Here is a 62,303-nt window from a genome sequence, read left to right on the forward strand (position 1 = left end):
TTTTCCTTCGATCATGGTAATTCCATCAGCCTCTGGAGAGTTTAAAACAGAAATTGACTCATCAACCTGACCATCAGGCTTCCTTCCATTGAAGCCAAAGTAAGCTGATAAAGATTGATAAGGAGCAGAAGAAGCAAAGGGAAAACTATCCCCCATAACTTTCTTAAGAGAAGATGAAATAGCTGAGAACCCAGAAAAGACAGCTGGATTATATGGTTCACAAGAGAATGGAGAAAACTCCTCTGATCCTAAGTTGTTTCCATTTGTGTTTTTTTCTTGAAGTCCATTTGATATAACAATATCAGTACTAACTACTCCATTTTCACCAGAATACTCAAGAGATGGAATGCTTGAATTTGTCGAAGTTGAATCACAGGAATCTTTATTGGTTGGCAAGATATCTGTGACACGCAAAGATGGAATGGTAGAGAACATAGCTTTCTGATCAACAAGAAATGAAGTTTCGAGAATTAAATGATATGCCATGACAACTGCACAGCGCAAGACACATTTAATCCTCTTCAGTTCATCACTGTGAGTTCCTTTCAGTAAAATCTGCAATTGCAGGCAAAGCAGCAGTTAACAACATCCAAAACTCTAGACGGGAAGAAAGGCCACAAACTATAACTTCAAGTTCATAATGACAGATGATGGTAGAATAGAGGTTAATAATAGTTGAGATACACCTAAATTAAGCACGGATTAGACAATAAATACCCTGTAGGAGCATCTTAGAAATAAAAGATTATAACCAGCTTTTAACTTACTAATATGTTGATAATAATGAAACAGACATTTTTCGAAATTTCCTGCATCCAAAGTCACTCAGCCAATACTCTTCAGGCATTTTACTAATCTATCGAAGCAATCAAATTTATTATGTGAAGGTACCGGAGTGGTTTTATTTTAAATCTAACTAGTCGTAGGTGTGAAAGGTTTGTTACGATGTTCAGCATTGGCCAGGAATATAAGTAGAAATACTCATTGTGAGACTTGACCCTTTAGGCCAAAATACATCAATGGTTCTACGTCACGTTTGTATCTCATACTTTCAAAGTGAAAAATCAGTATCAATTACGTAAAAAGTGCTACTTCATTGTTCAATATATTGCCATATACAGCTGTAAGGGTAGTATGGTATCCATCCAAATTGAGGCTTCATTATCATGGTATGCTAAAGAGACAAAATGTTCAACTATACAAGCATGTTACTTTCAAATAAATGCACTTAAGTAAACACAAAAAAAACTTGCAACGTCACCAAAGAAAAGGAGTTTAGTTTGGAAGATTAAGAACTGGAATAAATAAGAAAACAGAGATTCCAAGTAACAGATAATGGCATACCGTGCAGCCCAAACGTGTAGGACAGCCGTCAATGAACATCAAAGTCTTGACGGGCTTCTTTCCTCCTTCACCAACCCCGTCATGTTCCTCTACAAACTTCTCAAAATAAATAAAATCACAGTGTCTTAGCTTTTGACCGTTCAAATTATCACATGATAAAATTGGTGAACCAGTGCAACGCGCAACTCTTTCCAGACGGTGAAGCTTCATATCAAGCACAAGTGTCATTCCCTTTGCCAAAATTGACTCTTGTATATCACGAGAGACAGTTTTCTCCACTAATATAACATTTGGATGGCACATTTCAATACGATCCATTTTAGATTTCAGATCATCCTTCTCCTGTAAGCAAAGAAATAATCAGCTAGTGAATGGAAGTGAATAACAGAATGTAATCTAATTTAAGATTACCTGGTCCATGGAGTCAAATGAGGACAGCCCATCAATAGAATGACCAAGCACGCCGCTAATCAGTAATAATCTAGGATTTTTATACTTAGTTGGCATATGCTTGTGAGCAGCATGTTTTTTGAAGACCAAACCTCTTATTAGTTGACTGCAGCACAAAATATTTCTTTAGAATTTGCTATTATGAATCAAAATGGCAAGTTAATTTTTATATACTAGTTCATTACAAGAGATGAAAGGGTTTAATAGTAACCATTAGGCCTAAATCTACGATCCAAAAGTAAAAACAGTCATGTGACCCTCTTTCACGTTCATCATTAAGTTCTCTTTTTCACGTCTTCTTTTCTGTATTTCTCACTTATCGTGTTTTTCTCCTATTTCCTTCTTTTGCATTGCACTATATGTGGGAATCAAAAGATAAATATAAATTTACCAATTTTTAAATTTTAAAAACATTTCATAAGTTAAAAAAATTAAGAGACACGTATCAAGAATTTTAAATATCAAATATTTAATAATAAAAAAAACTCGATTAAGATATAGATTAAGTGAAATTAAATTAAATTTTATAAATATATATCATGACATAAATTTTAAAATCACCATCATGGGTATAAATAAATAAATGTATATAAAATAGTATACTATAATAAAAAATTCACCACTGCATACCATTTTAGAAGGAAACATAAACTTACAACATGTAAAAGAAATCACTGACCACAGATAAAAATATAAATGTGTTTTAATTCAAATATATTTTCAGTGAAAAAGAAAAATATTAGCAACAAATATACATTTTAGATTCATGCAGGAATTATTATTTATATTAATTTGGGTGAAGAAATGAATAAAAAAAATTTATTCAATTTTAAGAAAAAAAACAGTGTTCATTTCATATTTTTGGCCCAGGTCGAATTTGGAGGTTGGTCTTATAAGCCCTTCGGAGCTTATTAAGATCAGCCAAAACCATCTTCTGGGTAAGTCATAAGCTATTTTCATAAACTCTCTCAAACAGCCACATAAACACTTCTAACATAAATTCTCTGAAGTAAAAACAATAAATAGAAATGTCAGAAAGCAAATTCTTAATGAACAAACTACATTTACCTTTGGCCACGAGAACCAGCAGCAATGCACTTCACTTTAACATATCCATCAGGATTCATTGTACTACCTCCTACTGCATCAGGCTTCAGAAAAGAAGCAGCTTCCCATGATAAAGACGTAACTATGTCCACCCAACTCTTATCACCTTCATCCGAAGAGGAAACCCCTACAGATTTAAGCAGCTGACCAACAAGTGCCTTGAATTTCCCATTCATCATTTCTTCCATTGCTCTTAGTTTTTCCTCTTTGAACCTGTAGATCCCACTTAATTCATCCTCCGAACTATTGATAGAAATTGGCTCACCCAAGTTTGCAATCCCCATGCTGTGGTCTTCATCATCGTCATTACAGGTCACACTATTGTCCATGTCATCCTGTGGGTTCTCTGGCTCAGGAGGTTCCCAAGTTTGGACTTCCAGATCATCAGGAAGAGAATATTCAGTTTCCTCGACAGAGGATTCAATAGGGTCTTCAGAATGATAAGCTTTTTCTTCTTGAAAGTTATGCCCTTGTGCAATTTCCACATCTCTCACTGTGTAACCCTCATTGTTGTTATTGCTTTCTTCGGAATGGCTTTCCATCACTTTTTGTGAACCATTCACCCGATAACCGAGATCTTCCACACCACGTTCAACTGTACTTTCTTCTTGACTATTCCTAGCACAAGAAACAAAGCAAGTACTTGAGCACAGCTAAGTTAAACATTTTATTCACAACTGTTTGGACGTAGCTACGTACCTGTCACATGAGTTCACATCAACTGAAAAGTCACCTGAAATATCAGATATTCAAGCAAAAATTGGTTATATAAAACCATCTTGCAATAAAAGAAAAACATCATCAGCATTATAGATGAAAATATAGGGATGGTAATTTACTGCAGGTGGAGACACAGCTATCAGTACTTTGCAATGACGTAGTTGGACTGACATATGGTGTCACGTATGGACTATTACTACGCCACTTCGCATTTGCTCGCTCTAGCTTCTCTCCACAGGATTTGCAAGGCCTAATGGAAACTTTGGCATTGCACTTTAGACTACTCTCATTACCCTCTTTTTTATTGTCAAAATTTGATTCTGACAAGCCCGCACCACAATAATGGCACATAATACACATCCGATCCAACACTAATTCTGGTACAACAAAAAGTATAAGTACTGAATGAGATTTGACGTTTTTTTTTTCTCTTTGTTGAACTAATTCATAATCCTACTCCTATATAAAGCCCAACTAGAATAAAATAAATTCTCCATAGAAAAGCTGTATGCATAAAATTCAATTTCAGTTCACTGTCCCTTTTCACAAAAATAATAGAAACACAACATATACAAATTAAAACGTGTACATAAATTAAAACTGTAACATGTAATTTGTAATTTAAAGATGGAAAAGAAAGAGGAAAAGGCATATCTACCTAAACAAATAAAAGCTAAATTCTCAATAGCACTCAATATCAAACAGATATTCGTTCTTGTATAATCCTAGAATCAAAAACAATTGTTTAAAGAACCTAACTGTTATCATAGAGTATAAAAGGATCACAGAAAGCATTGTCTGGGCTTAATTAATTGGTTTTATGGAAAAGATTTTCAGAGAGAAAGAGGTGGAAAGCCCCCTCGTAAAATATGAACATGTTGAAATTGATGGACAACAGGAAATTTATCAAACATTTTAAGAAGTGCACCTAAGATAAGAAATCGGCCTTTTTTTTGTTGTATGGATTGATGCAATAAACAAAGGAAATACAGAACAGTTTTGCAGTAAGTTGAATCAAACAAAGCTTAAGGGAAAGAAAGCATGGTTTCCATCGGGAGAGCGAAAAAATAAAATATATATAGTATGACAGTGCACCAAAAAAATAGCAATTAAGGTGATATGTTTGCGATATTAATTTATAAACAATAGCCCATTCCATACAAGATCAAAAGATTTAGTAGAAACAACTGAAATGGCTCAGATTCATTAGTCCCACAGAAATCAACGAAGAACTACAATTGCAGATTTATTTGCAAACAATGCACTGACAAAGAGTTGAGAGCCCAAAATCTTGAATTGGAACTTTTAAAATGGCAAGCAATGCGAACAGTAATGAACAAATGAATCAAAGCTCAATCTAGAAATAACATTACTAGACAAAAGGAAATTCACATACGACTGATCCACCAGAATCAGAAAAAACACTCAATCAAATCTTCTGTTTCCAATCAAATCTTCCGTGTTAGACCAAGATTCATCAAGAAAACTGCCATTTTCAACTCCCATCAAGCCTTAAAATAAGTGTACGAAATTTGATTTTTAAAACAAAAATAATAAATTAAAAATATGAAGAAATGCACACCTTACCGTCAAAGCAAACCCAAAAACGAATACAAGGATGTGACCCCCAAATGAATCCCAGCTCCTAAACCCACACAAAATGCACTGTTTTGAGAGATAAGCAAAGAATTTGGTGTGAACGAGTCAAAGAAACCGAACCACATAGGCAAAGTCGCAATCTTTTTTTAGGAAAGAGAAGAGGGAAAGCAAGAGAAAGGAGAGATATGAAGAATGGAAGAATTGTTGAATGGAAGAAAAATAAGCAATGAGAGAACTGTGTGAAGCCGAGGAGAAGAAGAAAGAACGAAGAAGAAAAAAATACCAAAAAGAATAAGAAAACACAAGAAGAAATTTTCCCTCTCTGGGACCCACTCTAATTGCTTGCCTCCGAAAAATATCAAAAAAACTATTATTATTTTCAAAAACTCTCATCTACAGCAAAAATGTTACATGGTAATTATTTATGTGCTACTTGCTGGGTCGCGTGTACTCTATACTGACAGCTACATACGCTAGATTTTGGGCTAATCTTTGTCCAAATACGTGCTTATATACGCGTTATCGTCGCCGAGGGTACTTTTTCAAATTGCAGCTACAACTTTCATCTTTTTAATATTGCAAGATTCCCCCATTTTCGTATACTGCATTTCGTACCATTCATGATTAAACGATTATACATAATTAAAGGACTAAAATGTTTGTAATTGTTTATGATATAAAATCTCCCTATAAATGTAAATCATAACAAAAATTGTAAAAAAGTAAACTAAAAGTAAAAATATTATCTCAATAATTTGACCGTAAAACTCTGATCAAGTTTTCCAATATCCATGACATAATACGAGAATACTTACCTTTTCAAGATCGAACAACAATAATTAAATCATTTGAAACAAAATCCTACTTTTAACGAGGCCATGGAAAAAGATAATCAATAAACTTTAACATTCACTAGGCCGTGAAATAAATAATAAATAATTTTCAACATTTACAGCAAAATTAGAATAACGACAAGTTCTTTTTTGAAGGGAAAAAGCTAGTCTTTTATAAAGTGATAAATTAAATTGTTAAGACGCGTGTTTATACGTTGGCATTTATAACTCAGTTATGTGATTACAATATTGAATTTTTCCAAATGTTTTTTTCCTGTTATATTTCATCATTACAATAATATTATTCCCAAATAATACTATTCTTTAACTAGAAGGATATTGTCTTTTACACGAGTCAATAAATATAACGTTAATTCTTAACAAATTAGAAGCATTGAAGTACATCAACAAAAAATTGTTTTCCTTTTCATTATAACATTAGACTACAAATAATTTTGTCTTCCATGCACCACAACTTAACACGCATTTTTAAATAAATTCCAAATCCGTAACTTTGCTAAAGAATCACGAAACAAGAGAAACAATAATTCTTTTTTCAAAATTTCATATAATTTTTTCATGTAAGGTCACGATCAAATAGAAAAGCATTTAATATATTGAAGTATAAATAAATAAATAAATATATATATATATATATATATATATATATATATATATATATATATGCGCATGCATGGTAAGAGACAAATCAAATCATTAAATTTTCGTAATATTTTATATAATCATACTTAAGATATGAGATCACGGTGACACAAATTTATGACGCAAATGAAAAATTGAACATCATGAAACTAAGGGATTCGTAAAAACATTAATATACTGAACTATAAAGATTCGTTTCAATCACATGATTTCTCATAATAGTTTTAATATCAATCAATATTTTACATAAACATCTCAACAACGACTGAATAATATGGTAAAGAAAATGTTTATTACAAGTAAAATATACGAATTTAACCTAAAATATAATTATTAAATAATATAAACATCAATTGTGTAGGAGGGCGGCACATGGTTCTTCCAAAATTTTCAAACTCTCTAAACTTTAATTTCATTGTAAACATCTTTATCTTTCTTTTCTTTTTTTTTGTGAGTGTAAATTTTACTTGAAAATAAATTTAAAAGAGGAAAAGTGATAAAATTATGAACATGCATCACAATGTGATATGTGTTGAGGTAGATCCAAAAGTAAAACGGTACTTGAGTTTGAAATTCAAAAAAAGTAGCTACATGTTGTGAAGTGGGACCAATAAGAGGGGTACTAGCAGATATTTAAGGTTGAACAACAACAATAATTATTATTATTATAATAATAATAATTAACTGGTGAAAGTTGACATTGTTAACAGTATGTATAAATTTGAATTAATGGTATCATAACTTTAATTAGAAATTTTGTTATCAGATTTTGTCTTACATTTTACAAAATATCCTAAATTTTTGACATTTTATTAAATACTAAGGAGGTTGATGACGTAACATTTTTTTTAAATTAAGGATTTAATACATCCGTATTATCCATAAATTCTATTAAGTTAAAATCCTCTTAAGTTTGTCTTGATTTACTCCTTCAAACTATCAAAAACATTTTTCAACATGGAATTTATACATTATACATTAATATATTTCTAGTAAAGAATAAAATATCTAACTAAAAATCATTCACATATGTGTCAACAAGTTTATCCGAATTATTTAATTCATTCGTATTTCAAAATTCATATATCGCAAATTAAATTTCATCGCTAAATCATTTAAATTCAAATTTTTTACTTATTTTTGAATAAGATTTCATTGGTGTTATCAATTTTAAAAATATACTATTTTTGACAGATAACATCGTTACGTGAATTTTTGTATATATACAGTAAACTTTAAGCAATCCAAATAAAATATATATATATATATATATATATATATATATATATATATATATATATATATAGTTATGTATATATAATTGAAATAGTTTAAAATATGAGTAAATTTTTTTTTTATGTTTTAATGGTATATACAAATATGTATTAAATTTAATTAATATTAATACTTATTTAATTTTCAAATGCTTTACATTAATAACCAACCATTATACGTTAATGAAAAATAGGATACTTAAAAAATAAGATATATTATAGCAATAGAAAATATTTGTTTTCTGATAATTACTAGTGATATGAAAAAGATGGTCAGATATTAATTAATTAAGAATTTTAGGATTAATTTATTTTTACGTAGTTGATAAAATTTTGGTATTTTTAATTGAGTTTATATGTTTTATGTTATATTCTTTAAAAACTATAATTTTCCGTGGTTAATATCGAATTATGTTGTTATTAATATAAAACGACAATGAAGTTTTATTATTTTTAATGAAAAAATATCGTACGATGGATCATTATATTTTGTTACAGCCTTTATATCATCATTTACATCAGTTAAGAAATGATAGTCATAACTACTGTTGATATAGCTGATGATGTTAATTTGTTCAACACATTTTCGACTAAAATTGTTTTTATCATACTAAGAGAATTCAGTAAGACAATCATGTTATTCGGTTAACATAAAATTTCAGTTAAAAGATATAAAATTTAAATATTAAAATTATAAAAGTTAATATAATCAATTGAATATCCGTAAGAACTTAAAAATTTAATTAAAGTTTTAATTTTATTTATCTTATGATGTCATTAGTTATATATAAATACTATACTTTTTATTATTTATATCTGAATTTTCTAAATTTAAAATGAACTCTTTAGTATTAAAATATTAATGACTAATGAAAATATAACTTTAAAACTTATGTAATTTTTTTTCTTAATTATTTTTCATTTCAATGTAGAATGAAAAGATATATAACCCCGAAAAAAAGTTAATTTTAAGTTTTAAAGATTATTTATAAACGAATCGACATATGAGTTTAAAAATGTGATGATAACTCAGAATAATCCAAAATTTAATATTATTGTTTATAAATAAAAAAATGGTTGTATGGATTCCAAAAACTGGCTAGATTGTAATGATATCACAAGCATGTTTGGCATCTGACATTTGTGGAGTAGTTTTGTTAGGACAAAATTAATTAATCCATAGTTAAACTGGGCCTAATTTAAAAATAATTGCTTCCTACATTAATTATTCACCAAGTGTGGCATTTTGGAATCAATCAATATAAAATACATTCATACTTTTCCTCTTCCAATCCGACGGTGGAATATTGAAATCTACTATTTTTCGCGTTTCAGATATATTACAACTTGTACTTTCTGTTTTAGATTTCTTTTATTTTTTTAAACAAACAAATTTAGAAGCTGATTAGCTGTGAATCACGATTTCATGTATGAACATGAAAGTGGAATAATAAGTAGGGGCGACTCAACAAGTATAAAACAAACTTAAGAAATTATTTTATTTAAAATTTATTTTTTTGAGTTTTTTTTATGTTAAATTATTTATTAAATTTATATAATTAATTTCATTTAATATTTCTTAATAGATAATATAACTAGTTTGTTTAATTTTTCTCTGTTGATCTTAATAAAAAAATTATTATATTTAACTTTGAGAAACTTCTTTTGACTCAAACAACTTACACTATAATTATTAACATTATTCTTAACATTATTCTATAAGTTATATATACATTTAGAAAATAATTTATTTTTTTATATAAATAAGAATGTAAATTGATTTATCATTTTCTAAACAAATAATTTCCCTTAAGATATTTAATTCTAAAATTAAATCAAATCCATCGATATCCAACAAATTATCATGTTTTAAAGATTTTTCGAGCTTTAAGCATTTTTCTTTCAAAAATGCAATATCTACACACAAGAATACACAAGACATTTGCTATTTTTTGTTCATAACTCCTTTTTGTTACGCAATTAAAGTCTCAATTCTTCTTCTTCTTTTTTTTTTTTTGAATTCTTGAATAGCCTAATTCAAATTTTCTAGTTGACATATCTATATATTTTTATATAAAATAAAAAATGATAATATATAAAACACTACTAAAGATAAATATATAAAACAAATGAATTAAAACAACAAGATCTGGTTCTAGTTGTCAAGAAAATAAATTTGATAATAGACTTACAGTATCTTGATGTTTCAAGTTTCTTTTTCGTTCTTAAGTCTAATTTTTTTCACAAACTTGCAAAGTTGTTTATTTTAAAATTAATCATTAATAAAAATAATTAAAAAAATATTGTTTTTTCTAAACTCGATAGTAAGTATTTTTTTCTTCTTAAACTTGAATTATCTTTCTAGAGGAAACTCAACTTTGAATTATGCTCTAATTAATTTATTATCCGCCAAAAGACTAAACCATAATATAATTAATAGTTTTGTAAAAAACTCCAGCTTCTCCTCAAGATATATGCAAAAAAAATAAGACTTTGTAAATCTAAAAGTACCGAAAAACAAAACTAGTCAAAAAAAACATATTTCTAATTTTAATACAAATCCAAAACAGAATAAAAATAACAACAACACAACTAGAAAGAAAAAACATACTAATCATAAATGAGGATGAAAAGATTGGTATACACAAACAACATGAGATTCAATAGATTTAAGGGATGTAATATATCAGTACCCTACAAAAAAGACTATTAGAAGAAAATAAAGTAAGGAAAAGTAAGAGAAGTCATACAGAGACAAAAGAAGAAAATAGAATCCAAATTTATTATAAGAGAATAAAGATAGCTAATCATTCTCTTCCTTGTGAACAAAATTATAATTTACTAAAAATATATTTTAACTCATTAATTATAATTTTTACTATTAATAAAAATTAATATTCACTAATAATTATTTTATTTTATTTTATTTTTAAACATAAACTTATAATTAATTTAATAGAGTTGTATTAGTAATCAAATATTTTTTTGAGGTTTTTTATCTTAAACATAATTCTATAATTAGTTTAATTGATGCATATTAATTAGTATTAAAAAAAATTGAGACATTTTTTTTTCTTAAACAAAATTTAATAAAGAAATATTAATAATAAAAAAATTTGAAGTCTTTTTATCCTTAAGGCCTCAAGCGAGTGTTTTACTCGCTTTATCCTTGAGTCAACCCCTAATAATAATAAGTGATTGGTAAATATTGAGAGAGTTTAAAATGGAAGGATTATGTTATCATTGTCAAAATAAATTAAATAACATTATGTACATAATAGAAGGAAAAAACACACACACACATATATATATATATATATATATATATATATATATATATATATATATATATATATATATATATATATATATAATTAAAAAATTGTTATTGTTTTAATTTTTCTTTAACCTGAATTCAACTCACATGATTAATTAATATTATTTGTTCTATCAATTCATCATGGAATCAAAGTCATATAAAAAATTGACACTATTTTTAACTCAATCTTAAAATAAAAAGTTTATGATTTTTTTTCTATTATTTAGTTATGTCATTTTTATCCCATATAAAATTTATGTGTGATTTACACTCACATTTTGAATATTTTTTATTGTAAATAGTAACGAACAAACTTGATAACACAATATAAATAATATACTAGAAAAATACAATAATACATAAAATCAATATTGAAAATACACACTTTATTTAAATGAAAGTACGCACTGGTGTAAAATTAATGTCTACTTAAAGTTTAACAAAATCATATATTATAATTCAGTTTATATATTAACAAGGTTATGATAGAGTTCACGCTCATAACATTTTGATGATTCTTGATCTCTTAATGAAAACTATCTTTCATCATCTTTTTTCTACTTAAAATTTTATTCTATGCGATTCAAATTATCGATATAACTCATATCTATTTCATATGTTCTTTGCAGATTAATATTTATATTATGTTCAACCTAAATCAAATTGATTTCCTAACAAACACATCTGACATGATAACATCAATGATTTTATCACATAAAAAAGTTTAACATGAACTCATTATGTTTCATATGTACAATAACAAATGTCCATGAATCATGACAATTATGATATAGCACAATGTATTTGTAACTACTGCAATGATTTTAAAACAAGGAGAAAATATTCCCTTGGGACAGGAGAATTGATAATGTTGTTTTTTATTTATTATTAGTGTTAAATTTTGTGAATAAATTTAATTTCTTCACAAATTTCATCTTTTTTAATTTTCAAGTTTTATGTTATTTTTGTATTGTTTTGTATTTTAGTTGTTTTATATTTTTTTACTTATAATCTCTATTGTAAGTGTGTGAAATAAATCAATAGAAAACAATTTTGATGGAGGAAAACAAGTTGGAACTCAAGGAATCATGATTGGACAAGAAATATTGACTTTTAGACAAGGACAATGATATTATGACTCACATTTTTTGACCCCCATCATTTACTCCGTGACGTGGTTTAGTGTGGGTCATTAATTAATGTACTACTATTTTTTTCTTTGAAAGAATCAATGACCCACACTAAACCACATCAAGAAATAAGGATGAAAGTAAAAGAAAAAAGGGAAGTCAAAGTATAATTTTTCTTTAGACAAATACTCATGTTGGGGGCACCGGAATTGCGTCAAGCACTGCAAACATAAAGAAATGACTCATATATATTGCCTTAGACCATCCCATAAGGTAAAAAAACCACCATTGGGCGCCAGGCTGACTTGCTAAGCGAAAATGACTGACTTGTCCAGTGAGTTACAAGTCAAAAAGCGTCAATTTTAGATCTCATTGTGTGAGAATGAAGCCGCTGGCGCGAGAGTATCAACCTGATACACGAATATGATTATTTAATTATATTTCTACGAGAGTTTTTAAGGATTCTTCATTTTGCAGGTATAGAAACTCCTTAAATGTTTGGAATAGAGTATTGGAGGTTACCAGGGGTGTTGAGAAACTCTCTCTTCTTCTTCTTCTTCTTCTTAGGTTTCCTTCTTCATCCATGGACATTTTATGAATATAAATGAAAATGTACTACTTGTTGCACTTTCCCTTAAAGCATGTTGGATACAATTTAATGCAACAACTTATTTTATTTACCCTTTTTTATCCATCCTACATCAAACTTAGGTAAGAGACAGTTCATTATTATGCAAACTCTTAAATTATAATTAATATAATATGTATATATGGATCTGTATATTAGAAAATATTTTTAAAATAACAAACATATGCAATTTAAATAACAAGTTAAACATTCGCTGCAAATGTGTGTGATTTTAACTTATTATGTTATAATATCGTGTTTGTAATATTTTTTTGGTTGCTACTTATATTTGAATTATTTAGGATTTTATTTTTAATATTACATTTGAAACTTTTAACGTCATATTGGACTATTATATTTTAAATTGTAATATATTTTTATTATTTAGTTTTTTTAAATTTTAAAAAGGATGGTTCATAAAATGTAATAAACAATTTTATTTTTCTTATAAAGTATGTTATATCATATGTGGTAGAATGAAAAGAAAAAAAGTAGCAATAATTTTCGTGGGAAATATGGTCAAAGATTAATGATTTATATATATTTCATATCTGAAATTTCTAGGTAAAAGTTATTCAGAGTTATAATTTAAACATAAATAAATAAATTATGATCTCCGATAGATATATACATAATTTTAATTTTTATAACTAATAAATGTAAGTTAAAGTGTCAATTTCAGAATTTCAAAATATGATAACATGTTCGTCTATGGCTTGGGCCATAAATAATTATATTTTATAATTTAAACTTAAGAATACTAATGTTTATTACATTACTTAGTTATGATTTATGTTTAAATGCTTTGAGTTGTTTTAAGTTTTATGTTTAAATATTTTTTACATTATGTTTTATTTAAAAAATAAATTTCAATTTATTAAATTGTGGTTTACTTTTAATGATATGCTATGTCTAAATACAGAAATATAAGTAAATATTCGTAATTATTATATAATTCAACCTTTGAAAAGTGATACAGCAATAAATAAAATAATTACGAATAAGCATAATGTATTCTTTTGAAATGCGCGTACTATACTACTATACCCAAACCCTACTAATTTAAATTCGTAGTCTCACGTACACATTGATGGATAATTTAGGCAAATACGTTGAGGTAGAGGGGTTGAACTAGAATTAAAAATTATTGGCGGCCTGAACAGAAATGTATTTGATTGTGGAAAGACGGCGTTGTCTTTTGCGTGCATTTATTAATGAGGTTCCATGTCTCTTTCTTTTTCAACCTTTTTGAATATTTTAATTCTCTTTCACACCCTTTTCTTTTGCAACCAACACCTTATTCATTTCACCATAAATCGTTTGTTTGGTAGAATTAGTCACTCAAAATTAAGACAAATCGGCCATCTTTTTGGGCCAACTTTCAAGGAACATGCACAACTTTTTCTCAGTACATGATTTTAATAGCAGGCATTTTACAGGAGAAAAACCTCAACATTTAGATAATATTTATTTCTATATTTGTCAACCTATTTATAATATAATGCTTTCGTTTTCTTTTAGGAAAAGAAAATCACTCAGTGTACAACTCTATATTAATTACTTATCATAAATCACATCAAACTTAATTTCAAAAAATTAGTATTAATTCATAAAGACTAACACATGTTAACAACTTAATATGTCTAATCATCTTTCCTTTTATTATATAGATTCTTCTCAAATTTTTAATAATTTCATGATTTATATGTTTATAATCGAGTACTAATAAAGTTAATTTTTAAGTTAATGTAATTTTCATTGGTTCTTCGTCGTGTGATAATTTTGTTTATCTAAGTGAGAATATCATCATAGTTTTGGTAATTATTAACACGTACAAAATATCACATTAATACATATCTACACACTAAAAATATCTCAGTAATGTCCAATATTTCATACTTTACAATCAATCATACTCATTGGTTCACAGATCATCATTAGTAAAACACATGATATATCACATCTTTAATGAATTAGTATATTGAAACCTTTTTTCACGTATTTATACACACTTATACACAGGAGTTATCAACCTAAAAATACATAAATTACATCATATAAATATCATATACTATTTTGCCTGAGTAAGATTCAACTAGAGAGAAAAAAACAGAGAGTCAGGCCTTATTCTTGCTCAAATGAGAATACCATCAGTTAAACAACAAATCATCACTTCAGCAATAAACACATAACAAGTTATCATAATAAATCATCATTTTGTAACATATACTAGTAAATAAATAAAATATTATATATTGGATTAATTTTTTCAAGAAAAATAAACAAATGGTAATCTTTTGTTTGTAATGCAAATATAACAATATAATATTTATAAAAATAAAGATTTATCTCTAAATTTGTATTTTTCATTTTATTTTTCTATGAAATAATAAAAATGTACAATGAAAATTAACGTTTATCCTCTCAAATATAACCAAGTTTTTTTATTCTCATGATACCTCGAAAAATATTATAACTACAATAATAAATATAGATATAAACACCTAAAAACCTTTATTATGTTATTTATCATAATCAAGGCTTGTGCTTGAGTTACTATGTGATTGATCTAGGGTGTAACAACTTTTGTAAAAGAAACAATTAACAAAAACACACGTATACGAAGATGTGTCAATTCAATTTATCCTAGTTAATTTGTCGCATATTAATTAAATAATATATTAATTTAAACTGAGATGATGACATTTTTAGACACTAACAAAAAACAAAGTTTGAATAAAATTCAATCTTGTGATGACTCCTCAGTTATGACTCGTATATAAAGAACTTTTTGTAATGAATGTAGTTAATTCACTTACACAAATGACTGAGAAGTACATAAATATCGAATAATATTAGTTTTGTGTAATAATAAAATATAAATGAAAATTGAAAGTATTTGTATGTTTTAAAATAATAAATATTCGTACGATGAAAACTTTTTATTTACGGTAACGTGGTAAGTCGATAATTAGAAGTTGAGAAGATGGTTTGAAATAAGATGTGTGGGTGGTGTACGTGGAGCGATATGATTGGTCCACTTGTTGTGGTTTGATTAGAAGGTGAATGGTGCTGATTTGTTATCTTGGTTCAATGATTGGGATGACAGGTGGGTGGCCACGTGGCATTAAAGGCATTAATATAGGATGAATTATTGGAAGAGAGTTTGTGAAGATGATGAAAATAGGTTATGAGACGGAAGAAGGTAATTGGGTGTGATGCGTTTCGTGTATTGAATGGAAGCATATAATTGCATCCATAATTGCTATTTCTTCCTCTCTTCCCGCCACTACAAATTTGTCACCTAATAATTTTGCATTCTCTCCCTCATAATATAACAAAAATTAAAATCCAAATAAAACACGTTCCTCTTAAAAAATTTAAAATCTCCCCATTTCAATTTAATTTGAATTTTGTAATGTTTATCGGACAAAAACATTAGATATGATTTTTATTTTTTAACTTTTAATAAAAATTAAAATTAATCATTTTTTTAATTTTTGACTATTTTAATCTCCTAATTTTATAAATATGTTAATTTATTTCATTTAACCAAATTTTATTAGATATACTTAATATTATTAATAAATACATTTGATGAGATTATTTAAATTATTTATATTGCTTTGACATATTTTTGTTTTAAATAAATTTTGCAAAATTTAGTACAATAATTAAATCCATATATTTTTAAATATAAAAGTTAAAATTTGTCCAAAACTTAAAAACAAATTAGTTATAATTTTTATTAAAAGTTAATGAATAAAAAATATATTTAATTTTTTAAAATATATTAAGTGTAACAACTGTTCTAACTAAGGTGTTTCCTATAATTCCAAGTACCTCAAATGAAGCATTAAGTTTCTGTTTCAATGATGTTTTCTTTTTCTCTGTTGCATGTTATACATTCGATTCTTAAAATAAGCTAACAAAGAAAATTATCGCAATTGATCAAGATGTCTGTGGTTTAGTCAATTATTTTTAATGTAACAAACTAGATGATTAGATATTTATTTCTTTAGATTACGGTGAATCAAATAAAAACCCTGTTATTATATTTTTATCTCTTAAACGTATAATTAAGAATTTGATTGAATCCGATTAATCAGACTCATTCGTTAACGATATTTCAATTATCCAGGAACAATACTTCTTAAAAAAAAATTAAATACGTATTTTGACAAATATTAAAATTACAATTTGTAAAACAATTATAAGCCTTCTTTTTTAAAACTATAATAAAAATTTAATTATGAAAAGTGTACTGGATTAAAATATATCCATAAATATTGATGAAAATATCTATTAGATTTTTGAGGAATAATTAATCAATCATAAAATTAAATAAAATAACTTTATTATCGATATCATTAGATATTTGTTTTCTAATTTTATCCATACGTAACTTTTATTAAATTAAAATAATTATATTTCCAATTTATTATTTAAATAACCGTTTTTTAAAGTTTGATTTGAAATTATCTTTTAAACTATTGTTATTATTTATTATTATTATTATTATTTTGAAATATAAATTAAAAATTTAAAAATGGTTTAGTATTTTTTTAAGTGAGGTTCAAAGTAGAGATCCAAAATATATTATGAAGATTTTATAATTTATTTACATTTTATTTTCAAGTTTTTTCAAATTTAATATATATTTTTATAAAAAAAATAATCAAACGCCGTAATTAAATATTATTTTAAATAGAAGAGCAATTTTACCACTTCTGTAAATCTGTTTGTTTACTTTCTCTCTTTAATCTAAAAAAAATTATTTTTTTTATACTCTTTCAACTTTCTAATTTAAACAAAACTAATTCGATGAGATTAAAAATTTGAATATTTTTTAGAAAAGACATGAGATTTAATATCAATACATTATGAATAAATTTATATAAGAAACAAGAAATTATTAAACACTCAAAATTTTAAGATCATTAATTTATTATTTATTTTTATTTAATATGGAACTTTCAACTCATCCTAATTAAAAAGAAAAAATAAAATCCATTATTATTATAAATATCATGAAAATAAAAATACATAAATTTTTTAGAATTTCATATTTTCTTCGCGGGATAAATATTATTGCTTTAGTGATTTTTTTGCGTTTTCTTCAAATACCATGAATCGCGACGATGGAGTTAATATTAATCGAGTTTAATAATTGAACAAATTTTGTGGACCACTCCTAGAATTGATATAATACAATTAATATATATTATTTTTTTATTTGTTAAAATGAGAATTATTTTGGTTAGATATATATTCTTTATCCTTGGAATTGGTGAACAATTTTTTGAAGATATATAATTTGAATAGAATACGAAAGAAGAATGCATATATGATGGGTCGTAGGGTGGTATTGTGGATAAGTAGATAAATAAGCCAACCATCTTTTCCACTCAATACCAAACAAACCGTCCATTCAACAAACCACCTAGTTACCCAAATCACAACATACTCTAATATCTAACCCTCAAAACTAAAGACACCACATCCTAACAATTAACAGTAATGTTTATCTTTAATTGTTTGAGTTCATTTAAATATAAAAATTTACATTTCTTTAGACATTCTTTTGAAGTTTTATTGTATTTAGCTTGCATGAGTTTTATATAATTTTTACATAAAAATAATATATATTTTTAAAATTTTGTCAATATATATATATATATATATATATATATATATATATTGATTTAATGTAAGTATTAACACATTTCACTTCAGAATAAAAAAAAAATCTTAGTAAGAAAAATAATTAAATTATTTTTTTAGCTCTAGTAATAATTGAAATAATTAAATATTTATTTATTGTTTACAAAATATTATTATATGTATTTGTTGTTCACAAAACAGAAGAAATGAATACTATTATACAATCAACCTTAAATAAAGAGTTTAAATCTACAAAAATATATCTGCATTAAGTATATATATAATAAATAATAAATACGACTATTAAAGACTAAACATAATCAATAATAAAATTAAAAGAAAATTTAATAAAATAAATTTTTTGTATTAAAGTTTTTTTATTATAACAAAAGAAATACATTAATATTTTTATATTGATCCATTTATTTATTTTTTAAAATAATAAGTATAAACTATGAGATATTACATTTTTTTTTACGGTTTGAATTATGTTTACTAGTTTGATTTTGTTTTGGTGATTGGTTAGAAGCTAGGTAGCTAGGAAGTTATAGAAATTTAAAGAATATTGAATTAAATTATTTGGTGACAATGGTATCTTGAAAGCGTCACCCGTGTCGCATGATTTTGCTAAGATAAGATCTCAGACAGTTTTTGTCCTCCTAACTTCTGCATTCCCATGTTCCATGTATTTTTTCTTCTTCTTCTTTTTCTTTCCCCATCTCCACCACATCTTTTCTTATTATTTCTAAACTTTTATAATTTGTACAGTTTATTTTTAAAATTAAATAAATAATGTGTCAAACACATTTTCTAAAAGATAAGTAATTATATATTATCTATCTTACCATTGTATCTAGAATTAATTAAAATAATAATGTTAAATAATACCACTTTTTACTTTCCAAAAGGGTAACTCTGGCTCAGCCTTGATTAAATACTGCTTTCCCTATTTTTTTGCTCTTGATAGTTACAGTTAGAATCTGTTGATGTTATTTTATCTTAACGTAATAAATAGCAAAAAGAAATAAAAAATACTTATATGGCTTTATACATTTCATTATTGTGTCATTATTAAAGTTGTTTTTTGTGTAATTAGATTGGAAACTTGATTTAAGATTAAATATCTTACATCGCTGTCACACACTTATACCATCGTTTAAAGATTAAAGCAAGTGTCAATTCCGTTATATGCTGGTTAACCTTTATTAATCTAATTTCACTTTTTGCTATTATGCATTGTTATTAAAGGATTAGAAAGTTAAGTAGATAGCAATGGGTAGAACATTCCATGAGAAAAATACTATACATGGAAAAAAAAAATAGAAAAAACCTTTTACTTTAAAGTTCAAGAGGTTTTCTTTTTTTAATAAAACATAAATATTTTTTAAACTCAATATTAATCTGATAAAATAAATCACTAAATAGCTACGGAGTATGGCTCATCTGATTTGATACCATACGAAATAACTTCAAGTTCAAAATAGTTATTTTTTTCACCTATTCACAGTCACATACAAATATAAAGTTAAATTATATTTTTATTCTTCATTTTTCTAACAAAATATCGATTTGATTCATTTATTTATTTTTATCTCAATTTGGTTCTTATTTTGAGAAATTCGATACAATTAAGTCATTCTCGTTAGTGATGCAATAACATTGTTAACGAATAGTGTCACGTGTCAAGCTAACGTCGTACCACGTGGCAATGAGAGTGTGATGTATAGTAATAGTGTCACGTGTCACTATTATATCAGGTGTCATTTCCTTGTTCTCATTTTAGTTAATGTATTTTTATTTTGTCTTAATTTAGTCACAATTCTTGTAAAAATTATACAATTTCGCTCTCTCCAAATTAAAACAAAAATTAATTTTTATATAAATATTATACAAATTTGTATTTAAATTAATGTTTTTATTATAAATTTGTAACAAAATTAAGTTTATTTAAATTTGTGTTTTACATTCAACTTTATTTAAAATTATTTTCAAATTTTAAATTTATTTATTTTCGATTTATATAAATCGGTAAAAATTATTTTAAAATTTATATAATTATTATTTTTATACCAACTCAAACATTTGTATATGAATTATCGAACTTTACACATTTTAAAAATATATAATTATTTGAAATATAAATTCAAATAAAAAAATCATATTAAAGTATGATATAATAAAATATCAATATAATTTTTTGATTTTTTTCTATTAGCATGATTTTTTATTAACAACTTTAAAACAAATTTAAATAAAGTTCAATATAGAATATCAATTCAAATAAACTTAATTTTGTTAAAAATATTTACTGAAAATATAAATTTTGATAGAAATAATTGTGTATAATTTATATGAAAATTAAATTTGGTATTAATTTAGAAAGAGACAAAATTACTTAATTTTTACAAAAAATTGGGACTACATTGAGATAAAAATAAAAAACCAGAGACCAATTTGAGAATGATGAGATGACACCTGAGATAATAGTGATATGTCACACTATCACTGTCACATCACACTATCCTACCACGTCATCTTGACAAGTGGTAAAATTTTTAATTTAAAAAAATAAAAAAAAATAAATTAAAAAATAAAAAAAATCCAGAATTGATATGACTCTAACGTTGTTAGTGCACCACTAACGAAAAAGACTTGATTGCATCGAATTTTTCAAAATAAAAACCAGATTGAGATAAAAAAATAGAATGACCAAATGGATATTTTGCTACGAAAATGAAAATTAAAAACATAATTTAACCAAAATCTAACTAGTCATTAAATTAAAAAATATTAATAACGTCAAATTTTTAAAGATACTATGTGTGGTGCTTTTATGAGAAAGAAATGTTAAAAAATTATGTAAACAAATTCATTTAAGATATTAAAATATCATCTTCAACTCAAAACTTTTAAGTAATAGATTACTAGATTTTTCAAGTTATATATTAATCATCTTACATTTTTATCTAAACTTCCAACTCACTTTTTAAATAAGTTTATTTACATTGGAATACCTCCTTTTAAGCACAAGTATTTGAGTAGTATTCAATCTTTTTAAAGTTGAGGGATTTTCACTGCTTTATTGTTATACTTTCTTTGAGAAAAGACACACGAAAGATTCAACACAAATAATATGTGCAAATTCATATAAGAGATCAAAATATCATTTACAACAAAAAAAACTTAAACAATAAATTCTTGAACATATATGTTAATTATTTTATTTATTTTTACCTAATATAAAACATCGTCTTTAATTCTTAATATTTAGTATGAACATATATTACAATAATAACAATAAGAATGAGTTAGTAACCAAGTCACTTTGATTATCCGTAAAAATCTTATTTCGACTATAATTAATAATATATAAATAAATATAAATCTCTCATTTTAAACAAATTTTGTGAAGTTATATTAAATTTAAAATTTATTTGTTAATCGTTAGCGACTAAAATTAATATTAAAACAATAATTATTATTCATTAATATGTTAATATGTTGTAATTTGATTTGATTTTTATTTTACTCTCAAATCCAGCAAAAATAGACTCTAAAAAAATTATGATCTATCTAAATAAACAAAAATGTCTCCAAATAAACTGCACTGTTTGTGGAGGTGAAGAATGAGCGGAGAATTTAATTGTTACTACAAGCATCATTGGGCATTTGACGAAACTTTCCAGACATAAATGTTGGTTAGTTAAATGTCAACATTGTTATCTTGTATAGGAAAGTGAAAGTTGCAAGTTGGAAATTTTCTTTTGTTGTATTGAGTTGGACACAAATAACATAATATATGCAAGTTGTCAATAAATTAAGACACAAAATGCTAATTTCATGGCACATTGCCCTCCATTTGGGAAATTAAGGATGTTTTCAAACTCTCTATTGCTCTATCTGCGTTCATCGTCCTCTGCATTGTCACTATCATTTCGTTTGTGACAACCCACAAACAAATTAGGTTTAAATTTTTATGAATGTTTCTTATTTGACCCTAAAATGAAAAAAAAAAAAAAGGAATGCAGAGAATCAAAATGTCTAACCTAACTTTTTTTAGAGGTTAAAAACTTTTGAAGAGTTGAAAACCAGAATTTTGAAGTTAAAATTAACTGTGATTTCAAACTTGAAATTCTTTTCAGAAAGCATTATCAGATAGAGATTATAAACTTTAAGTGTGGTTAGATCTGAATCCAAATTAGTCTCAGAAATATTTTAAAATATGAAGCTTCAACGATACCATGAGATTCTATCCAAAAATTGAAGTCAAACTCTAAACAGTGGTTAAAAAAATCTCTAAATGAAATTGAGTTTGACACGTTATTTTTCTCTTAGAAAAAAAATATAAACTAAAATAATCTGAATTAAGTGGTGTATTAACGCGTTAAATTTTCACACAGGGCCTAAGAAAGAAGTTAGATAAGGCAACAAACTTGATTTACAAGATGGAAAGAAGTCATTTTCTTTGGACACAAGATATGAGATTCTATCCATAAAGCTTAATGTTTAAATTGTTGTCATTTTCAAACAAAATATAAATAAATTACAGAACAGTATATGAAATTATCAGGGCCAAATTGATTACTGTTCATTTTAAAAAAATCATTTAAAAAAAAGAAAAACAAAAAAGCACCTGTTTGATGTTTTTTCTTTTTCTTTTTTGTTTCCAAACTTTAAAACAATTTTCAAACATGTTTTTTAAAAGCCGTTAAACGAGAACAACGTAAGTTTTTGTAATGAACTGATAAATAATCTATTCTGTTCTTTCATTCTCAGTGTATATTTATATATAAATAGATTTTTAAATAAGTAACTCCAGATATATTTAAAATTTCATATTTGTGTGTCGAAAATAATTTAAGATAATCTATTTTGTCTGAATTTTCTGAAAACGACAACTTTTTATATTAAAATTTAAAAATAAATTTATAAGTATTTATAGTGAATGGTTTTAAATTTGAAATAAACAATCACTTGAAATGAAAAAAAAAGGTAATTGAAGTTTAAATAGTTATAACTGTTAATCAGACTCTTTAATTCTTTAAGCAAATTCTTTGGCAATAGAAAAAAAAAATTATGATATTATTTTCATGAATACTATCAAACAAATGAGAAGAGAGTTATAAACATCATTTTTTAATAAAAGAGACTATTAATCATTGATTATAATTTATACCAAACATATCCTGAAAAAAAAGAAACCATGACAATACTCTAGTATTTGTAATATATGAGTCTTAAGCAGAATTTTAAGTTATTAAAAAAATTCTATTAAATGTACGCTGATATGATACACTGAGAGTCTTAATAAGACTTGTATCTTAAAGATAAATAAAAGTTAATTCTACTATTAATTAATTTTTTAATCTGTTAAAGATTAAAGTACAAATTCACGATTCTCTTAAAACTGTAAAATTTGTAAGAGACTTTTAAAAATGATATGATTAGAATAAACTCACTACTAAAAAAATTAGAATGTTTTTGCATTGGAGGTGTTGTAAAGATATTTGATGTTATCAGGATATTCCCAACCGCTATAGGCAAGGAATAATACATGGAATTTATTCATTGAAACATCAACTATTACTTTATTAAGACGGTGATTAGTGGAATTTTCGTTTTTTTTTTCTCATGACAAGGTAAAATGGGAATAACTTGCTAGCAAAAGTAACTTCAAGATAACTCATTTCGCTTCGACACACGTCAGACCTGGAAAAATGGATGAAATAGTGGGAAGAGAGAAAACTTTTCCTGATGATAGTGGAGAAATAGTGGGAATTTGGCTCTCTTTTCTTTGAAAATACGTCCTTATAATCATGTCATCAAACGTTATTTTATTTCTTTATTTTTCTTACAAAATCTATACATTTATTTTACGACATTATTTTGAAAAATAAAGCTTACTGATTACGCACAGCTAATGCAAAAAGCTTTTACACCATCAAGTAGGGCTGCTATTAATAATGGGCATCTAACAACATTCATTGGGCTTTAGCAGAATTAGGACTACTAATAGAAAAATATCCTTTCAAATTTGGCCCTTCTTTAATTTCTGAACCGCGTATAAATTATTGGCAATGTGATTTGATAAGATGCCGAAGCATCTTTTACAAGATTCATTTTTTGTTTTTCAGTCCATGTTAGCTTGTAAATGTGAAAATCCCTAAAAAAACATGAACATATAGTAAATAACACACAATTTATGAATGAACATCAAAGCCAATAAATATGAAAACGATGTAAAACAATCCAATCTTTTGTTATAAAATTGTCCGGGTCCAGGAAAATTTTATGTTACTACAGTTTTCACTTTCGGCATAAAAATAACAATCTGGCTTCTGTATAGTAACACCACACCTCCAAGCCATGGACATAACATAAAGATTTTGCTTTGATGATTGACAACTTCAATCCTACGCAATGCTACAACAGGGATTGGTTACCGAAAATTTTCAACCTCGAAAGCACAAGCAGTTCCATCAAGTGAGGCCGAAACAAGGTAATCCCGATTAGCAGACACAGAAAGAGACTGAATGGCATCAGAATGTCCCTTTAATGTTTTTACACATTCACCAGACCGGCTATCCCACAATCTCACCTTACCATCCACACAACCAGTAGCTACATATGATGCACCGAGCCATGCCAAACATGTCACTCCATCCTGTCCCACAAGGCAAAGTTAACTTTAAAGCACGAGATATAAGCCAGTGTATGGTGCAGACAGACCAATCTAGTCTCTGAATGCATAAATAAAGCAAGATTACAACAAACCTCGTGTTCACAGGTGGCTCGGGGTATTAAATGCTCTATATCCCAGATGATCAATTTTTTATCCATGCCTCCAACTGCGGCCCAGGAATCACTATCATACAATTTCAAGGAACAAAGTTATTGATGACTTGTAGCAAATTTAAGAGAACAAACTATTCAAAATTCCATATGTATAAACTATTCATATTTGAGCAAGGTTTGGATCATTTTGCTCTCTATTATTCCTCGTGAATAACTACAATTATTTCTTGAATCGGTGTTTGTCACCGAGTAACTTCTAGTTCAGCTATAATAAGTTTAATAACAATTCATGAGGCCATGACACTCAGTTTTCACTCATTTTAATAAACAAACCCTATTATACTATGCCTGTCATTCTGTTATCAACAAGGGCACGTTTGTTTTACAGTATCATAGTGTTCCCAATAATCATATTCCTTGGAATATTATACCCAGGAATGATATTCCTATAATCATGTCTGGTTGATATTTAATAATTTAAAAAAGAAGTAAAATTAAATTGAAACATATAAACATAAAACGAAGATAGAAAAGAGAGAACGATGTAGTGATAATAGGTAGTTATTGTGGCGATAACTTCCATCCCATGGCATACCCACTCCCTTCCCACGGGGCATACGCAGTCTAAAATGTGAAGGGGTCATTTTCTTGGATATAATGTTATCAGAGAATACATTTTCTTAATCATCTCACAAAAGCAGGAATATTTATTCTCGTCTTCACGTTCCCAGGAACGAAAACGATGACGTTAAACAAACACTCCACAAGACTAAAGACTTTTGGCTGTAACATTGCATTTGTGGACCTATATCATCATCATCATCATTGTTTTCATCCCTTTCAGAAAACCTCTCCGTCCATTAAAATTTCTATTGTACACATGCAAGATTGCACATATAGATAGAATATGAGCAGTCTCTTAATCGTAATACATACCTTGGTGAAAACCCTACACATTCGATGGAATCTGAATGAGGAGCAAGGGCATTATTATCAACAACCTGTCAAACATAAACATGTTTCTTAGAGACAAAATGGGAAGGTAATAAAATCTGTAGAATGCAGATACAAACAGACAATTGCACGGCATAAAGTGGTGAAAGTGAAGGAATTTGCTGTCATAAAACAGGACAAGATAGGCTACAGTATTAAGGACAAAATTCTTAGAAAACTTTGGTTCATCCATGAAACACAAAAATAGTAAAATTGAAGACCTCCTTAAGAGTCTAGCTAGGTTACATACAGACTGCCAACCTGAATTAACTAATTACTCAATTTCCAAACACAAGTCCACCAAGTAACTATTATCCGTGTACATTTGGGCATGACAAAGATATACCAATTTGACCAATGTATATTGAAGAAAGGATGGCAGCTGCTTTGAAGTTAACGTCGAATTAAGCATCAGACCACTCTTGCCATTGTGAACTTTAAATTAAACATAGGTACAATATAGTCCGAAAGTAGTCTTGCTAATCGCTCCATGATCTGATTCCCATACATGTTCACATGCTTGTTCCCTTTAGCCCTTGACAGGAAAGAGGAAATTACAAGACAACAGTAGTCCAACAAAAATTGTTCTTCAGTCAAATCTTTATAACTGACATTGGAGGCTATTATTCTTTGAATAACTACCAAGATATTTAGCATCAATCAGTTCATTAGATGATTTTACCTCAAATTTCTTTTAAGCAACTATTGTCTCTGACATTTTCAGTAAGATATATAACTTGAAGTCATAAGACAAATTTTAGAAACATTATCAATAGTGAAGACACAGCCAAAGGCTTCTTAGAATAATGAGACATACCCGAGGCAAAGACACGAGACAAGACAAATAGACTAAAGAAAACAGTGCAGTGAATATCAAATGCAACGAAAAGACATACTCTTCCTGTGGTAATATTCACAATATGAACAGATCCATCCTTAGAACCAGAAAGTGCGAGAGTTGAAGTTGAATTTATTGTCAAGCATGTTAACCCCTCGGTATGATATGGATGGCCTAGAAAGCAAACTCTAGCAGGTTATAAAAAGAAAATAGAAGAAAAAAAAGGAAAAAAGAAAGTTTGCAGATGAAAGAAAAATTATTAGATTTTTGTGAAACTATCATGACATGATATCTATCAAGTTTCATATCTTGAATGGTGTCCCTACTTCATATAAGAAAAATAGATAAAATATGCATGTGAAGCAAGCTGCTTTTAATTGATTTTAAAAATTGCTCAAACTACATACTATCCTTTTTTTTCTAGTGGAAAATTCAAGGATATGTTTTCAAAATAAAATAACTACAAAGAGTTGTAATACCACAAACTATTTAGACGGGAGGCATGAATAATCGGCAATATGTACTACCGGGACATAGAAAGAAAACACAATAAACACAAATAAAGAGCAATTTACATACCCCGCACAACATGAGTGCTTTCTGCACTTTTTGGATTCCATATTCTCAAGGTTGCATCGTTAGATCCAGTACATATTATTTTCCCTAAGGTATCAAGTAAAAATAAACAGAAGCGTGTAAAATTATATGGCACAAATAACAACAATTAACAAAAAATGCACTAAGATGAAGAGAAATACTTACCATCAGGAGTAAAATCACCACAGCTTACACTATCACCATGACCAATAAATGTATTAAGTAAGGCAGCATTATCAGTATTCCACATCCAAATGGTAAAATCCTCAGAACCAGCTAAGAGTATATGTCCTCTTGGATGCCAACTAAGCCACTGAAAAGTTTCATGACATCTAACTTAGCAACTATTTAAAACAAGGAAAAACAAGAAAAATAATGACATTTCCAGTTGATATGTTCTTTTACTAATAACTACAAAATAACACCTTGTTTTGACTATCAATCTCACCTCAATGCCCCCTCCAGGACCTTCAAGTTTTTTACCTTCCAAATTTCCTGATACATCCCAGACTTTAATGATTCCATCTAAGCTTCCTGATGCCAAACGCTGTCCATCATAGCTAAAAGCTAAACTAGATACAGATTCTTCATGACCTGCACAAATTTAATAATAACAAAAGTCATTTGGATGTTCAATAAATTGCAAGTAACATATCTTGACTTTACCAATTATTGTGCAACAGCACTAGTCCTAAATGGAAACATATCAATCCATGAGTAAACCTGGAGTCATGCAAATACCTTGAAGCTCAAAAGCCCAATCTCCTTGGCCAATCTTCCAGAGAAATCCTCTGTCATCTCCACCCCCAGTAGCCACTAGGGCTGCATCAGTTGGGCTGGAGGCAACTGAGTACAACTCCCCTATATAAGAATTCAACAAAACAAAGAAAATACCATAAATTCCCTGGTAATACATTGCATACATAAAATACACCACTTCAGAATTTGAAAAAGGGAAAATAGTAATGATAACAATGATAATATATTGTCAATAAAACATTAGCAGAACGTCTACTTAGAATCCAGAATTTGATCTCAATCTAATTAAGTCTCAGCAGAATCAGGATACCTATGCATAAACACAAACAAAAAGGTACAAAACTTACCAGTATGAGCGGTGAATTTGTGCACAAAATCACCATCCTCGTCCTCTGAAATGGTTCAAAAGAATATCATTATCAAATATATCATCGCATAGAAAAACAATACTTCTAAATTCTGACACAATGAAGGTATAACAAATTAATAACAGTTGAAAATTTTCACATAATAGAGAAATAATACACAAGACATGCCACATAAAACCCTACTAATATTGAAATTAAGGATCAGAAGGTTTTACAGAAATTCCCTACCAAGTTCAGAATCATCATCAGCGTCAGGAAGATCTTCATTATCCATTTCAACTTCATGGATAATGTCAGTCTCGTCAATGAAAGATGGTCCGTTATCGTCTTCATCATCATAAAGAGGTGGAGAACTCATTGTGTTTGCTCAATTGTCAATGAAATATTTTCAATACTCAAAAGCTGAGAAAAATTAATCATTATCATATACCTTCTTTCTTTATCCAATCAAAACCAAATGCAAAAAGTACCTTTAAGGTTTAAACTTGTGAATAATCAATAAGTACGGACGATTAATATGTATACATCATAGAAGTCAAAAGTAAAGGTGAATTTTAGAACTTAGGCTAATGTAAATGATATGCAACGATATGCAACTGATAAAGAATAATGGAATTTAAAAGAGAAAGCTAAGTGAAATTACCGGAAGAAAAGGGATAAAGAGAAGTGAATCTTTGATGAGGACTTCACTTGTGGTTTCCGTACAGTTACTTGCTTCTCTCACTTATGTTCCTCTCTTCTACAGCGACAATGGAGGGTGCAAAGTGGAAGACACGAAAACGGGTTCTGAGGCTAGGAGTAGGACTGTCAAAACGACCCGACCCGCGCCCGTTTGACCGCTCACTTCGTCACACTTTATTAACGGACTGGACCGACCCGGCCTATTTACAAACGTACCAATCTAATTCGGACCGCTTAAGAAAAAGCCGACCACAAGGTTGTTCTACCTGAACCCCCATTATTATTAACTACACCTTAATATTAATGAAAAAAGACTAAAATATTAACATTATAACTCTATCACAGTTAAATAGGGATGAGAACAAATATATAAGGAAGGAACATATAACTGGATGATAGAATGGATCAGTCCAACCCAGCCGGTCCGCAAAGTTGGAAAATAGAACCCATCCGGCAACACGGCAAGCTGGCGTAATGTTTTTTTCTTTTTGCACTGATTTTTTACTTAATTGATAGATACTGACCCATTTTGGTTTTTTTTTTTCTATCTTGTTGTGTTAGTAAATGGACTAATCCAGGTCGAGTATAACTTTTTTTTTTCTGCACTCTTTTGTTATTAAATGGATCCAATTTTTCTGTCTGTACTCTTTTGTTCCTCCTCTCAGCAAGTTATACTCCAAAGGATTATGATATATTTTCATTATTACTGAGTTTTGAAAAATATTTTTGAATATTTTATATTTCTTAAAAAGTAGTGATATGATGTTAAAATTCAGTTAAAATTTTATCATTTGAAAACTAAAATTTATGAGTCATAGTAAGATTTCACTGTCTCTTTAAGATTGTTAGACAACTCAACATAATTGTTAAGAGAACTTTTTTTCTCATGTATTTAATTATTCTTCACAAGTCTAACCTACTTGAATTTAGTTATGTATTAAATAAATAAATAAATAATCTGTAATTCAAAGTAAATAACACGTAACATATTCAAATCTAATAACTTTTATTCACAAAATCAACTACGTACTGTTGTTATTTTTTTTATTGCTGTTTACGAACTAAGTACTTAACGACTTTTTAAATTAAAAATACTTATTCATATATATATATATATATATATATATATATATATATATATATATATATATAAATAATTCTTAATTCAAAAGTACTGATTATATATACAAATACCGGTAATTCAAATATTTTGTTAACTTAATAAATCATACAAAATTAATAGGATAAAAAAATAACCAAGTCTAAAAAAATATCGGTGAGAGATAGACAAAGTCTTATATTTTAAGTATTTTTTTCAACCACCAAATATTTACTTACGTAAACTTTATGTACAAAACCCATAATTAATATATATATATATATATATATATATATATATATATATATATATATATATATATATATTTCTAATTATAATAATTTGAGGTAAGTATATGTTAAATAATACAGTGCAATGAAAAATCATAAATTCATATTATAATCACCGTTTTAAACTGACATATTAATTATTAAATATAAATTTCACATTTACATCATTAAATAATATTTATTTTATAATTGTAAAATTCGGTATAACTACAAATCTATTTATAATTAATATTATTTTATTATGTATTACAATAAAATATTTGATATAATTATAAACTTATTTATAACTAATATTCTAATATATATTTCAATAAAATTTATTAATTATTTATTTCTATTATAAAATATGTATTTAAATATTATATCAATCACTATTAGTAATTATAATATTTAAATACAATTATAAAAGTAAATTATTCATTCTAATATATTATTAATATTAATTTTTTAATTAAATTTCAGAAAACAAAATAAAGAGACATTCTATGGATTCGAGTCTTAAGCCAGTTAATAGAAAAATACTCAAATATTAATATTATATTTAGAATGATTATAATGGACTATCTGATCTTCTTCATTATGGGTTGACTATCTAGTCAACTAAACTAACTTGACGCATTTATTAATAAGAAAAATACATTTGAACACAATTCAACCCATAACAGATGAGTTAATTAATTAATTAATTTACTAACTCACTTAATTAATATATATATATATATATATATATATATATATATATATATATATATATATATATATATATATATATATATATATATTGGTAATTGTAATTAAAATTAAGATCTAAATAAATTTTAAGACTAAATATAAAATTATTATTTAACATGAAATCATTAAAATCATTCTGATCACTTATCTAAATATAAGATTAAAGCGTTGATTTTAACTAAAAGATTAAAATCTTGATTTGATAAATCCACTGCGTCTTTATTTCATAAAGCATCTTGAATTAAACCCTCGACATGTTATCAATTTTGTTCTGAATTCAGATTTTACAATTGAAATTTGGAAAAGAAAAAAAAAACAGGAACATTCCAAAAGTCTAAACCAAATATTTTCTTTATCCCAATCTACTATAAAAAAATGTTAATAATATGGAAAGACTGAGTAACAAATAATTAAATTAATTTGATAATAGTGGTGATGGATTATTTTAGTAATTGAATAAAGATATAACCTGTATCAAGTAACTGTGCAGAAAAAGTACAAAAACTATTTTAGAAGAATATTATATAGAAACATTATTTATTCAAAACTCTTCGTAGAACGTCTATAAATCAACGGTCAAACGAGAGCAGTAAACAAATAGGCGCAAGTAAATAGGTCTCACCCTGAGAGAGGGTGAACGTGATACTTTGGTAAGCATTAAGTAAATTGTCCTGACCAGAGGAAGTCGGTTTAAGGTTGAGAGGAGGAGGGGGTGTTGTCTCGGCAGGGTGCCGAGTGTGGATACTGTATTAGGGGGAGTTGGAGTCAAACCGAGGGTATTTAGTCTCGGTATGATGGTGAGGGAGAATGCATTGATCAGTTTTATATCTGGCGATGTTTTTGGGTTAGTAGGGTGGTTATTATATTTTAAATATTTTATTTTGGGTGTAGAAGATGGAAGATAATTTCGTTTATGAGAGAAGTGGTTATTTTTAGGAAATATTTTAGAATTAGATAATGGGTGCTCTTTTAGTTATTATTTGGTGAATCTTGGGGATCAATATTTTGTAACTGATTATGATATAAATAAGAAAGTTACTCCCATGGTCAAGGGACAGAGTTTTTTGGCCTAAGCAAGTCATAAAAACTTTCTTTTTGTTTTGGTGAAGAATTATCTCGTATTTTTCTGAACCAGAACATTGGCGCCCACCGTGGGGCTCGGTAAAACTCGATCCTTACCCCATCAAGATAAGAAACAGTGAAAGAAAAAGAAGAGGGAGAGACGAATTGGAGGATGAATCGAGGCAGAGGAGCGACGCGTGAAGGGCCGCGTGAAGGGCCTACTAGGCAACAGATAATGCAGAGCATACTGGAGCTACAACGGCAGAATGAGGAGATCAGAATGAAGGCGGAGGCTGATCAGGCTCAGCTTGAAAAAGAGAGAGAGGAAGCTCGCAAGAAGGCAGAAGAAGATTTACAGGTGTTAAGGGAAGAAGCTTTGGGAGAAAGAGAGAGGTTGCGAAAAAATGCAGAAGAAACGCATCAACGATTGGAGGAAGCACTTCGACAGCAAGAACAGTTACGGAAGGCGAACGAAGATATGCAAAGCCGATTGGAGACTACTAGGGCTGGTTTCAGCTATCCATGTCGGTTGAATCCCGATGTGAGTGATGCCAGTCCTCTGGTAGATGCGATTATGAACGAGCCGATCCCGCAGAATTTCGTGATTCCCAAAATCACACCTTTCACAGGGAATTCTGATCCTGAATTACATTTAAAAGCGTTCCAGGCTCGGATGATGATATCAGGTGGTAATGATGCTATACGTTGCAAAATGTTTGTGGGTACGCTGACCGAAATTGCCCTTGAATGGTTTAACACTATACCGAATTTGTCTATCAGTTCATTCAATGATTTCAAACGTCTTTTCCTGGAGAGATTCTCAGCAAATAGAGCCAAACCAGTGGAGATGGCAGACATGTTTGATATAAGGCAAACCGCCGAAGAGACGTTAAAACAATTCCTTAATCGATTCACCAATATCAGTATGAGGCTGATAGACCCTAACGAGGGTTTGCTCGTAAAAGCCTTTGTGAAAGGACTTCGAGCCAGCTCGTTCGGTGAGTCCTTGTACAGATATCCACCGAAGAGCCTTACAGAGATTAGACAAAGGGCAGCTGTGGAAATAGAGACTGAGGAGGCCATGCGCCACAAAAAGGCAGGAGACAAAAGACCAGTGGCTCATTCCAAGAGTGAAAGAGATATGAGAGCTTATCGGAGAGAAAGAACTCCTCCTAAAATGAAGTCAGATCGACGTTTAATCCCTTATGTGGCACAACGAAGAACCGAGTATCCGCAAGTGCGGAAAATACCTAATCTCAAGGTGCCACTGGCCCAAATCTTGGAGGATGTAGAGATAGCAAAACATTTGCGCTATCCTGACGTCGCGGGGAGAGCACTCGGCAGTAGATTGGATGCTTGGTGTGAGTTTCATCAAACCAGAGGTCATGACACCAACTCGTGTTATGGTTTGCATTATCAACTTTCCGTTTTAGCAAACAGGGGACTTCTGGAAAAATTCTTGAAGTCGGGTGCCGATGAGAAATCATCTGAGATTCGCACGGTTCCCGATGTGCATGAAACACCCATTTTGGGGGATTTCAATACGATAGCAGGGGGTTTTGCGGGAGGAGGCCAAACCAGCTCGGCTAGGAAACGATATATAAGGAGTGTCATGACTGCGGCCATGGTGGACAAGCCGAGGCAAGCTCCGGACATAACATTTTCAAATGATGATTTAAAAGGGGTAATCCCACATGAAGATGACCCCATAGTCGTGTCGGTGATTATGATGGGAAGGAATGTCCACAGGGTACTAATTGATCAAGGAAGTTCTGCCGACGTGATGTTTTGGAGTACTTTCATAGGGTTACAAATACCGATGGATCAATTAAAGCCATTTGACGGAGTGCTTGTCGGTTTCTCTGGAGATCAAGTTGAGGTTAAAGGGTATGTTGATCTTAGAACAACCTTTAGAGACAAAGAAGATGCCAAAACCATATTTATACGTTACATAGTAGTCAATGCTCCTTCATCATATAATTTGTTGTTGGGAAGGCCTTCTCTCAATAAGTTAAAGGCTGTAGTGTCAACAATACATTTGAAGATGAAGTTTCCTTCTGAGGAGGGGAAAGTACTCACTTTAGCTGTAAACCAGGAGACCGCTCGTAAATGTTACGAAGACAGTCTGAGGTTAAGGAGGAAAGTAGCATACTCAGTAAGCACAACTGAAGTAGTACCGGATCCCGAGTTGGATCCAAGGTTGGTGCACCCTGAAAGAAGGCCTCAGCCTGTGGGAGAGGTGAAGGAGGTGCTTATAGAAGGGAAGAAGTTGAGAATTGGGGGCGATCTGAGTCTGGAGCAAGAACAACAGCTTATCCAAGTGCTGAGGAAGAATCTTTCTTCATTCGCTTGGAGTGTGACTGATATGTCGGGGATTGATCCCAATTTTCTATGCCACAAGCTTAATATTAACCCGTTGGCTAAACCTAAAGTTCAGAAGCGTAGGCGGTTGAGTGGAGACCGTGCTCAGGCGGCAACCGAGGAGATACATAAATTGTTAGAGGCGGCCCATATTCGAGAGATACAGTATCCAACCTGGTTAGCAAATGTGGTGATGGTGAAGAAGTCTAACGGAAAGTGGAGGATGTGTGTAGATTTCACGGACTTGAACAATGCCTGTCCAAAGGATTCGTATCCTTTGCCTAATATAGATGCCCTAGTTGATAGTGCATCGGGCTGTGCTTTGCTAAGCTTCTTAGATGCTTATTCGGGCTATAATCAAATCAAGATGCATTCGTCGGATGAAGATAAGACGGCGTTTATGGGAGGTGCAGCAAATTATTGTTATCGAGTAATGCCGTTTGGGTTAAAAAATGCGGGAGCTACTTATCAAAGGCTGATGGATCGAATCTTAGCACCCATGTTGGGAAGAAATGTTCATGCGTATGTGGACGACATGGTGGTCACTTCGGTGGAAGAGAAGAAGCATGAGGAAGATCTGGAGGAATTGTTTGTTACAATCAGCAAATACAGGCTTAAGCTTAATCCCGAGAAGTGTGTTTTTGGGGTTAAAGCTGGAAAGTTTCTGGGTTTTCTACTCACCGAGAGGGGGATAGAAGCTAATCCCGATAAATGTGCAGCCATTATAAATATGAGGAGTCCTAGTAATGTAAAAGAAGTGCAGAGACTGACAGGAAGGATGGCGGCCTTGTCTCGTTTTCTTGCCAAAAGTGGGGATCGGGGTCTTCCTTACTTTCAATGTTTGAAGAAGAATGAACGGTTCCAATGGACTGATCGGTGTGAGGAAGCATTCCAAAAATTGAAGGAATATTTGAGCAAGCCGCCGGTGTTATGTAAACCAGAAAAAGGGGCTGAGTTGTCATTGTACATATCGGTGACCGAACATGCTGTCAGTTCGGTCTTAGTCAGAGAAAATGGTGGGGAGCAGAAACCGGTATATTTCGTAAGCAAAGTGCTCCATGGTGCAGAGGTGAGGTATCCCACTATAGAGAAAGCCGCATTGGCCGTGGTTGTGTCGGCTCGGCGTCTGAGACATTATTTTCAGAATCATAGTATCAAAGTGATGACGGATCTTCCCATTAGATACATATTACAAAAACCTGATATATCGGGCAGGTTGGTTAAATGGGCAATAGAGCTGTCGGAATATGGGATACAGTATGAATCGCGAGGACCGATCAAGGCCCAGTTTTTGGCTGATTTTGTGGTAGAATTATCCGAACCGCCTGTTAAGAATCAGGGTGTAGGAGAGATAACGTGGATATTATCGGTGGACGGGGCTTCCAATTTAAGGGGTAGCGTTGCTGGTATAGTTTTGGAAGGCCCGGAAGGGGTATTAATCGAACAATCATTGAGGTTTGCTTTCAAAGCCAGTAATAATCAAGCAGAATATGAGGCTTTGATAGCTGGTATGCTTTTGGCTAAAGAGATGGGGATTACTAGGTTGTTGGTTAAAAGTGATTCCGTACTGGTGGCAGGTCAGGTGAATGGGGAATTTCAAGCCCGCGACCCGCAGTTGTCCAAGTATTTGGAAGTTGTCCAAACTATTGCGAAGAACTTTGTTCTTCTTGAGTTCGTGCATGTTCCGAGGGAGCAGAATTCCCGAGCTGATTTGTTATCCAAGTTGGCTAGTTGTTCGAAACCGGGGCAGCATAAGTCAGTGATAAGGGAGACATTAATAGCTCCTCGGGTCGACACGCAGGAAAAGCACCAAGTGATGGAGATTGTGGCAACCGAAGAATCTTGGATGGCACCTTTAAAGAGTTATCTTGCGGATGGTAAATTACCTGAGGATTCCAATGAATCACAAAAAGTAAAAAAAAACTCAAGCAGGTATACGCTGATAGATGGTCACTTATTTAGGTATGAATATTCCAGACCTTTGATGATTTGCGTAGGAAGGAGGGAGGTAGATCGGCTCATGGCCGAGCTTCATGAGGGAATCTGTGGAAGCCATGTAGGGGGAAGAGCATTGATGCTGCGAATAATCCGAGGAGGGTTCTTTTGGCCCACTATGAAAGGTGACTGTATGGAGTATGTCAGGAAATGTGAATCATGTCAGAAACATGCCGATTGGAGTCATGCCCCGCCAGAGGTACTGCACTCTATTAATGCACCGTGGCCTTTTCACACTTGGGGAATAGATATTTTAGGTCCGTTTCCCAAGGCGATGAGGCAATTCAAGTTTTTGATCGTGACTGTAGAATATTTTACAAAATGGATTGAAGCCGAACCGGTTGCTGTCATCTCGGGTGGGCGAGTCCGAGAGTTTATTTGGAAGAATATAATATGCCGATTTGGTGTGCCACGTCGAATTATTTCAGACAATGGAACTCAGTTTGCATGTTCACAGGTGAAGCAGTTGTGCACTGAAGTCGGAACTAAACAGGTCTTCTCGTCGGTGGAGCATCCTCAGACGAATGGGCAGGCGGAAGCAGCTAATAGGGTGATATTGAGGGGATTGAAGCGAAGATTGGCGGCGGCCAAAGGAGAATGGCCAAATGAGATACCTCGAGTGCTGTGGGCTTATCATACCACTCCTCAGACGACTACTCGAGAGACTCCTTTTTCTTTGGTGTATGGAACTGATGCTATGATCCCTATTGAGGTCATGGAGAACACCGGGAAAGTAAGGTTGTTTGACGAAGAGATTTCTGAGGTTGGTTTGAAGGCAAACCTTGACGTTATAGATGAGGTTCGGGATTTGGCTCAGATTTCTAATGAGGCAATGAAGAGAAGATTAGAGAGAAGTTACAAGACTAAGGTAGTACCTCGGAAGTTCCAAGAACAAGATCTAGTATTAAGGAAAGCACAGTTAATTCAGATGGATAGCAAATTGGCGCCGAAGTGGACTGGACCCTATCGTGTTAAGCAAGTGTTGGGAGAAGGAGCTTATAAGTTGGAAACATTAGAGGGGAGGGAAATCCCGCGAACATGGAATGCAGCAAATTTACGTTTTTATTTTAGTTAAAATTTGGTTAAGTTGTTTTGCTTTTTGTGAAAACATTTATGCTTTGATTTTTAATACTACAATATTTTCGTTTCACATGTAAAATTTCGAGTTTGTACACTCGATGTTAAAATTCTGAGTTTGTACACTCGATGTTAAAATTCCGAGTTTGTACACTCGATGTTAAAATTCCGAGTTTGTACACTCGAGGTTAAAATTCCGAGTTTGTACACTCGAGGTTAAAATTCCGAGTTTGTACACTCGAGGTTAAAATTCTGAGTTTGTACACTCGAGGTTAAAAGGAGTTCTATTTTCTTTAATTTGGTGTTTTGCAGGATTAGGAGCTTGGTTTATGAACAGGACTGAGAGCTCGGTTTATAAACGAGTTGGTATTAGTTTCATTTCTGCAGGACTGAGAGCTCGGTTTATAAACGAGTTGGTATTAGTTTCATTTTGGTGTTTGCAGGATTGAGAGCTTGGTTTATGAACAGGTTTTTATTTGTTTTAGTTTGGTGTTTAATAAACTCGGTTTATAAACGAGTTAGTATTTGTTTCATTTTGGTGTTTACAGGATTAGGAGCTTGGTTTATGAACAGGACTGAGAGCTCGGTTTATGAACGAGACTGAGAGCTCGGTTTATAAACGAGTTGGTATTAGTTTCATTTTGGTGTTTGCAGGATTGAGAGCTTGGTTTATGAACAAGTTTTTATTTGTTTTAGTTTGGTGTTTAATAAACTCGGTTTATGAACGAGTTAGTATTTGTTTCATTTTGGTGTTTGCAGGATTGAGAGCTCGGTTTGTAAACGAGTTATTATTCTCTTTAGTTGGGTGTTTCCAGGATTGAGAGCTTGGTTTATAAACAGGTTCTTATTTGTTTTAGTTTGGTGTTTAACAAACTCGGTTTATGAACGAGTTAGTGTTTGTTTCATTTTGGTGTTTACAGGATTGAGAGCTCGGTTTGTAAACGAGTTATTATTTTCTTTAGCGGGGTGTTTCCAGGATTGAGAGCTTGGTTTATAAGCAGGTTCTTATTTATTTTAGTTTGGTGTTTAACAAACTTGGTTTATAAACGAGTTAGTGTTTGTTTAGCTTGGTAGGATTGAGAAGCTCGGACTATAAATGAGTTATTATTTTCTTTAGTTTGGTGTTTGCAGGATTGAGAAGTTCGGTTTATAAACGAGTTATTGTTTACTTTAGTTTGGTGTTTGTAGGGTTAAGGGTTTGATTTATAAACGAATTATTATTTGAGCGTTTGAGAGATTAAGAGATCAGTTTATAAACGAATTATTATCTAGTCGGATTAATTGATATAAATTGCGAAAGAAGAGAATAGGGAAAGTAAAAAGGAAATTCAAAACATAATGTGTCAAGTAAGAGTTGGGAAGTAGAAATGTAGAAATAAACAAGTTAAAAGTTCGAAGAACAAAGGGAGAGCAGGAAAAAGGAATGCCTAGTCATCAATATCAACAAGTTGTCCATCAACCACCGTCTTGGAGATGTCCGCTGGTGATAAATCTGCATCGGGGTAAAGAACTCGGACTTGCTCTAGGGCTAGTTGGAATCCCATGTTCAGCGAGGAACCGATCTGATCTTTAAGGAGTTCTGAATTATGGAGAAAGTCTTTCTCTTTGAGAACCCATTTTTCTTTCTCGGCTTCAAGGACTTTCAGTTGGTTCTGCAGATCGGCGAGTAATTCATCCGATTTTTTGATTTGGGTAGTTAGTTTAGCTACTTCGGTGGTCAGGCGAGAGGTTTCGGTTTTGGAAAGAGCCAAGGCTCGATCTTTTTGTTCTAGGTCAAGAGATTTCTGGGTGGATTGAAGATTGAACTGGTCCATCAGCATGATGCTAGATGCCTCTGCCCTATGAAGATCAGCCAGGAGATTTTCATGGAGAGTTTGGGGGTCTTGGGCTCTTAGCAGATTGACGTCGTGGCGAAGGTAATTGTGTTTCCGGCTATGTTGGGAGTGAAGGAATTGGGGATGCCAGAAGCTTAATTCAGTATCGTCCGCGGTGTGAAGCGGAGCTATTGGAGTCTGGGAGGTCGAGTGTTAGGAGGTGCTCTCAACAACTTTCTTACCTCGGGCTCTAGATCTTCGGGTTAAGGCTTCGAGGTCGGGTTCCGAGGCTTCTTCATGAAGCTCAATTCGGGGAGGAGGCGCTGAAGGGCTTGCACCAGGGGTGGAGGTTTTTTGTCTCTTAAGTTGGCGGGCTCGTTTCAACATATCTTCGTGGGACATCGCCATCAGGTTCTCTGTAAAAAGAAATAAGATCGGTTAAAAGGAGAGGATCAATGTCAAACTTGTTATAGTAAAGGAACAGTTGTAAAGTAAGTACCGATGTGGAATTTTAGATCTACCACTCGGAATTCCAGCTCTAAAAGTTTTCGAGTGTCAAAAACAACATCCAGTTGTTCCAGCATCAAGCAGTCTTTTTTCTCGGAGGGGTCCAGGTCGTCTAATTGCCGAGGTGATTGAAGATTAGGTGATTGACACCAATACAAAGGGAAGCCTTCTAAAAGGGAAGGACTCTGGTCGGAGGCGACTATTTTTATAAAGATGCCTTTGAAACCTTTGTAGGAGGAGTTATATAAGGTTAGAAGGGCTCGGCCGCTAACTCCGCTAAGAGAGGCTAGTAGTTGCTTATGAGGGGATCTCAATTCGAAAAAATAGAGAAACATGTTGCTTGAGGGGGTAATACCGAAGTGGGTACATAAAATTTGAAATGCACGAATAAAGGCCCAGCTGTTGGGGTGAAGCTGACAAGGAGAAACGTTCAAAACAGTAAGGAGTTCCTTTTCAAAGGTGTTAAAGGGAAGGCGTAAACCTAATTTCTCAAATAAGGTAATATACATGAAGGTAAATTTGTGAGGGGAAATAGGGAATAAGTTGCCATCCCTGCAGATGGGTTCATCGTTTTCACAAGCAATTACAGTTACGTCAGACTCATTACTCTTACACAGTGTTTGGTGGCACCTAAAAGCCCTAACCCTAGTCAGGGTGGTCATGGTGGAGGTTTCTCGCCGCAAGGCCAGAGGGGCCCAAGAATAGAGGGCGTTATAATGGTCGTTCATGAAGGGCGATTAAACTATACCAAAGGAGGGGTTTTTTCTCGAAATAAGTTAGGGTGATTGAAAAAGAAGGTACAAGCTAAAACACAGTGCAGAGACAGAGACAATGTATAAGGGACCAGTACAAAGAACCAGAAAATGCAGGTGTAGAATTTGAAAGGAGAAAAGAAGAAGTACCTGGAGGAAGAAAATGGCGGTTGAGCAAGATGTTGGGAGGTGAAAAGCTTGAGTGAAGAGTGAGGCGAATGCAAGGGAGTGAGGAAATGGTTAATGGAGGGAGTTGAAAAGGGGGAAATAAGCGTCGTTTAATATTCAAAAAGGGGAAGTTGAAAGAGTGACCGTTGGATGGTTTACACGTGGGGGCGCAAATGCAGGGAGTAACGGCAGATAAGTTACATGTGGATGCGTAACTGTAGGGAGTAATGATGATTTTACGGGAAGTAGTGAAGGACAGGGGTGACAAGACAAATTCTGCTCTTTTCGTCTTAAAGCCGAGATCGTGCACAATTTGGAGTGCTATGTCCTGGACCAGAGGAAGTCGGTTTAAGGTTGAGAGGAGGAGGGGGTGTTGTCTCGGCAGGGTGCCGAGTGTGGATACTGTATTAGGGGGAGTTGGAGTCAAACCGAGGGTATTTAGTCTCGGTATGATGGCGAGGGAGAATGCATTGATCAGTTTTATATCTGGCGATGTTTTTGGGTTAGTAGGGTGGTTATTATATTTTAAATATTTTATTTTGGGTGTAGAAGATGGAAGATAATTTCGTTTATGAGAGAAGTGGTTATTTTTAGGAAATATTTTAGAATTAGATAATGGGTGCTCTTTTAGTTATTATTTGGTGAATCTTGGGGATCAATATTTTGTAACTGATTATGATATAAATAAGAAAGTTACTCCCATGGTCAAGGGACAGAGTTTTTTGGCCTAAGCAAGTCATAAAAACTTTTTTTTTGTTTTGGTGAAGAATTATGTCGTATTTTTCTGAACCAGAACATAAATAAACTACAAAAATGTAAAAACTGAACCACTCTGACTGAGACCATAAACAATGTCCTTAACCCCAGAGAGGTTTCTGTCAGTATTTGAGTACTCGTGAATGGGTTTTGCTGGGACTTTCATTAAAAATTAAATATAAAACTCAAATTCACTTTAATTTGGTTTTAATTTCAACTAGTCTCTTTACCTGATGACATGTTATATTCATTTGTGATCACCATTTGTATGTTTTTAGAATGGACAAGTTCACTACCCATTTTCTATATAATGAATCTGAGAATACGAAGTAGGAACAGAAGAAGGTGAAGATGTGGATGTGTTTAATGAATCTGAATACTACGCCTCACCCACATTCTGGTTTCTTGCTTGCTACGCAAAGGTATCAACTTTAATGAATTCCCATTCTACTTTCAGTATTCTAAGCCCTCTGCTATTTTTTACCTACACAGATTCATCCTCACCATGCCAAAGCTTCATTGCTTCTTCAACAAAGCCTTTAAAGCCTCCAAATGGTACTTACTTTTGTCTCCTTTATCTGCTCCTCAGTTTTATTTTTTTCTGCTGAAGTTATTTGTTGTTTTCCATTTTCAGTGCAACCTTGCTGAAGCTCACAATTCCTCGTATAAAGTTGCTTAGAAACAGAAGAGAGGTTCAGCTAAAGCAGATGCGAAATGACGTTGCTATTTTACTTGAGGCTGGTCAAGAAACCAAGGCCATTGTTAAGGTATCAATAATAATACCCTTCGCTTCCACGGGATGTATACTGTTTAATGTTTCTGTTTCAGGATTTTGAACACTTTTCCACCTGGTGTTGTTGCTAATGATGATATTAGGTGGAGCATGTTATGAGAGAGGAGAACATGATGGCTGCTCAAGATATCATTCAAATCTTTTGTGAACTTATTGTTGCACGCCTTCCGATGATCCAATCACAAAGGTTTGCAAAAGAACAAAGCAACAATCACAAAACATGCACATGCATTGATAAGAGTCAACATTCCAATATAAAAGCCTGTGTTTGAAAGTGTTTGATATTGGTAAGAGGGAGGAAGAACGACATATATGAATGACCAACTTGTTTTTCGATTTGTTTGTTCTAAACAGAGCAGCTGTTAAAATGTGATATTTTGCATTTAGTTTCATACATGCAAAGGTCTCTTGGAGCTAACACTGCAGAGGACACACATTGTTGCATAATAAGTTAATAATTTGAATGAACCAGTGTAATTGTTTTGGAGTTAGAAATCTGATTTTTCAATGTTGTTCAGGGAATGTCCCCTTGATTTGAAGGAAGCAATATCTAGTGTATGTTTTGCTGCACCGAGATGCGCTGATCTGCCAGAGTTGTTACAGGTTCAATCGCTATTTGCTTCCAAATATGGAAAGGGTTTTGTATCTTCAGCAGCACATGTCACCCCTGATTGCAGTGTTAATCGCCAGGTTCCATGAACTTTTATATTAGAAAAAACTTGTAATCAGTTACTTGTATCCTTTTCATCAATTTGCACAGTCAAATAATAACAATGTGAATTACAATGGCAGTTAATAGAGCTGTTGTCGGTTCAAGCACCTTCAGAGGAAAAGAAACTGAACTTTCTGAAAGAAATTGCCGTTGAGCATAATTTAGATTGGGATCCAACTGCTTCAGAAACCAAGATCCTTAAAAAACACGAGGATTTACTGGTAAGTATAACATAGTATTGCTATTTAGGATTTACTAGCCAGATGAAAAAATAAGATGACTATGGTATTCTTAGTTTATTACTTCTTTTTCTCACTTCATTGTGTTAACATGTTATCTCCTTGTCAGAATGGCCCCGTTAAAAGTCAATGTGAGTCAAAACTGCCTCTTCCCGCAGAAAAACACAGTGAAGTTGATCTTCACTCATCAAGCCAATTTGAATCATTTGACAAAGATAAACCCATTACTTCATTTGGTAAAAAGGAAAGTAAACAGTGTACGTCTAGGACAAAAACTGAAGCCAATCTAGAGTCACAGGATGTGTTGGCTGCTGCTGAAACTGCTGAAATCCGTAGTACTAAGCATACCAAAAAAAATAGAGCAAATGTGTCAGATAGCAGCTTTGAGAATCCATTCTGTACAAGTGTTGCTAATAAATCTGAAACAGAAAAGGGACATTTCACTGATCAAAATACAGCAATTGACCATGATGGTGATGTCATAAATGATGTGGAACATGAGCATGCCTTCTCATGCTCTCATTCATCAAGTTTTTCATCATTTGATACGCCCAAGGAAGACTCTGGTTCTTCCCTACATGACAAATCCCCTCATCAGCATAACAGATTGCCTTCAGTGGATGCTTGCTCGGATTTCTCATATCCCAACTTATTCACCTCACAAAACTCAAATTTTGGATTTCATAGTTCAGATAATAGGTATTCTAGTCATGATTGTGACAAAAAATTCTAATACTACTACACATTTTTCCTTATGACTTTCATGTTGCTCGGGAGTGAGTAATATACAGCTGCATAAGTTATTTGGATTATTGGTCGAATTAAATACATATTATTTCTGTCTTTGCCGTATTTCATTGCTTTACCAGGAGCATCTCGTTCATGGTGAAATAATCTGTGGTGCCCGTGTGGCTGTTCTTGCAATGAATGTAGATATTGAAAGTAGAAGTATTCAATTTCACGTTTCACAAAAAAAGCAGCACATTTGTGCTTTCCCTTGCATAATAAAGGTGGTCTAAATTATCGAATGCGATTATTGTAACCTTGATACAGATTATACTATTATGAAGTATTAGATAGTTTATTTCTGTGTTAAGTTTACAGCATATTTACTAATATAAGGGACCATTAATTGCTATTTACTGATATTCAGTAAGTAGTATATTTGAAGGTGTAAAGTGTTATAGGCTGCATAACAACATAGTTCTGAAAGGCAAGGGAAAAAACAAGCACAACGTTCTCATCTTATATGTTTAAACAGATTGCAAGCACCATGTTTAATTACAAAACTTAATACGCCTTAACTTGTACCAACTAAATATCTTCTTCTAATTTTCAAATGCAAATCCTCCATAAATGCTTCCACAAAGCTTTTGTACACATGATTTTTTTCGAGAAAAAATCACTGAATCCTCAACCAGTGACACTAATGCGGCAGATGCACGTTTCTTTTTATGATGTGTGACGCAGATAATGAGTCCATGGCCAAATGGCATTGAACAAATCACTCAATGCTTAGTCAAAGCTAGAGAAAAATTCAAGCAGGACCTTATTTTTCATGTTCATAGTGACTGGTCAAGAGTCACTGTATACATGGGGCAATAATTGTGTACTCAAGGTAGCATAGTGCCTACCCTTTTCCCTAACTTGATGCAGAAGTTTCAATCATATTGGGCAAGCCTTTACAGTTGTGCTGTCTCCTTAAATAATCAATTACTTACATAACATTTTAAAAAATTAACAAGAGTTTTTATTAATTTGTGTGAAGCATTATGGTGGAAGAAGAATGTCAACAAGGTGTACACAGAATTTCATAAAATTGGAGGGTCACCAATGAGTGCTGATGCTATCAATTTAAATGGTCAAAAACTGGTGGTCTGTCTCCTCTTTGCTCAAAATCAGGTATGAATCAAAATTTCATTTCACAAACTTTGTTGTTGTGGCTTTAATCTATTTGGTTTGGTTTTTACATGTCACAATCATTATCAAACTAACACTATAAAGTACTCTTTAAGGCAAGTTTACTTTTTCTCTGTGAATAGTAAATGTGCACTAAGTCATTGATAAGTGACTACATTTGTGTACCTACAATTCCATTGACCCTCCACTTTTAAATACAGTACCAGTGCCTAAAAATGGCTGGGCAGCTATTAGATTCAAGGGTACCAATATCATACACCTTCTCAATACAACAACAACCAGAGTTAGTTTCTCACTGTTTCTTCATGCTAAGTTTTTCATCTAAGTAAGTTTTCTTTGACATTTTATTCTGCTATTTTATGCTAGGACTTTGATTTATACAGACTAGCCATTAAGAATTTTAAACAACAACTATGATACTATGTTAAGAAGTAAATTTTAAATCTAATTCCACTTATAAAAAAAGTTTGTAAGATAAGATTTGTACCTCATTCATAAACTATAGAATTATATTATCTTTACTTCCAAAACCTGCTTTACTGTTTCTATTGTAAGAAATAAAAAATTTAGATAAACATTTTTTCTTCACACTACTTTATTTAAAATCTTAAAATATTAAATTTGTAAATTATTTTATATAGTATTTGATTTCGTTATTTTTATGTAAAATTTAAATTCAGAATTGAATTATTCCAAACAATTATAACTTTGTTGAATGTGATTAGCGCAAAGTTAAGGGTTGTAGTTTTGCTATGGCTCTATATGGGTGGCATTCGATTAGAATAAACTATGTGTACGAGTTTTGAAGGAAACTGAAACCTGTTTTCTGATTTTTGTCTTTGCATTGAACTTCATTATAGTGATCCATGTGGTGTCTTTTCTACGTAATTATTAATCTTAACACACGTGCATGTTGAATGGACAGGATTGGATCTCACACGGTGTAGACATATATGTTGTCGTCTTTATGCGTGTTCTTCATTGACTTTTGCATGTCATACATGCACCTATAAATATCACACCATTTTTTATTAGAAAAAAATCACGCCATGATATTCATGATTGATAAAGAAATGAGGTTTTTTTATATACCTTATCTTTTAAACATCAAATTAACATGCATTAGTGTTTTATATTTCTTTTTTTATTATATCATTTTTAGTTTATTTTATTCCATTGCTAGGTGTGGAATAGGCTTTTAAGTGATTCGAAATTATTATTCTCACTGAAAAGTGACAAATATTATTCTCGTGTATATATATATATATATATATATATATATATATATATAAACCGTTAAATTATAAGTTTATATTACTGCAATTTAAAATCAAATAATTTATATTACATTTTGAAAAATATACATTATGATGATTAAGATATTAAATAATTTATATTGATATCAAATTTTGTGTATATAGTTTGGATAAAAAATAATATGATAGTGAATTTCTAAAAAAAAGGCTATAAGGTATTATAAGTGTAATATTTGAAAAAAAAAAACATAAATTCAACTATAATTCATTACTGTTTTGTTTTATCTTATGACTAGTTTAACACGGATGTTTTGGGAAATTCAATATTTTAGATAAATTAAGATAAGAAATAATACTTTTTTAAATTTAGGGAAAAATGAAGAAAATAAGCTATTGGAATAAAAAAACATGTACATTTTTTTTTTTGTGTTATTTTGATATGGTGTGTCAAAATTTAGATTAAATTTTTTTATCAACCATATTTGATTAAAGTGACTAAACTTAAGAAATATTATTTGAAAATAATATATATATATATATATATATATATATATATATATATATATTACAATAAAATGTAATATACTTAAAATAGGAAATTATGATGCTGCAGATGTCATTTGTAGGAAGATTTAATTTCCTAAGATAGGGGAATTGAAATAACTAAATTTGTAGGAAAATTATAAAATTTAGTTATTTCAATTTCAAAAACATTTTAAATCTTTCTTCAGTTGATATTCTCTTATGATTTAAACATAAAAAAATGTTTTATTTCTGAAATAAATATTTTGGGATTTTTTGGTGATAGTAATTCTCACAAAAAATGATGATTGGAGATAAATTTTTGATACAAATGAGATTATAATACTTCATTCATAAGCTTATTTTAAAAGAGAAAAACTTGAAATTTTTATTAGTGCTCAAATAAATTAACTTACACAAGGAAAATTTTTCAAAAAGAGAATCTGTTTGGTATTATATAAAGCTTTCATACTTGAAATGCCCCTATGTTAATTATAATTCTAAACAATAATTAAAGTATGTTTGGCCAATAAAATATATTCATTTAAATTCCCTTTGACATCTACTATAATTTTAAAATTATTACCATATTATGTTATTTAACAAAGCCAACACGGTAATCTTTTCATTAAAATTTCCATTTTAATTTGGAAAATTTATATTTCTACCTTTCCATGAAAATCATTTAGTAGAAAAAGCAAGTGAAAATATTTTGGAAAAAGAATTGGTTAAAAATCATTCCCAAAACATAGTTTCTAAGAGTGCTAAAAAGTCGATGGGAAACAGTTTTTCAATTTGAGGTTCTTTAAAAGCATAAAAATTTCTGATCTTACAAGAAAAATTCCTGTGTATTACAGACCACTACACAAAATCATGGCTTCAAAGTTTTGTCAATGGTACTATTTCCATAATTTGGTGAAAAACTTCAACAAAATCCACATTTAACATAGGTTTTCAGCAAGAACGATCTGAATAAAATGTAACTCCTAGGGCTTTTAGGGCCACTAGTACAATCATGCAAAACATGTATGAGATGAGATAGGGTATAAACTATAGATTGAAGGAATATGAAAGAAGGGTGTACAAAAAGATTAAGTGGCCATTGTTTCATCTAGTAAAAATCACTTCATCAAATGCAGCAGATGATACAAATTGCAACTTGACAAAGCGACCCCTATGCACAAATGTAAATGAATATAATGCAGCGGACTTACAAGAGATTAATCAGGAGGATATGGCACTTGAAGGAACCAAAAAGGAAAATGGAAAGAAAACTTTTATAGCTAAAAAACAAGTCATAAATAAATCCATTCTTTTCTTCTTTTCTTCTTTTCTTCTTAATTTACTACTGTGCCAAGGTCACCTTGGACCAGATAACTCAACTGCATGCAGATTTTCGGTCGAGTCGACAATCCAGTCAGAATTGGGATGAGGGGCCAGCTCCACCTCCTGCCGGAGAACTTCCACCTTCTGCCACTCATCCCATCTCTCTGCCAAACCATCACCTTCAAGCATTCTCACCACTTCTGACATCTTTGGTCGGTCCATAGGGGAACCTTGTGTGCAGAGCAGTGCAACCTGGATTAATTGTTCTACCTCAGCTTCTATGTAATTGTTTTGTAGATCAGGATCAACCAACATTTCAAGCTTTTTCTCCTTCAGGAGTCCTTTTACCTGTGAAAACATTCAGCTGAATTAGATTTACATACATTATATAATACAGAAAAGGGAAATTTAAACATATTAGAAAGCTTGTTTTGGAAAATACATCAGCAGATAATTCTCAACTACTCAAACAAAAAGGGAATTGGAATACTTGTGATTCTTGCCTTGGCATAGCTCAGATGCATATTTTACCGAATAAAGAAATGTCAATATTCTGAATCGTGCTTGGAAGAAGAATAATGCTTAGTTTGGATTTGCAGTATTATATAGTTATTGTTTAATAAGCTTTAACCATATTTGCATGTCAGATATATATCATATGCAATACACATCTTATGCACATTATAGATGGACACAATCATTCTTCCTAACAATAAATATAAAAAGAACTGGTACTCCGGCTATTAAGGAATTGCATGAAATTAACTGCATGATAAACAATAACTGAAACACAAAATATACTTTTAGGCTAAACATACCCAATCAAGCAGCATAACATCATCGTCATTTGCCAGCCGAGCAAGGTCAAAAGCTCTCTGTCCAGTGATCAGCTCCAGAAGCATGATACCATAACCAAAAACATCGGTTTTCTCTGAAGATTTACCAGTGGATAGGTACTCAGGAGCTATGTGACCAATTGTGCCCCTTACAGCAGTTGTCACATGGGTGTCCTTGTAATCCATGAGTTTGGCCAATCCAAAGTCCCCAACAACAGCCTCAAACTCTTCATCCAGTAATATGTTTGCAGCTTTCACATCACGATGAATAATCTTCGGATCACAGTGATCATGCAAATATGAAAGACCCCTTGCAGATCCCAAAGCTATTCTTTTCCTAGTTGGCCAATCCAGGGGTTCTTGATGTGGAGGACGCTCTAAAATAAAGAATGATTGAATGATTAAAAATCCAAGGTGGCCAACTATATTTACTTTAAGCACAGAATGTGTGCTACTATGCACACCTTGATTTCTTCCAGTTTGGCAGTCAAGCTTAAAAAAAAATTCCATAAAACAGCATAGTTTTTATATCTTTACTCTAGCGTCTCTTTTTGCTTTGAGCATTGGAATTAAGGAATAAACTTTCCCAATTAATGCCATATTAAAATGATAAAATTGAGAATATTTTTCCAAGCTGAAGGATAATAAATTTAATAATTAAGTTAATGGCAATTAACACCTGGTTAAACAATATAAAATAAACATGGCCAAAATCCCAGGCTCTAAATGGGTAGATAGATGACATTAAGAAGTTAAGAGAAGAGCTAAGACCAGTTAAGATTTTAGACTTGAGGAAGTCCTCAGGGGCTTTTACAGCTACAGGTTCCTTTTTAAACCACAGGGTGTAAATGTATACTTTTGACCAAATTAAAAGAAAAAAAGTGCATAACTTGTTCGATGTTTTCATCATTCCCATATAACATGTCACAGCTTGACCACCCAACAACTATACTACTTTCATAAGCTTATGCTAAAATAGAATTACGGGAAAAATGGTAAATACGACATTGAGAATCCTGTTCCAAGCAAGATGGGGAGGGGGAGAGGGGCAAAGAAAGGAATGAAAGAATAGTAACAGCTAAAAAAAATGAAACAGAAGATCTACCTCTTAAGCATGAGGCAACACTTCCGTTAGCCATGTAGGGATAAACAAGTAGCCTTTCTGTTGGTGTCATACAAAACCCACGTAGTCGGAGGAGATTTCTATGCACAGCCATGCTAATCATCTCTACTTCAGTCTGAAACTGAAGCTCCCCACCAGGTGTGCGTTCCTCTTTCAACCGTTTCACAGCCACCAATGAACCATCTGCCAACCGTCCTTTGTATACCTTACCAAATCCTCCTCTCCCAAGAATGTTCTTATTGCTGAAAGTATCTGTTGCAACTTGCAGTTCTCGTAGAGAGAACCTTTTAAGCTGTCCTAGATGAACTTCAGGATCCTCTTCGGCTGCAAACATACGCAATCAAGTCAAATTATATTCTTTAAATAAGTTCAGAAACTGTTACATTCATTGTTCAAGTATGGCTCACCAGGCACATCAAAGAAAAATTCTTGTGGTTTCCTTCTACGCCACCAGGCAAATGCAATTGCAGGTGCAGCAAACAATAGAGCAGCACCAGCAGCAACTCCTCCAGCTATTGCTCCTGTGGCACTGTTACCTCCTGAAATTAGATATACAGAAAGGTTGGATCATCACTGTTTCTTCTATCTTTATGTTTAACATAAATAAACATTTCTATACAAATATAAACCACGTAGGAGCAGCAATACAACCGAATCTTGAGGATATTACAAGATATGACTGACCAATGATTTTCAATTCCAAATGGGCTAATAAAGAATTTAATCTTCAAAACTCAACATGTTTACATGAAATACTAGAATCTTTTCCACAGAGAACTGGAAGAGATCTTAAACACCACAAGTGAAAAAACAAATTCAGTCCCATAGCATGACTAAAAATATTCATCTACACAGGTGCCTCTGTATGATGGTCAGCAACTATAAGCCACCTTTATAATAGAAAATTGAAATAGCCATCACCATAAGCTTGGTAAAATCACCTTTACAACTAAAAGATCAATTGCAACAGAAGGAAGATTACCTGGGGCAGAAATTGGAGGTGGAGGAACAAAAGGAGGAGGAGGAGAAAATGGAGGAGAACCAGGACAGGGGTGCCCAGTAACAGGTCCACATAGATCCAAGTTATTTGCAAAACTGAGATAGGAAGCACGTTCAGAAAAAACTTACATATCAGAACCAATATGACAACAACACGAATTTCAGTACGAGACCTGATAGGAGTGAATAATGAGAAGGAGCCATTGTCGGGAACCACTCCTGATAGATGATTATTAGACAAATCCCTACATGTGACACAAATTGAGGGGAAAATATTAGCACCGCGTAGAAATAATAAAGAGAAAAATGCATGGCGTATTAGTGGCACTTACAGAACTTGGAGAGCAGTAATATTAGTCAGTGACATGGGAATAGGACCTGACAAGCTGTTGTTGTTAAGCCGGCTATCCTTAGACATAACAGGAGAAAAGAATTAAGAACCATGTGGATATTAAGATCCACAAGATTGACAAACACCAGATCAATCTTTTACCCTTCAACAGAAAAAAAAAAAAAAAAACAGCTATTTACATAATAAAAAATTCAGAATCTATACTCACAGGAAACGCAATTTTGACAACTTGCCCAATGAATCTGGGATTGGGCCAGTGAAGCGGTTTAGGTACAGATCCAAGCTCACCAGGTTAGTAAGATTCCCCAGGTCACTTGGGATAGGGCCAGTAATGTTATTGCTGTAAAGTTCCCTATTATGAAAAACAATTTACATCAAAAAGTTACGAAGATAAAAGATACTTCAATCAATATTAGTAAAAGCAGCATCTGTCCCAAAAATTAAATATTTCGTGGAAATTCAATAATTAGATTCCGGAGCACCCCATCTTCTGCATAAGGATAGAGTTATTAAAATAAATGCAAGGTAAAACAAGTTCTTTTTTTCTCATGTTAAACACAGATAAAATCAATCCATTAGGTTGACTTGCATAGCAAACTTAAACGTTAGAACACCATGTTCCCCCGTAGTAATATTCATATGAATAATCATTCCATTGAAACGACTAGACAGATAATTTTAAGTGAGGATGGAGCAGCACACAGATAAGCATCATCACCTAGTCTGTCTAGCAGTCCAAAAGAATTATAAAAACCAGATGAAAAGGAACAGAAACCACGTATTATTGCCAACACACAACATGATCATCCAGCTGGATATTGAAGATTCAATAACCAGGACCCCATTACATCATGAACCAACATGAGAGTCACATTAAATAATTTATAATCACATGTCCAAATTAAACAAGTTAAGTAAAAGTTGTCACTTCACTAACAAGGCCCATACAAAATTAAATTACAAAAGAACAAAAAAACATTGGAATATCAAATCAAGTGATAACATACAAATACTGCAAATTCTTGAGCTGACCAAGCTGCGGAACAAGTTGACCAGACAAAGCAGCATTCCCCAGATCACTGACATCAGAACAAAGTAAAGATCAAAAGCAACCATTAGAGAAGTCGTCCTCAGTTAAGTTAACAGAAACTATTCAAACAGAATTAACATATATGTGACAGATATCAAGGAACAAGCAGCTTACACTCTGATAACACTATTGTCATTGTTGCATGTTACATGAAACCATGTACATGGATTGACGAGTGTAGGATCCCAACTTTGCAAAACATTGTTAGGGTCCTGTAAATTAGTCCTCAGACTATGCAAAGCATCACCTGTTTTAAAGCACGAGCGCATGCAATCAGGTACTTTAAAGTTCAAAATAAACATGTTTCAAATCCACACAGATGATTTTTTCCAGTAAAGTTGCGTGATAAAGTAGTTAGAAATTTGCACAAAAGAAAAATATTATACCACACAGTTTGAACTAACACACTCACGCACACAAAAAATAACAGGATTGAACACACTTCAAGCACTAATTAATGGAACACGACAAACTCCTGTAAAAAAAAAAAAATACACTTCAAGAACATACCATATAGGTTGGAGAAATACACTTCAAACACAAAATGCCGTATTGAAAAATAGAAACAACACGACAGGCACACACATGCGCACATGAATTACATTGCAATAAGATAGCATGTAGACATATTGGACGTTTCAAGCCCCTAAAATAAGAAATGAAAAATAAAGGAAATTTTACCTAGTTAATTGCAACACGACAGGAACAAGCACAGGGACAAATAGATACACTTCAATAAGATAGCATATAAGTTCGAGTTGGAGCAATGCACTTCAAGCACACAATTAGGATTGAAAAATACAGAGAAATTCACTAGTAAATACAACCTGACTGGCACTCGAGTGTGCACAAAAATACACTTCAAGAACATATCACATAGATTTAGAAATACATTTCAAGCACAAAAACAGGATTAAAAATACAGAAATTCACCGATCAATACAACACGACAGGCACATGAGCGCCCAAAAAAACACACTTCAAAAACATATCTTATTGATTGGGGCAAAACACTTTAAAGCACAAAAAAAAAAAACGATCGAGAAACATTGAGGAGTTCGCGAGTTAATGCAACAAGACAGCACACACAGACACGTTTCGGTCAGTTTGGCAGAATACAACACAGCATATATTCTAAAACGTCTAGTAGGTTACAACTAAGACTTTATTGACCAGAAGAGAGGTGAACGTAATCATAAAGGTCGGACACATTCCATGGTAGACACTGTTACTACGCATAGAAGCAATAATTCAGTACTTGGTTTGAATTGCGAAGGGTGGCCAGCAAGAAGGCATTGTCTTAAAATGGTACTCATCAATTAAGAGGAGAAAAATCTTTGAAGACTTGTTATACCAAAAATAAACAATGACAAAAAAGATTCCATACGGTCACTTAGCTAAGGGAATGAAGATGGATTAAACACCCAAAGTGAGCAGTGCCAAAACAACATGAGTCTCCTTCATGAATACACAAACCCCTTCATATCCAAGAAGGAAACAAAAAAGAAAGGAATCTTCTTTACCAAACTCAATAAAATCAAGGAAGCAAGAACCAAAAGTCCAAATAAGCTTGAAAACAGCTCACTCTTTCGCTTTTTATTTAACAAGGCATAAATAAATCATCAAACAAAGAATAATTTGACTCCATGCAAGCATTACAAACCTTCCATGTTAGCAGAAATCAGGCATAGCGGCTGAATCAGCAATACCCAACAAATGAAACTCAAATCCATCAACTTTCTCTCCATCAACCTATGTACTCGATAACTTCAGATCCAAACAAGACCTCCCAGACCAATACACCATCACAAAAACACCCCAGTACTCTTCCACCACCACCACTATAAATACAAACTCAAATGAACCCAAACCCTAACTCTCAAATCTCCGCCATTACCACCAGCCACACTACACCCACACCCCGATCTCACCAAAATACGCCAATTTTCGACAACTCCAGATACTCAAACCCAGAAACACAAAAACAAGCTCTCAAAAACTAAAAGAATCTAAACATTTTCCCTTCTCTTCAAGTTATGAAAAAATAAAAAACTTTTTTTTTTCTTTTTTTCACTTTCGCTCTTGCTATCTTGGAAAGGAAAACACAGATACTGTTTCTCTTTCTCTCTCTATCTCTGTCAGCTGGTGAGAGTGTAAGATTGTTATCTTTTTTGAGTGAGGCGTGGAGTGAGAGTGTAAAATAGATGGATAGAAAAAGGAAAATGAAGCTGCCCGAACGGTGCTGCCCGCTGCCCTAACGCAGTCAAAAACGCTCTCGCGCGAGATCGTGGAAAGTGACGTGACTCTAACATGGAGGGGCAAAACCCCGTTTTTTGGTCAAAATGCGAGTGAGTTTCCTGGGCCCAACATTACTTTTGTTTTGAGGGTCTGCCACGTCACCATTTCCTTTTAATTTTTTTTTATCCAAGATGCTCTCTTGCTTTTCTTCCTTCGTTTTACTTCACTTTAATAACCTCACTTAAACACTATTTTATTTTTAGGAAAAGGAAATTACTTTTTAGATGGGTGTATATTTTAAAGACACCTACAATTAATTCTCTTTAATTTAATATTAAATTAATAATAAATATTTTTAATTATTAGTAAATAAATTAAAATTCTAATTTAATTCCATTTAAGATAAATTTTACGATTATTATATATATATATATATATATTATAAATTGTTCTTTAATTGATGTGAATTTTTATCGTATTATTTCATATCAAAAATATTTATTTTAAGTGTAAAATTATAATATGTAAAACAACAAATATTATTATTAGAACATCATAGGATGCATTTAAACTCATAACTATAATATTATAAAATTAAAATCATTTACATGTATTATAAATTAATTTTATTTTTAATCAAAATAATATTTATTACTTTTAAATCGGTTCCATGAATAAAGATGAAATTGTTTCCGGAACAAATCTATTTGCGAACCTGACACGGTTTTGCAGTCATTAAGATCGATTCCTGCCCTTCAACGTGCCTTTGATTAACCCTACCACTAGGAATGGCTCAAGCAGCATCTTTTGTTGTTTTCATCTTAAAAGTTTCTGAAACAGTTCAGAAGTAGTTAAAATAAATATTTTAATTCTTTAATTTTAAATAAAGTATTAAATATCAACCATAGATTTAAAATAGTAAACATGTTCTACCAGGAAACTTTACTATGTGAAACAAATATTTGATAACTAATAAATGCATGAACAAGTAATTTTAGTGAGATCAATGCGTGATTATTTGAACTCATTGTATATTAATATTAAATAAAGCAATAAATCTAGCTGGAATTAACTCAAATGTAGGGAATTAATAAAGCTTGTATCCATGAATGTGTGTAACTCTGTTATTATCGATTTTGTTTGTTCTTTCATCGTATCGCTTGGATAAAACAAAAATGCAATTCATTGAATTACTCAATGCCATTCATTGAATTACCAATGTCTTTTTGTTACTGCTATGAATTATTTATTTATTTTGTCTGTATTTCTGACCCGAAGAAAACAAAAATACATGCAATTGCATGTATTACGCGTGTCTTGGTTACCGTTAAAATCACTGCTTCTATTTCTCCAATGGTTGCCATTTGCCATTGGTGCATGCAGAGGACCATAGGGAAGCACTGATGAAACACCTCATCAATCGTTAATCTTTGCTGTCAAAAGTGACAACGTTGGTTGGTTTGAAATTGTTTGGCATGAGTATTCGTTTCTTGTTTTAGGTAAATAAGATACTTAATTTGTGGTAGATACAAAGTTAGATTAGATATGATTTGTTAGGCTAGGGAGAAGAATAATGAACTTGGAATAGAAAAAATTAGGTATTGATTGAATAAAAGGGGTAACCGGACACGGGTGCAAGAAGTAACTGAAAACTTCTCCATTTTATATTTATTATGGACCCACCTTATTCTTACCATATTTATGTTTTATGATATCAATGAAATGCTTCTGTACTTTTTATAATATTTAGAAAACATTAGTATATTGTTTTAATTTATATATAATTTATTGTAATTATTTATGTTGTCAATCAATTTTTAGATAATGTTGTATTAAAAAATATCAAAATAATGTATTATAAGATTATTAAATTTACATGTAACAAATATTTTAATAATATATTTAATTAATATATAATGGACAATTTATCTACTGTATATAACATGTTTAGTGAAGGATGTCTTCTTCAAAGTTAGAAGTACAATTTCACTTTAGATCACAAATGTTGAATAATACCTAACTAATGATACGATACAAATAATAATAGTGTTTCTTCCTTACACGTACTTAGAGAAATATTTTGGTATACGAGATTCTAATTTCATGTGTCTTAATATAACTAAAATAGTTGGTTTATATAATAATATTCTCTTGAAACATAATTTATTTGATATTCAAATTCAAAATAATGTAGTGATTAAATGCTTAAAAAATTATAAGATAGGTTAGTGTCACTTATATTAGTTAATGTCAATTTTGTGGATCAATTTAAAGAAATTATTCTTGACAGTGTAAATAAATTTGTCAGTTTTTTAATAATTATATTTTGAGCATTACCAAGAGTGTTTTTAAATTAATTAATTATGTTAAACTTTTGGGATAACATACACAACTATTAGTCTGTTTAATTTAAACAGTGTATTAAAGCAATAGTGGGAAATTGAGTGGATTCTTTTAAGCTATTTTATCTTATTGCAGCATCTATAAAGGTTGTAACAGTGTTTCTTTCACTGGATGATGATAACACATTTGACCACTCTTGCATATAAATACAAAACATTAAAATAGGTAGCTTAGTCAAAGGCATGCTTGTGTATATATGAAATTATATGATATGATATGGTAGGTACCACACACCGTGGTACTTTAGATTACTATAAATAATTACTTCAAACTTTTATTTCCTCTGTGACACAATAAATACAATCATATTGGTATCTTAGATACCGATTTCAAGACTCAGTAAATATATATTTTTTAAATATTTAATCTATTTTGATCTTCATTTAAAAAAAAAAAATTATTTGTAAATATTTTATTGTATTTTTTTATCAACTGAAATAAAATTTTATTTATCTAGGCAAATGATTAAACAAAAAGTAAAAAGTTACATATTTATTTTGAAAAATATGTAAATAGTACAAAACTGTACACATAAAATTTTAGAATTATATATATATATATATATATATATATATATATATATATATATATATATATATATATATATATATATATATATATATATATAACAGTAAAATGCATTTAAATTACATTTGGGGTGGAGGGAACAATGTTGTGTTAGATGAAATGGAAGAATGTGAACCATGGAAACAAATTTGCCATTTAACTTATTTCATTCTTATGCACTGGAAAACAAAATTGCAGTTTGTTAATTCTAATGAATTAAACATTAAATATAACTTTTTTTCATCCAAATGTCCACCTTTTCCATATCTAAGGAAAATTGTCTCAAATAGGATAAATTGTTTTGTAGTCCAGCTTTTACATATTATTAATGAATTTATACTTTAATGTTCTTTCCAAGTTTGTTTAATAATTTGTATTTTCTTATTTTTTTTTAAATGATTAGAAATTATATTTTAAATTCAAATTTATCTTTGAATTAGTTAAGACACCAATATGATGTTGAAGTGATATTATAAAATATTATTAGTAATTAGATTATATAAAAATTAAAATTATGACATGTCATTTAATAGATAAAATTCAAATAAATAAATATTGCATAGATATAATATTTTAGAGTACAATGCGAGGATTTACTATTACAGTTATCCCAAAACATGCTGGAAAATAAAAGTCGAAGGCACTACACAATGTCATGAACAAAATATAAATAATTGCTAGTTGTCCAAAATGCTTGTTCATAGAACAAGAAATTACAAAGACAACAATATCCCAAAAGATGCTCCATAGAGCAAGATCCAATTCATGCATACTACTCCGCAGCATTTCCATCACCAAGATGATTGCCAAGGGTTTCCACATCTGTTTACACAAAGGATTTAATGATCATTGCAAAAAGGAAAGTCAAACAGAAAACAAACACAAAAAAGAAACGGTAAGTTAGAGTAAAAGAAAATTTTTAACATGTTATTGAGCAAGTATATGTTAAAATAGTTTATAAACAGGCAAAACAATAGGCACCAAAAACATATGACAGCAAACAATCAGACTCTATAACTCAATTATCCGGATTATATGCTTGATATAGAATTCTAAAGAAGTATGAGCCTGTATTGATTTCTAAACTCTACAGAGTCTAGCTACAAGGGATTATCACCCAATCAATCGCAAGGTTAATCCCAATATATCTCAGGCTCAAACTCCTCCCAAGACTCGAATCTCCTGCCACTCTCACCACATAATCACTCTATTCTACGTGAATGTGAGTGATTGTTAAAGTTCATAATATCTTTATTATCTAGACAACTCTTATATCAAGGCATACACTAACCACACAATTACTAAGAGTTTCTCTTGAAACTCTTTTACCAACAACATTTCACATGTCATCTAAAACATTATAATCTCATGCCAATGCCCAACCAACCAATCAAGTCATGTTCCATTTCACACCAAACACATCAATTTCAGTCTCATTACATTGTATAAAACATACATGGTGTCGTACTTTATGCTATAAAAAGGGTAAACAAATCAATCATGAAACAATTCCAGCAATTACAGTTCTCCCTACTCAAATTCGTTCAAGCTAGAGGTCCTCGCTCAGGCAAAAGAGATTCTCTCCTCGCCTAGATGAGAGCTCGAATAGTGAGCACTGTTGTTAAGACTTTGGCAAGTGTACCAAGTCGCGCAAGTAGTAACCGGTAAGACCGGGATATCGTTTCCCAAGAGACTCGTGTATACTAAATATTTGCGTAATTAGTGACTAATTTAAACTAATGAATAAATTCATAATTTGGGTTTTTGTATGCAATAAAGTAAATGTTTCATAAACAAGTAAAGTTGAACTTGGATATTTGAAGACTCTAGAAAATGGTAAAGACTAGAAATGCAATGGATTGATATTGTTGGAGTTAGACTTTACCTACTTCACTCTCATGTATATTAAACAATAACACTCTTCTCCATTAATTACTAATGTCAACCCACAAGTTTACTCAAACTCTAATTCCTTAGTTGAATGAGCCTAGGTTTCCTTATTTAGAGTCAATTCCTTGAATCCCTAAATAAACAAACCCGCTTTACAAATTAGGGTTTAAGACAACTAATGGGTCAAGTTCCATTCCTAGATACAAGTTCCATTAGGTATCTTGTTCCAATTCAAGGTTTCAAGAGATATTTTCCAATACCTAATGACCCAAATATCATGCAATGAATGGGTAAAACAAAGCAAGCTTTAAATGCATAAACAAAGATACTAGAAATCAATGGAAGAAGTATATATATATTCAAACCATTCGAAAATACATAAGAGTTAAGTGGCTACATCTAACCCCAACAAAAATGGGTTTAGCTCTCCATTGTCATGGAGAGCTCAAGCTTACAAAATGGAAAAATGGAAGAGAAAGAGATACAAAGAGGAAGATGGAGCTGTTCCCACAAGCCCTAGCACTCCTCCAAGCTCTCCAAATCGCGTTGCTCGAGCTCCAAAATGTCCAAGATGAGTTTCCCTTCGCGAAAACAGAAGAAAAAGGGGTCACTTGACACATCAGCGAAAAAGGGCGCCTGGCGGAAGGGTCTCACCGCCAGGCGCAAGCCACCAAACAGGGGGCAATTCTTCCCGCTACCGCCCGGCGGTGACTAAGTGCCGCCAGGCGGGACTGACAGTAGCGCCTGTCTGGCGCTTGTCTGGCGCGTGGCTGGCGGTCTGTTCCGCCTGGCGCTGGCTTCGCGTCGCCAGGCGCTTCCTGTTGACAATTTTCTTCTCTCTTTGCTATTCCGGGTCACTCATTAGTCTGGATTTTTGGAACAAAGCTTCCCATCTACAAAAAAAGACACAAAAATGGGGATTAGTGGTATAATTAGATCAATGTAACCCACAATGTATTTATTTACAAAAGTAAGGTAAAATTGAGGATTAAGTAGGTTAAAAGCTTTGGAAGAGATGATTTTGCTAATGAAATATAGCTTGGATAATGGTAAAAATTAACATTATCAACTCCCCCAAACTTAAAACCTTGCTTGTCCTCAAGCAAAAAGGGTAACTTGGCCTAGATGAACAACACAAGTGCAATGATCTAGCAAATCAAGAAAACATATGTCAATTGTGCTTGCTCTTATTTGAAAGATTGTGTAGCACATGTGTTTCATTAGCAAGGCAAACTAAAGCTATGGTGTTCACAAAACAAAAATATCACAAGTGCATGCAAGAGTTTATAAGGGATCAACAATCATGGCAAAATGTTTCCTTGATCAATGGGAACCACTTCTCACAAGAACAAGTGTTTCACTCAAGCCCACTAGTGTATGGATATAAAGAACATTCTCTCTGCCATCACAATGTCCACAATTTAACTTTGCTTTTTGTTCAAAATGTCTAAGACTTTCACAAGCATGCTATCATCACAAGGTCTTTTATGGCTTGTATCGTGGCTAGGCTAAGAAGGAAATTTGGTTTTTCAGGATAACAAAAGTACCTTGAGCTAAGAGAGCAACTAATCAAATCATGAAAGTATTTTTCTCCCTTCTCTATTGAACCAATGAAACCAATTCCCAACTTGCTTGCACCAATTTTCTTTTCTTTTCTTTTTT

At 31.4% G+C, this 62,303-nt stretch overlaps 5 protein-coding genes across 10 annotated transcripts in view; 2 read left to right on the top strand and 3 right to left on the bottom strand.

The window, feature by feature from the left end:
• FAB1D (FORMS APLOID AND BINUCLEATE CELLS 1A) overlaps positions 1 to 5,489 on the bottom strand; it is a 10,596-nt gene extending 5,107 nt beyond the window's left edge. Inside the window, exons 1-7 of one of the 6 annotated variants that reach the window (XM_028078348.2) lie at positions 5,204 to 5,489; positions 3,741 to 3,998; positions 3,601 to 3,634; positions 2,863 to 3,519; positions 1,756 to 1,900; positions 1,345 to 1,686; positions 1 to 555 (exon numbers count right to left, since the gene is read on the bottom strand). The exon at positions 1 to 555 is cut by the window's left edge and continues 291 nt beyond it. In XM_028078348.2, the coding sequence (XP_027934149.2) occupies positions 1 to 555; positions 1,345 to 1,686; positions 1,756 to 1,900; positions 2,863 to 3,519; positions 3,601 to 3,634; positions 3,741 to 3,981 (1,974 nt within the window). In that variant the 5' untranslated portion in view covers positions 3,982 to 3,998; positions 5,204 to 5,489. Of the gene's footprint in view, positions 556 to 1,344; positions 1,687 to 1,755; positions 1,901 to 2,862; positions 3,520 to 3,600; positions 3,635 to 3,740; positions 3,999 to 5,017; positions 5,033 to 5,203 lie in introns of those variants that run through there. The other 5 variants (XM_085676084.1, XM_028078350.2, XM_028078349.2 and 2 more) reach the window with 5 other exon arrangements.
• Positions 5,490 to 24,930: 19,441 nt separating this feature from the next.
• Positions 24,931 to 29,884, bottom strand: LOC114189606 (transducin family protein / WD-40 repeat family protein). The gene is made up of 11 exons (XM_028078218.2): positions 29,725 to 29,884; positions 29,310 to 29,483; positions 29,061 to 29,105; positions 28,696 to 28,815; positions 28,403 to 28,548; positions 28,120 to 28,267; positions 27,937 to 28,020; positions 27,416 to 27,531; positions 26,463 to 26,527; positions 25,506 to 25,596; positions 24,931 to 25,395 (listed from the first exon to the last, which is right to left on the bottom strand). Exons 2-11 carry the CDS (start codon positions 29,437 to 29,439, stop codon positions 25,171 to 25,173), a joined length of 1,170 nt encoding a protein of 389 aa, XP_027934019.1. The 5' UTR covers positions 29,440 to 29,483; positions 29,725 to 29,884; the 3' UTR covers positions 24,931 to 25,170.
• Positions 29,885 to 33,117: 3,233 nt separating this feature from the next.
• On the top strand, positions 33,118 to 38,982 carry LOC114191402 (uncharacterized). The gene is made up of 3 exons (XM_085676057.1): positions 33,118 to 38,359; positions 38,691 to 38,744; positions 38,927 to 38,982. Exons 1-3 carry the CDS (start codon positions 33,118 to 33,120, stop codon positions 38,980 to 38,982), a joined length of 5,352 nt encoding a protein of 1,783 aa, XP_085532183.1.
• A 3,705-nt stretch (positions 38,983 to 42,687) lies between these two features.
• Positions 42,688 to 44,874, top strand: LOC114192389 (Regulator of Vps4 activity in the MVB pathway protein). The gene is made up of 7 exons (XM_028082097.2): positions 42,688 to 42,797; positions 42,868 to 42,930; positions 43,010 to 43,142; positions 43,252 to 43,355; positions 43,687 to 43,858; positions 43,961 to 44,101; positions 44,229 to 44,874. Exons 1-7 carry the CDS (start codon positions 42,727 to 42,729, stop codon positions 44,850 to 44,852), a joined length of 1,308 nt encoding a protein of 435 aa, XP_027937898.2. The 5' UTR covers positions 42,688 to 42,726; the 3' UTR covers positions 44,853 to 44,874.
• Positions 44,875 to 48,846: 3,972 nt separating this feature from the next.
• On the bottom strand, positions 48,847 to 55,734 carry SERK2 (somatic embryogenesis receptor-like kinase 2). The gene is made up of 11 exons (XM_028079145.2): positions 55,207 to 55,734; positions 53,658 to 53,790; positions 53,461 to 53,532; positions 52,662 to 52,805; positions 52,434 to 52,505; positions 52,275 to 52,346; positions 52,085 to 52,197; positions 51,510 to 51,641; positions 51,085 to 51,426; positions 49,962 to 50,356; positions 48,847 to 49,491 (listed from the first exon to the last, which is right to left on the bottom strand). The coding sequence occupies exons 1-11, from the start codon at positions 55,289 to 55,291 to the stop codon at positions 49,177 to 49,179; spliced, it is 1,875 nt and encodes a 624-aa protein (XP_027934946.1). The 5' UTR covers positions 55,292 to 55,734; the 3' UTR covers positions 48,847 to 49,176.
• Between the last annotated feature and the right edge of the window lie 6,569 nt (positions 55,735 to 62,303).

Source organism: Vigna unguiculata, chromosome 7 (genome assembly GCF_037176805.1).
Source record: "Vigna unguiculata cultivar grain cowpea cultivar isolate G323 ecotype 2 chromosome 7, ASM3717680v1, whole genome shotgun sequence".
Taxonomy (NCBI): Eukaryota; Viridiplantae; Streptophyta; class Magnoliopsida; order Fabales; family Fabaceae; genus Vigna; species Vigna unguiculata.

Bases quoted from the DNA above. Each gene is read 5' to 3' on its own strand.
- LOC114189606 (XM_028078218.2), bottom strand. From the start codon at position 29,439: ATGAGTTCTCCACCTCTTTATGATGATGAAGACGATAACGGACCATCT. The intron at 29,106-29,309 runs GTAGGGAATTTC...GAACCATTTCAG, and splicing joins TGATGATGATTCTGAACTTG to AGGACGAGGATGGTGATTTT. The intron at 28,549-28,695 runs GTATTTGCATGA...AAATTTGTGCAG, and splicing joins TTGGGCTTTTGAGCTTCAAG to GTCATGAAGAATCTGTATCT.
- LOC114191402 (XM_085676057.1), top strand. From the start codon at position 33,118: ATGAATCGAGGCAGAGGAGCGACGCGTGAAGGGCCGCGTGAAGGGCCT. The intron at 38,360-38,690 runs GTTTTTATTTTA...GGTGTTTTGCAG, and splicing joins ATGGAATGCAGCAAATTTAC to GATTAGGAGCTTGGTTTATG. The intron at 38,745-38,926 runs GTATTAGTTTCA...TGGTGTTTACAG, and splicing joins CTCGGTTTATAAACGAGTTG to GATTAGGAGCTTGGTTTATG.
- LOC114192389 (XM_028082097.2), top strand. From the start codon at position 42,727: ATGTGGATGTGTTTAATGAATCTGAATACTACGCCTCACCCACATTCT. The intron at 42,798-42,867 runs GTATCAACTTTA...TTACCTACACAG, and splicing joins TTCTTGCTTGCTACGCAAAG to ATTCATCCTCACCATGCCAA. The intron at 43,859-43,960 runs GTTCCATGAACT...TTACAATGGCAG, and splicing joins ATTGCAGTGTTAATCGCCAG to TTAATAGAGCTGTTGTCGGT.
- SERK2 (XM_028079145.2), bottom strand. From the start codon at position 55,291: ATGGAGAGAAAGTTGATGGATTTGAGTTTCATTTGTTGGGTATTGCTG. The intron at 53,791-55,206 runs GTTTGTAATGCT...GCTTTAAAACAG, and splicing joins GATTTCTGCTAACATGGAAG to GTGATGCTTTGCATAGTCTG. The intron at 50,357-51,084 runs GTAGATCTTCTG...TCTTTATTTTAG, and splicing joins TGTTGCCTCATGCTTAAGAG to AGCGTCCTCCACATCAAGAA.